We start from the raw sequence: 60948 nt of genomic DNA on the forward strand, positions 1-60948 counted from the left end.
GGCAGCTCTGGCTTCTCCATGCAGATTAGCAGCTCTGGCTGCGCTGAACAGGCAGGAGACTCCGGCAGCGCTGGAAAGAAGGAAGGCTCTGGCAGCGTTAAACAGGCGGGAGACTCCGGCAGCGCTGGAGAGGAGGAAGGCTTTGATAGCGCTAGACAGGTGGGAGACTCCGGCAGCGCTGGAGAGGAGGAAGGCTCTGGCAGCGCTAAACAGGCGGGAGACTCCGGCAGCGCTGGAGAGGAGAAAGGCTTTGGCAGCGCTAAACAGGCGAGGCGCACTGAAGGCCTGGTGCGTGGTGCTGGCACAGGTGGTACTGGGCCGAGGACACGCACAGGAAGCCTGGTGCGGGGAGCTGCCACCGGAGGACTGGTGTGTGAAGGTGGCACAGGATGGACCGGACCGTGAAGGTGTACTGGAGAGCCTGAGAGCAGGGCTGGCACAGGACGTGTAAGGCTAGGTAGGTACACAGGAGGCCTAGTGCGTGAGGCTGGCACAATCTTCACCAGCCGACTAACACGCACCTCAGGACGAGTATGGAGCGCTGACCCAGGTGCCATCAAATCCCCGACACGCTCCGTCGGGCGAATATCGTACCTAAAGCACCAACCTAGCAACTCCCTCATAACTCTCTCCTCCACTTTCCCCATTAACTCCTTCACAGTCTCTGCTTCACTCACCTCCAACACGGCTCTGTTTCTGGTCTCCTCCTTGGCTCCTCACGATAAACAGGGGGAGTTGGCTCAGGTCTGAACCCTGACTCTGCCACACTCTCCCTGAGCCCCCCCCCCAATACATTTTTGGGGCTGACTCTCGGGCTTCCATCCGCGTCGCCGTGCTGCCTCTTCATACCAGCGCCTTTCCGCTTTCGCCGCCTCCAGTTCTTCTTTGGGGCGGCGATATTCTCCAGGCTGTGTCCAGGGTCCTTTTCCGTCCAATATCTCCTCCCACGTCAAGAAGTCCTGTGATCGCTGCTCCTCACGATAAACAGGGGGAGTTGGCTCAGGTTTGAATCCTGACTCTGCCACACTCTCCATGAGCCCCCCCCCCAATAAATTTTTGGGGCTGATTCTCGGGCTTCCTTCTGCGCCGCCGTGCTTTTCTCTTCAACTCCATTCTCCTATAGCCCTCCTCGCACTGCTCCAGCGAATCCCAGACGGGCTCCGGCACTCTCTCTGTCTTTCTCCTCCCAAGTAGTATAGTCCATACTCTTGCTGTCCATAACGTTCTCCCATGTCCATTCCTCGTTTCGCTGCTGTTGCTGTCGCTGCCTGTCACCACGCCGCTTGGTCCAGTTGTGGTGGGTGATTCTGTTACGGTTTTCTTCCGTCGAAAGAGAGTCGGACCAAAATGCAGCGTGGTTAATTCGATACATCTTTAATGATGAAGAAACACGATAAATACAAAAACAAGAAACGGAACGTGAAAACCTACACAGCCTATCTGGTGACAATAAACACAGAGACAGGACACAAACACTCAAAGAATATGGCTGCCTAAATATGGTTCCCAATCAGAGACAACGAGAATCACCTGCCTCTGATTGAGAACCGCCTCAGGCAACCATAGACTTTGCTAAAACACCCCACTAAGCCACAATCCCAAAACCTACGAAAAACCCCCATACATAAACACAACACAAAATAACCCATGTCACACCCTGGCCTGACCAAAGAAAGAAAGAAAACACAAAATACTAAGACCAGGGCGTGACAGGCATAGTGTGTTACTGATGGTAGGCTTTGTTACTTTGGTCCCAGCTCTCTGCAGGTCATTCACTAGGTCCCCCCGTGTGGTTTTGGGATTTTTTTCTCACCGTTCTTGTGATAATTTTGACCCCACGGGGTGAGCTCTTGCGTGGAGCCCCAGATCGAGGGAGATTATCCGTGGTCTTGTATGTCTTCCATTTCCTAGTAATTGCTCCCACAGTTGATTTCTTCAAACCAGACTGCAGATTCAGTCTTCCCAGCCTGGTGCAGGTCTACCATTTTGTTTCCGGTGTCCTTTGACAGCTCTTTCGTCTTGGCCATAGTGGAGTTTGGAGTGTGAGGTGCCATTAATACAGGTAACGAGTGGAGGACAGAGGAGCCTCTTAAAGAAGAAGTACAGGTCTGTGAGAGCCAGAAATCTTGCTTGTTTGTAGGTGACCAAATACCTATTTTCCACCATAATTTGCAAATAAATTCATTAAAAATCCTACAATGTGATATTCTGGATTTGTTTTCTCATTTTGTCTGTCATCGTTGAAGTGTACCTATGATGAAAATTACAGGCCTCTCTCATCTTTTTAAGTGGGAGAACTTGCACAATTGGTGGCTGACTAAATACTTTTTTGCCCCATTGTACAGTAGAAGAAGAATATACTACTGACATCTATAATAAATACTATAGTTCTATAAAGAGAATACTTGCATATGGTGGTGTGTTTGGAGATGCAGTGAGGTGTTGGGAGTCACTTTGATACAGGCCGAGATTGTTATGGACCTTTCACATGTCCTCTTAAATCATCAATGTCGTTGTATCCAACATACTGTCCATCGTGTGAGGGATACATTTCTTGTATGGTCCCCAAAAACACACACACACAGGTAAGGGGATTCTCACCACGTAGAACAAACTCCATAAGTAATCAGTAGGCCACCAAGCGGTATTGTCTGTCACAGAACAGCAAAAACACTGTTAGACATTCATGGGATATCGTTGTGTTCTGTCTGTATTCCTACTGTAGCAGCATGGCGTAGAAAATTAACACATCTCGCAGACGCACGTTAGCTGGTTAGCTACAACACACTGGTACAGTTACTCCAAGACTAATCTGAGTCGTAATGACAAAGGCATTCATTTGCTCTTCGTCATCATCATCAAAACATGTATCCAGTTTTACTCCTAATGAGATGCACCGAGGCTAGCTAGCTAACTTTAGCTAGCTATAATATGAGCTACAGTACTGTTTACTGTAAAGCTAACAAAGCTAGCTATCTGAACTTGGTGAAAGTGGTACTAGCAAGCCCCGTTATAGCCGAATCGATCACAAAATTATACTGTACTGAACAACACCGCCTCGTGAAATGAGAGTTTCTATTGCTAGCTAGCTAGTAAAAACAAAACAACTTTGTTATTTGCCCTCCTGGCCCAACTTGTATAGGCGGGCCCCCGCCAGTTGATCTCGGAGGTTCTGAGGAACATCTCCAGCACCCCTCTACACCTACGTGTGTCAACTCTTATTGTCTGTCACACATACATGTTCCATAGAGTCTGCAGTGACCCTCCACTAAGAACTGTCCGTAATCGAATTCTTTGCAGCACAGACAATCCTCTTCTTCTGTCTGCATGGCTGGACAGCACCCGCATAAACACCACCAGTCAGAGTCTGACCGTGGCTCTCTGTCACTGCTTGCTGCTTTCGCAATTCTTGTTCTCGCTGTCAACTCATCTTCAGTGTTTTCCGGCTCAAATGAATAGGGCAGTATGTCCTTATGTTAGCATGTAAAAGAACATTAAAAAAACAACAGTTTTGTCATCCAGCTCTTCTTGGAAAGAGGGATCATCAGAAGTAACCATTATAATTATTTGGCAATCTTGGATAGACAGTACATAGTGACATACAGTAGCTCCCATGAACCTGTATAATCGTTGAGACAAGTTCAATTACTCGATTGAAAAAGGAGCGTGATCTTGCAATCTGTGTAACACAAAGGCCACAATAATTGCTACAAACATGACTCCGTTTAGTTTTTAGATCAGACAGCAGGCTCAATCAACCAATGACATCATTGGTTGGAATCTCCCAGTGCGAACAATGTAAAAATACCGCTATAGTGTATAATTATGTCTGAAACACCTCTCATCCCTCATAATTAATAGGAAGCCTGGAAGAATAACCCAAAGAATGTCTAGCGATGAGGTTTTCCTTTAAGATTATGTGACAATGTACATAAACGCTTCCCAAGGACTTCCCCACCTACCCTTTGACTGATGCAGCACCCCAAATGCACACAGAGGTTTAAGTACGGTGATTAATAACTTGACAAAGAAGTCACTTTGCGTCAATGAGATATACATATATTCACAATGTGATGATGGTAACGATGAGGATGATAACGACGAGTGATTTTAGTCATATTGGTAACTATCAAAGCCACCTGCTCTTCAGACTCTTCAGTCATTTCAAAGAATCCACTCAGTTTAAGGACTTTGCTCTGCCACATTTCCTCTTGCCCTCCTCAACTGCCTACACAGTCTCACCCCGTCCGTCTGTAAAGTCATCCCACTGAAACGCATTGTGCCGTCACCCGGAGAAGTGAACTCACATTAATCCCCTCTGCACATGTGCAATGTGAGCGTGACCAAGTGAACGTAGATCACAAGGTTAATGTTTACATGTGCGGAGGAGATGTCCTTTGGCCCTGCCACGGTGGCCCACAATTCCCCTTCTAATCATACACCATACAACAGTCTTCCTATGCTTCTGAATCCAAAACAATGTGGATTCAAAAAAGGGTGGGTTATGATTATGTCAAATCAAGTCAAACAGCATGTAAATACATTGCACACAGAGTATCAACCAATCAAATGTCTTTATTAAGCCCTTTTTATATCAGCTGATATCTCAAAGTGCTGTACAGAAACCCAGCCTAAAATCCCCAAACAGCAAGCAATGCAGATGTAGAAGCACAGAGTAATAATGCAAACTCCAGTTTTACAATCTGTTTTTGTTCAATTGGCATGCCCTCCTTGCTAGAAAGGTTTTGGTTTTATTTAGACGTGGAAAATGTTCTCCTCTATGTATGAGTCTGCCATAACCTTTTTTTTTCATCAAGTAAGGCACTAAATGCACCCAAAAGTATCCATGATAATCCATGCAGATTAAAAGCTTCCTCGTATCTTGCTACCTCATGCCCCAGTCATGTGGTGTCAAATTACAGCGTGAGTCATGATGCCAACGGTACAAAAGACAAACATGTCTGAATACAAAATACAATCATAAAACAATTACACAAAATACAATCATAAAACAATTACACAAAATACAATCATAAAACAATTACACAAAATATAATAATAAAACAATTACACATAAATACCATTGTCATATATGATATATACATATATTTAAAGAAGTTATGCTTGTAATGGTTGATATGTGGTTGTTTTACCTACTTGAGTTGAATGCACTGAACTGCCAGTCACTTTGTATAAGTGCCTCTTATAAGTGCAGCGTAGCCTAGTGGTTAGAGCGTTGGACTAGTAACCGAAAGGTTGCAAGTTTAAATCCCTGAGCTGACAAGGTACGAATCTGTCTGTTCTGCCCCTGATCAAGGCAGTTAACCCACTGTTCCTAGTCCGTCATTGAAAATAAGAATTTGTTCTTAACTGACTTGCCTAGTTTTAAAAAAAAAAGACTGAAATGTAATATCAGGTTACGAAGAACATCTGGTGAGGCACCGTAACTCAAACAATCGTCTTTCTTCCAGATAGTTTCCATTTTCTTTCTTCTTCTGCAAAAAAATTCCCCCTGTTGTCTAGTAACCTTTAGAACAACATTGATTAATTGATTGCACTTCCCAAAAGGTGTCATACGTGCACTTGAACAATCCATATTTATATTAAAGGGAAGAGTACAAGCATGCCTCGTTTCACAACACACTGAGGATATGATGGCACCCTATTCCCTATAGACCGTGGTCAAAAGTAGTACACTATATAGGGAATAGGGGGCCATGTGGGACTCAGCCTCTTAGATTGTCACGGTTCAACCAACATTGGGTCAGAATACTAGCAAAAGCCAGTAATCAACTAAAACATACTTCACATTTTACTCATTATAATGTTTGTTTTCATACACACAGTACCAGTCAAAAGTATTGTACAGTACCAGTCAAGAGTATTATAAATACATATATATATGTATATACAGTACCAGTCAAGAGTATTATAAATACATATATATATATGTATATACAGTACCAGTCAAGAGTATTATAAATATATATATATATATATGTTTATACAGTACCAGTCAAGAGTATTATAAATAAACATATATATATGTATATACAGTACCAGTCAAGAGTATTATAAATAAACATATATATATGTATATACAGTACCAGTCAAGAGTATTATAAATAAATAAATATATATATGTATATACAGTACCAGTCAAGAGTATTATAAATAAACATATATATATGTATATACAGTACCAGTCAAGAGTATTATAAATAAATAAATATATATATATGTATATACAGTACCAGTCAAGAGTATTATAAATAAATATATATATATGTATATACAGTACCAGTCAAGAGTATTATAAATAAATATATATATGTTTATACAGTACCAGTCAAGAGTATTATAAATAAATATATATATATATGTATATACAGTACCAGTCAAGAGTATTATAAATAAACATATATATATGTATATACAGTACCAGTCAAGAGTATTATAAATAAATAAATATATATATATGTATATACAGTACCAGTCAAGAGTATTATAAATAAATATATATATATGTATATACAGTACCAGTCAAGAGTATTATAAATAAATATGTATATGTTTATACAGTACCAGTCAAGAGTATTATAAATAAATATATATATATATGTATATACAGTACCAGTCAAGAGTATTATATATATATACAGGGTCAGTCAAATGTTTGGACACACCTACTCATTCCAATGTTTTCTGTATTTTTATTTTGAAAACTATGAAATAACACATGTGGAATCAAGTAGTAATCAAAAAAGTGTTAAACAAATCAAAATATATTTTATAATTTAGATTCTTCAAAGTAACGACCCTTTGCCTTGATGACAGCTTTACACACTCCTGCCATTCTCTTATCCAGCTTCATGAAGTGTTGAAGGAGTTCCCACATATGCTGAACACTGCTTTTCCTTCACTCTGCGGCCCTACTCATTCCAAACCATCTCAATTAGTTTGAGGTCAGGGTGTTGTGGAGGTCAAGTCATCTGAAGTGTATTTAACAAGTGACATCAATGAGGGATCATAGCTTTCACCTAGATTCACCTGGGCAGTCTATGTCATGGGAAAGAGCAGGTGTTCTTCATGTCTTGCACAGTCAGTGTATTACCTACACTGTGACTTGTAGGCTAAGCTACTGTTATACCCAGATGTTCTCAGAAGAAGCAGACCATTGTTGACGAATTCGTGTTTTCCCACAAAGATGCCACTGTTAAATATAATTAGTCTGGTAAAAAAAAAAACTCAATTTTTTAAAAACTTGTCTTATTGCATGGTGTGGAAATGCCAGCTGAAAGCTTGGTCTACTCTAAAATCTACATTGGTAGCTAATGGCATTGAAATACTGTACCTTTTAGTTGCCTATGGTGATCCGATACTATACACAAATCGAGAGTGAAACTTTGCCAAAAATATCCTCCCGTACGTAGCTTTTGTAAACAATACCTAGTTATGCAGTAGAGGTCACCTCTGGTTTTTCTCTGTTTTCTTTTGGCCTTGTCTTGGGAACGCTTCTGTGTGGCTTTTCAATGGTCATTTCCATTAGTAGGCCTACATACATGTATATATATATATATATCTCCATTTATTAATTTAGACAGGCCACAACCAACAAAGGACTCTTGCATTTACAGTATGTTCGTCATAGACCATGTTCGCCATCTGCAGCCCACGGTGATGGTGTCCTGTGTTACTTCCAGTGAAAACCAATGCAGAAAACTGACTCATACATAACTGTGTTTGATATCTAGCGAGACCATTGTATAAAATCCTTAGCAACGCAATAAAACAGATGTTTTATTGAGAAGTAATCCATTCCCCGGCTAATAAACTGGAAACAAGAACAATCATGGGTGAATTTCGCTAGTAGTCTCCTTCCTCTATTTGCCTCCTCTCATTTGCACTGAGATAATAGCAAAGGCAAAGCAGAAAGGTCCACTAGTAGAAACAAAGGATTTGATATCAAATCAGAGAAGTTGAAGGGAAGGAGACAAGGAGAGGATATCCATTTAGACTATTGAGATTCACCCTTTCACCGGTTGAACGATAGAAGCACCATGATCCAGAGCTCCAGAGTGGTAAGCTTCTCTCCAGCTAATAGGCTATGTCTGGTCAACACCTGTTTGACGTGGAGGTCACCGCAAGAGGATGTTTTTGGACTGGGGCCTTTCTAGCTACATGCACGCCCCCCCTGAGTAAATAAACCAGGGTCTGACCTCAAGCCCCATTGGTGGAACTGTTGACCTCCTTGTTGGGTAACATGTTCCCTCATGTGCGGTAACTGGAACGTCACGCCCCGGTGACCGTACAGGAAAGATTACCCTCGGTGCCTGAGCAGGCAGGCGTCCTTTAGGAAAAGAAACCACTCGCACCGTCAAGTCAGCAGGACACACACACACAGCCTCTCCTTAATGGTGAAACTGCCGCGTCTGTCAGGAAAAGAAAACACCAGCATGGTCAAGTCAGCAGACATACAGACACAAACAGACGTTGACCACCATGCACAACCACACAGACTCTCTCCAAGTTAATAAAGGAGACAGGTTTAGACAACGTTGACCACTATAAAATGCTGACAGTCTCTTTCACATTTCACTATCTGGCAGCGGGTATCTATGCATGTGTATGTGCCCGGTCGATGGAGGGTTATTATATGGTGAAAATAAATGAAACAGCTCATTTGGTCATTTGGTTTCAATGGAGTTTGAATGTGACTAAATAGGTTAGCTCTTTCCTGGTATTTTTATGTGAATGTACTATATCTAGGACAACATGACATTTTTTATTTCAATTTTGATTTATTTTGTTACTAACATCACTTCCTAATCGAGATGTCTTTGAAGTAAAGAAAATACAGGTTAGATTGAGAGTTGACTAAAGAGTACAGTTTTTTCTCTCACTAGGATCGCCATCAAATCCTTCTTGGATACTACTGCCTTCTCGTCCCCTTTTGTATCAGTATATCTATTATATCAGTATCTATTACATCAGTATATCTGTCAAGGCTGTGGGTAACTGGTGAAAGGAGTCAGGCGCAGGAGAGCTGAGATGCGTGGACAAGGTATTTAATACAAGATAACACCAGTCTAGACACCATACTATGGTGTGGGAAAAATACCGGTACCACGAAATAAACAGGTATAATAACATAACCCGGCAACAAAATACCAGCCGTCAGAGACCAGTCGTCAGATACCAGCCGTCAGTATCAGCCTGAACAATAAAACAAACACGCACACAAACATGGGACTAAACCAGAGGGTTAAATAATGAACATGTAATGGGGGAATTGAAACCAGGTGTGTAGAAAACAAAGACAAAACAAATGGACAATGAAAAGTGGTTCGGTGATGGCTAGAAGGCTGGTGACGTCGACCGCTGAATGCCGCTCGAACAAGGAGAGGGACCGACTCCGGTGGAAGTCGTGACAGTATCTATTATATCAGTATATCTATTATATCAGTATATCTATTATATCAATATATATTATATCATCATATGTATTATATAAGTATATCTATATATCTATTATATTAGTGTATCTATTATATCAGTATATCTATACATCTATTATATCAGCATATTTATTATATCAGTATATCTATATATCTATTATATCAGTATATCTATTACATCAGTATATCTATATATTTATTATATAAGTATATCTATATATCTATTTTATTAGTGTATCTATTATGTCAGCATATCTATTATATCAGTATATCTATATATCTATTATGTCAGCATATCTATATATATATTATATCAGTATATCTATTACATCAGTATATCTATTATATCAGTATTGTTACGGTTTTCCTCCGTCGAAAGAGAGTCGGACCAAAATGCAGCGTGGTTAAATCGAGACATCTTTAATGACGATGAAAACGAACAATACAAAACAACAAACGTAACGCAAAAACCTATACTGCCTATCTGGTGACAACTAACACAGAGACAGGAACAATCACCCACGAAACACTCAAAGAATATGGCTGCCTAAATATGGATCCCAATCAGAGACAACGATAAACACCTGCCTCTGATTGAGAACCGCCTCAGGCAACCATAGACTTTGCTAGAACACCCCACTAAGCCACAATCCCAAAACCTAGGAAAAAAAACCCATACATAAACACAACACAAAATAAACCCATGTCACACCCTGGCCTGACCAAATAAATATAGAAAACACAAAATCCTAAGACCAGGGCGTGACAAGTATATCTATTACATCAGTATATCTATATATTTATTATATAAGTATATCTATATATCTATTATATTAGTGTATATATTATATCAGTATATATATATATCCATTATATCAGTATATCTATATATCTATTATATCAGTATATCTATATATCTATTATATCAGTATATCTATATATCTATTATATCAGTATATCTATTACATCAGTATATCTATATATCTATTAAATCAGTATATCTATATATCTATTATATTAGTGTATATATTATATCAGTATATCTATTATATCAGTATATCTATACATCTATTATATCAGCATATATATTATATCAGTATATCTATATATCTATTATGTCAGCATATCTATATATATATTATATCAGTATATCTATTATATCAGTATATCTATATATCTATGAAATCAGCATATCTATTATATCAGTATATCTATATATCTATTATATCAGTATATCTATATATCTATTATATCAGTATATCTATATATCTATTATATCAGTATATCTATATATCCATTATATCAGTATATCTATATATCTATTATATCAGTATATCTATATATCTATTATATCAGTATATCTATATATCTATTATATCAGTATATCTATATATCTATTATATCAGTATATCTATATATCCATTATATCAGTATATCTATATATCTATTATATCAGTATATCTATATATCTATTATATCAGTATATCTATATATCTATTATAGCAGTATAACTATATATCTATTATATCAGTATATCTATTATATCAGCATCTCAATTATATCAGTTTAACTATATATATATTATATCAGTATATCTATATATTTATAATATCAGTATATCTATATATCTATTATATCAGTATATCTATATATCTATTATATCAGTATATATATTATATCAGTATATCTATTATATCAACATATCTATTATATCAGCATCTCAATTATATCAGTTTAACTATATATATATTACATCAGTATATCTATATATCTATTATATAAGTATATCTATATATTTATAATATCAGTATATCTATATATCTATTATATCAGTATGTCTATATATCTATTATATAAGTATATGTATATATTTATAATATCAGTATATCAGTATATCTATTATATCAGTATATCAGTATATCTATTATATCAGTATATCTATATATCTATTATATCAGTATATCTATATATCTATTATATCAGTATATATATTATATCAGTATATCTATTATATCAACATATCTATTATATCAGCATCTCAATTATATCAGTTTAACTATATATATATTACATCAGTATATCTATATATCTATTATATAAGTATATCTATATATTTATAATATCAGTATATCTATATATCTATTATATCAGTATGTCTATATATCTATTATATAAGTATATGTATATATTTATAATATCAGTATATCAGTATATCTATTATATCAGTATATCACTATATCTATTATATCAGTATATCTATATATCTATTATATCAGTATATATATTATATCAGTATATCTATTATATCAACATATATATTATATCAGTATATCTATACATCTATTATATTAGTATATCTATATATCTATTATACCAATATATATATATTTGTGCCAGTATATCTATATATCAAATATATCAGTATATCTATTATATCAATATATTTTATCAGTATATCTATTATATCAGTATATCTATATATCTATTATATCAGCATTTTTTATATCAGCATATCTATTACATCAGTATCCATCAAATCAGTATCTATTATGTAAATAGATACTCTGGATCCCACTGCACACCCCTGCAGTAGAACCAGTACTGGCAGAAGTCACAGCACACCCTGCAGTGGAACCAGTACTGGCAGAAGTCACAGCACACCCTGCAGTGGAACCAGTACTGGCAGAAGTCACAGCACATTCTGCAGTGGAACCAGTACTGGCAGAAGTCACATCACACCCTGCAGTGGAACCAGTACTGGCAGAAGTCACATCACACCCTGCAGTGGAACCAGTACTGGCAGAAGTCACAGCACACCCTGCAGTGGAACCAGTACTGGCAGAAGTCACAGCACACCCTGCAGTGGAACCAGTACTGGCAGAAGTCACATCACACCCTGCAGTGGAACCAGTACTGGCAGAAGTCACAGCACACCCTGCAGTGGAACCAGTACTGGCAGAAGTCACAGCACACCCTGCAGTGGAACCAGTACTGGCAGAAGTCACAGCACACCCTGCAGTGGAACCAGTACTGGCAGAAGTCACAGCACACCCATGGCACCTCGAAACTACACTCCTGCGGGGAGCTTGCTGGCGGATCACGCTCCCCACAGTGTGCACAGCAGGTGGTGTCTTCTTATATATGAAAACATTTCAATTAAACGCATCAAATTGATTAGCGTGGTTTTGCAAAATGTAGAGGTACTACAGCAACAATAGTAATTGATACAACTGAGAGAAACCAACAGATTATGAAGTACCTGAGAGTGGTGTCATGGGTGGTGTGACAGAGGTGGCCGATGGAGCTTTTCACGTCCTTTTCTGTGCTGCGTTGTGAGACAGAAAAATAGTGCTAGACAGAGCATGAATACCCTTTTTACCTTTTCATATATCAATACGCCTGGAGGAAGCTGCAGACGTTTTGGAGGAGGTGGACATGCCTTGATGTCTGGTGCTATGGACTGTTGATATGGACTGTTGATATGGACTGTTGATATGGACTGGTGCTATGGACTGTTGATATGGACTGTATATATGGACTGTGGATATGGACTGTATATATGGACTGTTGATATGGACTGTATATATGGACTGGTGATATGGACTGTCGATATGGACTGTTGATATGGACTGTTGATATGGACTGTATATATGGACTGTGGATATGGACTGTTGATATGGACTGGTGCTATGGACTGTTGATATGGACTGTATATATGGACTGTGGATATGGACTGTATATATGGACTGTTGATATGGACTGTATATATGGACTGGTGATATGGACTGTTGATATGGACTGTTGATATGGACTGTTGATATGGACTGTATATATGGACTGTGGATATGGACTGTATATATGGACTGTTGATATGGACTGTATATATGGACTGGTGATATGGACTGTTGATATGGACTGTTGATATGGACTGTTGATATGGACTGTATATATGGACTGTTGATATGGACTGTATATATGGACTGTTGATATGGACTGGTGCTATGGACTGTTGATATGGACTGTTGATATGGACTGTGGATATGGACTGTATATATGGACTGGTGATATGGACTGTTGATATGGACTGTTGATATGGACTGTATATATGGACTGTTGATATGGACTGTTGATATGGACTGTATATATGGACTGTTGATATGGACTGTTGATATGGACTGTTGATATGGACTGTATATATGGACTGTTGATATGGACTGTTGATATGGACTGTATATATGGACTGTTGATATGGACTGTATATATGGACTGTTGATATGGACTGTATATATGGACTGTTGATATGGACTGTTGATATGGACTGTATATATGGACTGTTGATATGGACTGTTGATATGTATTGGCGCTAAGGACTGTTGATATGACTGTTGATATGGACTGGTGATATGGACTGTTGATATGGACTGTTGATATGGACTGTCGATATGGACTGTTGATATGGACTAGTGATATGGACTGTTGATATGGACTGGTGATATGGACTGTTGATATGGACTGTTGATATGGACTGTTGATATGGACTGTTGATATGGACTGTTGATATGGACTGGTGCTATGGACTGTTGATATGGACTGTATATATGGACTGTTGATATGGACTGTTGATATGGACTGTTGATATGGACTGGTGCTATGGACTGTTGATATGGACTGTATATATGGACTGTTGATATGGACTGTTGATATGGACTGGTGCTATGGACTGTTGATATGGACTGTATATATGGACTGTTGATATGGACTGTTGATATGGACTGTTGATATGGACTGGTGCTATGGACTGTTGATATGGACCGTTGATATGGACTGTTGATATGTATTGGTGCTATAGACTGTTGATATGGACTGTAGATATGGGCTGTTGATATGGACCGTTGATATGGACTGTTGATATGTCTTGGTGATATGGACTGTTGATATGGACTGTTGATATGGACTGTTGATATGTATTGGTGCTATAGACTGTTGATATGGACTGTAGATATGGGCTGTTGATATGGACTGTTGATATGGACTGTTGATATGGACTGTATATATGGACTGTTGATATGGATTGTAGATATGGACTGTTGATATGTATTGGTGATATGGACTGTTGATATGGACTGTTGATATGTATTGGTGCTATGGACTGTTGATATGGACTGTTGATATGGACTGTTGATATGGACTGTTGATATGGACTGTTGATATGGACTGGTGCTATGGACTGTTGATATGGACTGTATATATGGACTGTTGATATGGACTGTATATATGGACTGTTGATATGGACTGTATATATGGACTGTTGATATGGATTGGTGCTATGGACTGTAGATATTTAAAGAGAGAAAAAAAGTTGTCAGGAGTGGTTGCAGCGGGTGGTCCAGCAGAGGCGATGGCGTCAACGGTCTCATCCATGGCAGTCCTCTCCTGTTCCCTCTGTGTTCTGAGGGCTGCCCGATGCTCTTTCTCCTCTGCCTCGGCCCTCTCCTTCTCACCCCTCTCCTGGGACTGGAGCTGGGACTGGGGCTAGAGCTGGGACTGGGACTGGGACTAGAGCTGCGACTGGAGCAGGGACTGGAGCAGGGACTAGGACTGGAGCTGGGACTGGAGCAGGGACTGGGACTGGGACTGGAGTTTGGACTGGTGCAGGGACTAGGACTGGAGCTGGGACTGGAGCTGGGACTGGAGCTGGGACTGGTGCAGGGACTAGGACTGGAGCTGGGACTACGACTGGAGCCAGGACTGGGACTGGAGCTGGGCTGGAGCAGGGACTAGGACTGGAGCTGGGACTGGAGCTGGGACTGGAACTGGGACTGGAACTGGAGCAGGGACTGGAGCTGGGACTGCGACTGGAGCTGGGACTGGAGCAGGGACTAGGACTGGAGCTGGGACTGGGACTGGAGCTGGGACTGGGACTGGAGCTGGGACTGGGACTGGAGCAGGGACTGGGACTGGAGCCGGGACTGGAGCAGGGACTAGGACTGGAGCTGGGACATGGACTGGAGCAGGGACTGGGACTGGAGCTGGGACTGGAGCAGGGACTAGGACTGGAGCTGGGACTGGGACTGGAGCTGGGACTGGAGCTGGACTGGAGGGACAGGGACTAGGACTGAGCAGGGAGCTGGGACTGGGACTGGAGCTGGGACTGGAGCAGGGACTGGAGCTGGGACTGGGACTGGAGCTGGGACTGGAGCAGGGACTAGGACTGGAGCTGGGACTGGGACTGGAGCTGGGCTGGAGCTGGGACTGGGACTGGAGCAGGGACTGGGACTGGAGCTGGGACTGGAGCAGGGACTAGGACTGGAGCTGGGACATGGACTGGAGCAGGGACTAGGACTGGGACTGGAGCTGGGACTGGAGCAGGGACTAGGACTGGAGCTGGGACATGGACTGGAGCAGGGACTAGGACTGGAGCTGGGACTGGGACTGGGACTGAAGCTGGGACTGAGGGTCCTTCTGTGGTCGCTGGTGAGGAAGTGTTGATGGATGGCACAGTGCTGCTGGTTCCAAGACAGGCGGTGGTGGGACCCGGTAGGGACCCAGACGGCATTAAATTGGACCCTTCAATGGCTGAAGGGGAACATGCCAAACTTCTTAAACCCTTCCACCACATAGCGCATGTCATTGCAGCGCTGGTACGGGTAGCGGAATACTACATATTCTGATTTGTTAAACAGGTAGGAGTGGTTAAATTGGCTGAGGTCTCCAGCTACCTTGGAGAACTATGCCAACTATGCCAAAGTATGCCAAGTCCAGAGGCTGAAGGACGGGTGCAGTGTGGTGGAAGACAAAGAAATATAGCTCCTTCCCTTTGTGCCACCGTGAGCACCTCCGGGTCCATGTGGCTCTTGTAACCAATCAAAAGAGGAGAAGGAGAGGTCGCTCCTTCACTGCATGCTTAGTGAAGTGCTGAAACCACTTCCTGAACAGGTCCCTGTCAATGTAGCCACTGGTTGACCATCCATACAAGGCTTGTGTCACAATATCTATTATATAAGTATATATATTATCTGTATATCATTCATATCTATTATAACAGTTTATTTTATGTCAGTATCTATTCAGCATCCATCCTGCCCTGCCTATCTAAGGTCTTCGAAAGCCAAGTCAACAAACAGGTCACTGACCATCTCGAATCCCACCGTACCTTCTCCGCTGTGCAATCTGGTTTCCGAGCCGGTCACGGGTGCACCTCAGCAACACTCAAGGTACTAAACGATATCATAACTGCCATCGATAAAAGACAGTACTGTGCAGCCGTCTTCATTGACCTTGCCAAGGCTTTCGACTCTGTCAATCACCATATTCTTATCGGCAGACTCAGTAGCCTCGGTTTTTCGGATGACTGCCTTGCCTGGTTCACCAATTACTTTGCAGACAGAGTTCAGTGTGTAAAATCGGAGGGCATGCTGTCCGGTCCTCTGGCAGTCTCTATGGGGGTGCCACAGGGTTCAATTCTCGGGCCGACTCTTTTCTCTGTATATATCAATGATGTTGCTCTTGCTGCGGGCGATTCCCTGATCCACCTCTACGCAGACAACACCATTCTATATACTTTCGGCCCGTCATTGGACACTGTGCTGTCTAACCTCCAAACAAGCTTCAATGCCATACAACACTCCTTCCGTGGCCTCCAACTGCTCTTAAACGCTAGTAAAACCAAATGCATGCTTTTCAACCGATCGCTGCCTGCACCCGCATGCCCGACTAGCATCACCACCCTGGATGGTTCCGACCTTGAATATGTGGACATCTATAAGTACCTAGGTGTCTGGCTAGACTGCAAACTCTCCTTCCAGACTCATATCAAACATCTCCAATCGAAAATCAAATCAAGAGACGGCTTTCTATTCCGCAACAAAGCCTCCTTCACTCACGCCGCCAAGCTTACCCTAGTAAAACTGACTATCCTTCCGATCCTCGACTTCGGCGATGTCATCTACAAAATGGCTTCCAACACTCTACTCAGCAAACTGGATGCAGTCTATCACAGTGCCATCCGTTTTGTCACTAAAGCACCTTATACCACCCACCACTGCGACCTGTATGCTCTAGTCGGCTGGCCCTCGTTACATATTCGTCGCCAGACCCACTGGCTCCAGGTCATCTACAAGTCCATGCTAGGTAAAGCTCCGCCTTATCTCAGTTCACTGGTCACGATGGCAACACCCATCCATAGCACGCGCTCCAGCAGGTGTATCTCACTGATCATCCCTAAAGCCAACACCTCATTTGGCCGCCTTTCGTTCCAGTACTCTGCTGCCTGTGACTGGAACGAATTGCAAAAATCGCTGAAGTTGGAGACTTTTATCTCCCTCACCAACTTCAAACATCAGCTATCTGAGCAGCTAACCGATCGCTGCTGCTGTACATAGTCTATTGGTAAATAGCCCACCCATTTTCACCTACCTCATCCCCATACTGTTTTTATTTATTTACTTGCTCTTTTGCACACCAATATCTCTACCTGTACATGACCATCTGATCATTTATCACTCCAGTGTTAATCTGCAAAATTGTAATTATTCGCCTACCTCCTCATGCCTTTTGCACACATTGTATATAGACTCCCCCCTTTGTTTTCTACTGTGTTATTGACTTGTTAATTGTTTATTCCATGTGTAACTCTGTGTTGTCTGCTCACACTGCTATGCTTTATCTTGGCCAGGTCGCAGTTGCAAATGAGAACTTGTTCTCAACTGGCCTACCTGGTTAAATAAAGGTGAAATAAAAAAATAAAAAAATAAAAAATTATATCAGTATATCTATTATATCAGTATCTACTATATCAGTATATATATTATATCAGCTTCTATTATATCAGTATATCTATATATCAGTTTCTATTATATCAGTATATCTATATATCAGTATCTATTATATCAGTATATCTATTATATTGCCTCAGCCTCCAGTATTTATGCTGCAGTAGTTTATGTGTCGGGGGGGCTAGGGTCAGTTTGTTATATCTGGAGTACTTCTCCTGTCCTATTCGGTGTCCTGTGTGAATCTAAGTGTGCGTTCTCTAATTCTCTCCTTCTCTCTCTCGGAGGACCTGAGCCCTAGGACCATGCCCCAGGATTACCTGACATGATGACTCCTTGCTGTCCCCAGTCCACCTGGCCGTGCTGCTGCTCCAGTTTCAACTGTTCTGCCTTCTTATTATTCGAACATGCTGATCATTTATGAACATTTGAACATCTTGGCCATGTTCTGTTATAATCTCCACCCGGCACAGCCAGAAGAGGACTGGCCACCCCACATATGCTCTCTCTAATTCTCTTTTTCTCTCTCTCGGAGGACCTGAGCCCTAGGACCATGCCCCAGGACTACCTGACATGATGACTCCTTGCTGTCCCCAGTCCATCTGACCGTGCTGCTGCTCCAGTTTCAACTGTTCTGCCTTATTATTATACGACCATGCTGGTCATTTATGAACATTTGAACATCTTGGCCATGTTCTGTTATAATCTCCACCCGGCACAGCCAGAAGAGGACTGGCCACCCCACATAGCCTGGTTCCTCTCTAGGTTTCTTCCTAGGTTTTGGCCTTTCTAGGGAGTTTTTCCTAGCCACCGTGCTTCTACACCTGCATTGCTTGCTGTTTGGGGTTTTAGGCTGGGTTTCTGTACAGCACTTTGAGATATCAGCTGATGTACGAAGGGCTATATAAATACATTTGATTTGATTTGATTTGATTATATCTGTATCTATTATATTAGTATATCTATTATATCAGTATATCTATTATTTCAGCATCTATTATATCAGTAAATCTATATATCTATTATATCAGTATCTATTATCTCAGTATATCTATTATGTCAGTATATCTATATATCTATTATATCAGTATATATTATATCAGTATCTATTATGTCAGTATACCTATATATCTATTATATCAGTTTATCTGTTCTATCAATATATATTATATCAGTATATCTATTATATCCGTATCTATTAATAACAGTATATCTATTATATCCGTATCTATTATATCAGTATATCTATATATCTATTATATCAGTATCTATTATATCAGTAAATCTATTATGTCAGTATATCTATATATCTATTATATCCGTATCTATTATATCAGTATGTTTACATATAACTCCTTTGCCAGCTGTGGTTGTGTCTCTTTGTGACTGTTTCTAATTGTATGTGTGTGTGTGTGTGTGTGTGTGTGTGTGTGTGTGTGTGTGTGTGTGTGTGTGTGTGTGTGTGTGTGTGTGTGTGTGTGTGTGTGTGTGTGTGTGTGTGTACAGTATGTGTGCCTGTGCCTATTCTTTCTCTCCTTCTCATGAACACTCAGAGTCCCTCTTCGGTTCCTCACGAATAAATTCAAAGAAATAACCTGCATACAGCTAGCTACAAAGCCCCACAATCTGAGAAACTGACAGAACATACCTAACAGGCTTGTGTTCACAAAGATAGAGAACAAAAATTATTAGTCTGACTTCAAGTGTGCTGCTGTGGTGAAGAGAGAGAACAGGAATGGGCCATCTAGCTTTCAAAGCACTGGGATAATATCTGACGTGAACGTGTATAAATGGTCAAAACCAAAAGGTGAGTGGTGTTTTTACTTTGTTTTTCTCCTTCCCCCTCTCTTTAACACAATAAAATGAGGAGCTAGGCTGTGGAAGTAGGGGGATGGAAGCTAGCTAGTGTTTACGTCCATAATTTATGACTTCTGTAATTCCCAGAGGTGAGAAACTTTGCCAGCCATTGTTGTGGAAGGCGTTTTAAGAGACAGATTGCAGATCTGGTGTTTAACGGTCACATAGTGAGGGATACAAGACTTACATAGAAAGTCTCAACGTCAGAGATTCTGAGGACCAAGACACTGTACAGACCAAGATACTGTATGTACCAAGATACTGTATGTACCAAGATACTGTACGGGCCAAGATGCTATACGGACCATGATACTGTACGGACCAAGATGCTGTACGGACCATGATACTGTATGTACCAAGATACTGTATGTACCAAGATACTGTACGGGCCAAGATGCTGTTCGGACCATGATACTGTACGGACCAAGATGCTGTTCGGACCATGATACTGTACGGACCAAGATGCTGTTCGGACCATGATACTGTACGGACCAAGATGCTGTTCGGACCATGATACTGTACGGACCAAGATGCTGTTCGGACCATGATACTGTACGGACCAAGATGCTGTACGGACCATGATACTGTACGGACCAAGATGCTGTTCGGACCATGATACTGTACGGACCAAGATGCTGTTCGGACCATGATACTGTACGGACCAAGATAGTGTACGGACCAAGATGCTGTAATGTCCTAGGGCACAAGGGGCAAGATGAGGCTTGTGGCGCTGTACCTGCTAGTCTTTTCTGTGGATGCTGCTGCTCTGCAGATGTATATTCAGGTGTTGTATCTTGGTTGACAATTTAATGGGCACACATCCATAATGAGGAGTAAACATGAATAGCAGAGTGGTGACACTTGAAATTCTAATGTGATTATAAATACTGTAGAACCGTTGTCACAAACCTTTTTTTCAGTCAAGATCATTTTCTGAGTCAAAATGCAGGCCGAGATCTACCGCTCAGATTTTTTTCAAAATGACTTGCAACATGAACTAATTAAAAACAGTTCTGTTGCAATGAGGTTTGTGCAGTAAGCTATAGGCCCATTACATTTACTGCATTCTGGCGAGGCTTAAATTGAAAATAACATAGGTATTTGATTACACTGATCATGTGTTGTATTTCTTGTGAGGCACAGCTCCCTCCACTCTCCGTCCCTCCACCCTCCCTCCCTCCCTCCCTCCCTCCCTCCCTCCCTCCCTCCCTCCCTCCCTCCCTCCCTCCCTCCCTCCCTCCCTCCCTCCCTCTCCCTCCCTCCCTCCCTCCCTCCCTCCCTCCCTCCCTCCCTCCACTCTCCCTCCCCTCTCCCTCCCTCCACTCTCCCTCCCCTCCACTTTCCCTCCCTCCACTCACCGTCCATCCACTCTCCCTCCCTCCCCTCCCTCCCTCCCTCCCTCCCCTCCCTCCCTCCCTCCCTCCCTCCCTCCCTCCCTCCCTCCCTCCCTCCCTCCCCTCCCTCCCTCCCTCCCTCCCTCCCTCCCTCCCTCCCTCTCCCTCCCTCCTCTCACTCCCTCCACTCTCCCTCCCTCCACTCTCCTCCCTCCACTCTCCCTCCCTCCACTCCACTCCGTCGCTCCCTCTCTCCCTCCCCTCCCTCTCCCTCCCTCCCTCCACCATCCCCTCCCTCCACTCTCCCTCCCTCCACTCTCCCTCCCTCCACTCTTCCACTCCCTCCCTCCCTCCCTCCCTCCCTCCACTCACCGTCCCTCCACTCTCCCGTCCGCTCCCCTCCCTCTCACTCCCTCCACTCTCCCTCCCTCCCTCCACTCCCTCTCCCTCCCTCCACTCTCCCTCCACTCTCCCTCCCTCCACTCCCTCCCTCCCTCTCCCTCCACTCCCTCTCTCCCTCCCTCCACTCACCGTCCCTCCACTCCCAGTTCCCCTCTCCCTCCCTCCCTCCCTCTCCCTCCACTCCCGTCCCTCCCCACTCCTGTCCCTCCTCTCTCCTCCCTGCACTCACTGTCCCTCCCTCTCTCCCTCCCTCCACTCTCCCTCCCTCCCTCCGCCCTCCCTCCCTCCCTCCCTCCCTCCTCACCGTCCCTCCTCTCTCTCCCTCCCTCCCTCCCTCCCTCCACTCTCCCTCCCTCTCCCTCCCTCCACTCACTCCTCTCTCACTCCCTCCACTCTCCCTCCCTCCTCTCTCACTCCCTCCACTCTCCCTCCCCTCCCTCCTCTCCACTCCCTCCTCCACTCTCCCTCCCTCCACTCACTGTCCCTCCACTCACCTCCCTCCGCTCCTCTCTCCCTCCCTCCATTCTCCATCCCTCCCTCCACTCTCCCTCCCTCCCTCTCCCTCCCTCCACTCACTCCCTCCCTCCCTCCTCTCTCCCTCCCTCCCTCTCCCTCCCTCCCTCCCTCCCTCCCTCCCTCCCTCTCCCGTCCCTCCACTCACCGTCGCTCCGCTCTCACTCCCTCCACTCTCCCTCCCTCCACTCACCATTCCTCCTCTCTCACTCCCTCCTCTCTCACTCCCTCCTCTCTCACTCCCTCCCTCCACTCACCGTCCCTCCACTCACTGTCCCTCCTCTCTCACTCCCTGCACTCACTGTCCCTCCTCTCTCACTCCCTGCACTCACTGTCCCTTCTCTCACGCCCTCCACTCACCGTCCCTCCACTCACTGTCCCTCCACTCTCCCTCCATCCACTCACCGTCCCTCCACTCACCGTCCCTCCACTCTCCCTCCCTCCACTCACCGTCGCTCCTCTCTCCCTCCCTCCTCTCTCCCTCCCTCCACTCTCCCTCCCTCCACTCTCACTCCCTCCACTCTCCCTCCCTCCACTCTCACTCCCTCCACTCTCCTTCCCTCCCTCCACTCCTCCCTCCACTCGTCCCTCCACTCACAGTCCTCCACTCCCTCCAGTCCCTCTCCCTCCCTCCACTCTCCCTCCCTCCTCCCTCTCCCTCCCTCCCTCTCTCTCCCTCCCTCCCATTGTCGCTCACTCTCCTCCCTCGCTCCTCTCTCACTCCCTCCACTCTCCCTCCACTCACTGTCCCTCCATTCTACCTCCTCTCTCACTCCCTCCACTCTCCCTCCACTCTCCCTCCCTCCACTCTCCCTTCCTCCACTCTCACTCCCTGCAATCTCCCTCCCTCCACTCACCGTCCCTCCACTCATTGTCGCTCCGCTCTCACTCCCTCCACTCTCCCTCCCACCACTCACCATTCCTCCCTGTCCCTCCACTCCCTCCCTCCTCTCTCCCTCCCTCTCCCTCCTCTCCTCCCCTCTCCTTCCCTCCACTCACCGTCCCTCCACTCACAGTCCTTCCTCTCACTCCTCCTCCTCTCTCCCTCCCTCCCTCCCTCCACTCCCTCCCTCCACTCTCTCTCCCTCCAATCCCTCCCTCCCTCTCCTCTCCCTCCCTCCCTCTCCCTCCACTCTCCGTCCCTCCATTCTACCTCCCTCCTCTCTCCCTCCCTCCACTCTCCCTCCCTCTCCCTCCCTCCACTCTCCCTCCCTCCCTCTCCTCTCTCCCTCCCTCCACTCACCGTCCCTCCACTCATTGTCGCTCCGCTCTCCTCCCTCCCTCCTCCCTCCCACCACTCTCCCATTCCTCCTGTCTCACTCCCTCCTCTCTCCCTCCTCCCTCCCTCTCTCGCCCTCCTCTCCCTCCCACTGTCCCTCCTCTCTCCTCCCTGCACTCGCTGTCCCTCCTCTCTCACTCCCTCCACTCACTGTCCCTACTCTCCTCCCTCCACGCCCTCCACTCACCGTCCCTCCACTCACCGTCCCTCCACTCTCGCTCCCTCCACTCACCATCCCTCCCTCTCCCTCCATCCACTCACAGTCCCTCCACTCACCGTCCCTCCACTCTCGCTCCCTCCACTCACCGTCCCTCCACTCTCCCTCCATCCACTCACCGTCCCTCCACTCACCGTCCCTCCACTCTCTCTCCCTCCACTCACCATCCCTCCACTCTCCCTCCATCCACTCTCCCTCCCTCCACTCACTGTCACTCCTCTCTCCCTCCCTCCTCTCTCCCTCCTTCCACTCTCTCCCTCCCTCGTCCCTCCACTCTCCCTCCCTCCCTCCCTCCCTCCATCCACTCTCCCTCCCTCCCTCTCTCCCTCCCTCCACTCACTGTCCCCTCTCCTCCCGTCCCTCCCTCTCCTCCCTCCCTCCATTCTCCCTCCCTCCCTCCCTCCCTCTCCCTCCCTCCACTCTCTCTCCCTCCTCTCTCCCTCTCCATCCGCTCCCCTCTCTCCCTCCCTCCACCTTCCCTCCACTCACCGTCCCTCCACTCTCCCTCCACTCCTCTCCCTCTCCCTCCCTCTCCCTCCCTCCTCTCCCTCCCTCCCTCCTCTCCCTCTCCCTCCCTCCACTCTCCCTCCCTCCACTCTCCCTCCCTCCCTCCACTCTCCCTCCCTCCACTCACCGTCCCTCCACTCCCTCGCTCCTCCCTCCACTCCTCCCTCCACTCCTCCCTCCCTCCACTCCCTCCCTCCACTCACCCTTCCTCCCTCCTCCCTCCCTCCTCTCTCCTCTCTCCCTCCCTCCTCTCTCTCCCTCCCTCCCTCCACTCACCTCCCTCCACTCACTGTCCCTCCTCTCTCCTCCCTGCACTCCCTCACTGTCCCTCCCTCCCTCCTCTCTCCTCCCTGCACTCACTGTCCCTTCTCTCCTCCCTCCACTCACCGTCCCTCCACTCACCGTCCCTCCACTCCCTCCCTCCATCCACTCACTGTCCCTCCACTCACCGTCCCTCCTCTCTCCCTCCCTCCACTCACCGTCTACCTCCTCTCTCCCTCCCTCCTCTCTCCCTCCCTCCACTCTCTCCCTCCCTCCTCTCCCTCTCCCTCCCTCCCTCCACTCACTGTCCCTCTCCCTCCCTCCCTCTCCCTCCCTCCCTCTCCCTCCCTCCACTCACCGTCTCCTCCACTCACAGTCCTTCCTCTCCTCCCTCCTCCCTCTCTCCCTCCCTCCCTCCCTCCCTCCCTCTCCCTCCCTCCACTCTCTCTCCCTCCACTCCACTCACTGTCCGCTCCTCTCTCACTCCCTCTCCCTCTCCCTCCACTCTCCCGTCCCTCCATTCTCCCTCCTCTCTCCTCCCTCCACTCTCCCTCCACTCTCCCTCCCTCCTCTCTCCCTCCACTCTCCCTCCCTCCACTCTCCCTCCCTCCACTCACCGTCCCTCCACTCATTGTCGCTCCGCTCTCACTCCCTCCACTCTCCCTCCCACCACTCACCATTCCTCCTGTCTCACTCCCTCCTCTCTCACTCCCTCCTCTCTCACGCCCTCCACTCACTGTCCCTCCTCTCTCACTCCCTGCACTCGCTGTCCCTCCTCTCTCACTCCCTCCACTCACTGTCCCTCCTCTCACGCCCTCCACTCACCGTCCCTCCACTCACCGTCCCTCCACTCTCGCTCCCTCCACTCACCATCCCTCCACTCTCCCTCCATCCACTCACAGTCCCTCCACTCACCGTCCCTCCACTCTCGCTCCCTCCACTCACCGTCCCTCCACTCTCCCTCCATCCACTCACCGTCCCTCCACTCTCGCTCCCTCCACTCACCGTCCCTACTCTCTCGCTCCCTCCGCTCACCGTCCCTCCACTCTCCCTCCATCCACTCACCGTCCCTCCACTCACCGTCCCTCCACTCTCGCTCCCTCTACTCACCGTCCCTCCACTCTCGCTCCCTCCACTCACCGTCCCTCCACTCACTGTCCCTCCTCTCACGCCCTCCACTCACCGTCCCTCCACTCACCATCCCTCCACTCTCCCTCCATCCACTCACCGTCCCTCCACTCTCCCTCCACTCTCCTCCCTCCACTCACCGTCCCTCCACTCTCGCTCCCTCCACTTATCGTCCCTCCACTCTCGCTCCCTCCACTCACCGTCCCTCCACTCACCGTCCCTCCACTCACGGTCGCTCCTCTCTCACTCCCTCCACTCTCCCTCCCTCCACTCACCATTCCTCCTCTCTCACTCCCTCCTCTCTCACTCCCTCTTCTCTCACTCCCTCCACTCACCGTCCCTCCACTCTCCATCCCTCCACTCTCGCTCCCTCCACTCACCGTCCCTCCACTCTCCGTCCATCCACTCTCGTTCCCTCCACTCACCGTCCCTCCACTCACCGTCCCTCCACTCTCGCTCCCTCCACTCACCGTCCCTCCACTCTCCCTCCATCCACTCGATTCAATTCAATTCAAGGGCTTTATTGGCATGGGAAACACATTTTAACATTGCCAAAGCAAGTGAAGTAGATAAACAAAAGTGATATAAACAATAAAAATCAACAGTAAACAATACACTCACAGAGGTTCCAAAAGAATAAAGACATTTCAAATGTTATATTATGTCTATATACAATGTTGGAACGATGTGGAAATAGTGAAAGTACAAAAGGGAAAATAAATAAACATAAATATGGGTTGCATTTACAATGGTGTTCTTCTTCACTGGTTTCCCTTTTCTTTCTGAGAGCTGCAGTATGGTCATATATCTCTCCATTACAGTATGGCATGAGGCCGCAGTGAGGCATATCTCTCTCTCTGGCCATGAGAGCCGCAGTATGGCCATGAGCTCTGGCCTCTTCATATATCTCTCCATTACTCTCTCTCTCTCTTTCTCTCTTCATATATCTCTCCATTACTCTCTCTCTCTCTCTCTCTCTTCATATATCTCTCCATTACTCTCTCCCTCTCTCTCTCTCTCTTCATATATCTCTCCATTATCTCTCTCCATTCTCTTCATATATCTCTCATTCTCTTTCTCTCTTCATATATCTCTCCATTACTCTCTCTCTCTTCTCTCTCCATTCTCTCTCTCTCTCTTCATATATCTCTCCATATCTCTCCATTATCTCTCCTCTCTCTCTCTTTCTCTCTTCATATATCTCTCCATTACTCTCTCCCTCTCTCTCTCTCTTCATATATCTCTCCATTACTCTCTCCCTCTCTTCATATATCTCTCCATTACTCTCTCTCTTTCTCTCTTCATATATCTCTCCATTACTCTCTCTCTCTCTTCATATATCTCTCCATTACTCTCTCTCTCTCTCTCTTCATATATCTCTCCATTACTCTCTCCCTCTCTCTCTCTCTTCATATATCTCTCCATTACTCTCTCTCTTTCTCTCTCACATACACACAATCTTGAAAAAAAACATGAAAGAACTCTAGTGACATTTTATTTTTTATTTTTTTTATGTGACATTTTGACAAGTCTCAGACAGGTGGTTTTCGGACACGTGTAAAGTTTCACATGATACCTTTTCTCCACATTCACCTATAGCTAGTCTCCCATCCAGGGACTGACCCTGCTTAGCCTCAGAGCTAAACACTAACCCTGTATATACATAACCAGTTTGGTTATGGACTCGGTATGATGTGGGTCTTTAGCATCTTATATGGACGGACAATGGCTTCACTCCTGCTGCGTAGTCACTCGTGTGTTCTTCTCTTTTATTTATTTATACCCCCTATTTAACCAGGCAAGTCAGTTAAGAACAAATTCTTATTTTCAATGACAGCCTAGTGGGTTAATTGATCAGGGCAGAACGACAGATTTGTACCTTGTCAGCTCGGGAGTTTGAACTTGCAACCTTCCGGTTACTAGTCCAACGCTCTAACCACTAGGCTACCCTGCCGCCCCTTTACTGGACACTTTCCCAACATACCACCCTGCATCCACCAAGCCACCCAAGCAGGGTTGGTCCTGGCCGGTCCCTGGATGGGAGACTAGCTATAGTGTTTAATGGTGTGTTCAGGGTTAGTGTTTATGGTGTGTTCAGGGTTAGTGTTTAATGGTGTGTTCAGGGTTAGTGTTTATGGTGTGTTCAGGGTTAGTGTTTAATGGTGTGTTCAGGGTTAGTGTTTAATGGTGTGTTCAGGGTTAGTGTTTAATGGTGTGTTCAGGTTTAGTGTTTAATGGTGTGTTCAGGGTTAGTGTTTAATGGTGTGTTCAGGTTTAGGTGTTCAGGGTTAGTGTTTAATGGAACGGCAGGGTAGCCTAGTGGTTAGAGCATTGGACTAGTAACCGGAAGGTTGCAAGTTCAAACCCCCGAGCTGACAAGGTACAAATCTGTCGTTCTGCCACTGAATAGGCAGTTAACCCACTGTTCCTAGGCTGTCATTGAAAATAAGAAGGTGTGTTTAATGGTGGTTTCAGGGTTAGGGTTATAATAAAGTGAGTTTCCATGACATTCCACTCTGTCTCTCTCCACAGTAATAGAGTCTTGGAGCATGAGTGTGTTGACAAGTTCATCATGATAGAATTATCACAGTCAGTCATCTGCTTAAGAAGTCAGACTTGGTGACTGCCGTACCCTTCTGTGCTTTAGGAGGGAAAACTCAGCCTGTTAAAACACGCTTTTTTAAGTAAGTAATTAACTTACGGACGTGAGTTGTTGGTGGAAGAGAAGCCGTGTTAAGACCGGCAGATCTTGTGGTATTTCCACTTGTCTTGATGGAAACTCAGCAACTCTCTCTAAATAAACCAGCCTTCTTTTTAGAGTCTAGAGACAGATCCCTCATTATAATAGACAGACGTGCCTCCACAAGCTCAGAGGCTCCCATGTCTGCGCTGGTATTTTGGTTGGTGTTGGTGCACGTAGAAATAGAATGGCTTGAACGCAGTGGTGGAAAAAAAGTATCCAATTGTCATACTTGAGTAAAAGTAAAGATACCTTAATAGAAAATGACTCAAGAAAAAAAGTAAAAGTCACTCAGTAAAATACTACTTGAGTAAAAGTAAAGACACCTTAATAGAAAATGACTCAAGAAAAAAAGTAAAAGTCACTCAGTAAAATACTACTTGAATAAAAGTAAAGATACCTTAATAGAAAATGACTCAAGAAAAAAAGTAAAAGTCACTCAGTAAAATACTACTTGAATAAAAGTAAAGATACCTTAATAGAAAATGACTCAAGTAAAAAAGTAAAAGTCACTCAGTAAAATACTACTTGAATAAAAGTAAAGATACCTTAATAGAAAATGACTCAAGTAAAAAAGTAAAAAAGTAAAAGTCACTCAGTAAAATACTACTTGAGTAAAAGTAAAGACACCTTAATAGAAAATGACTCAAGAAAAAAAGTAAAAGTCACTCAGTAAAATACTACTTGAGTAAAAGTAAAGACACCTTAATAGAAAATGACTCAAGAAAAAAAGTAAAAGTCACTCAGTAAAATACTACTTGAATAAAAGTAAAGATACCTTAATAGAAAATGACTCAAGTAAAAAAGTAAAAGTCACTCAGTAAAATACTACTTGAATAAAAGTAAAGATACCTTAATAGAAAATGACTCAAGTAAAAAAGTAAAAAAGTAAAAGTCACTCAGTAAAATACTACTTGAGTAAAAGTAAAGATACCTTAATAGAAAATGACTCAAGAAAAAAAGTAAAAGTCACTCAGTAAAATACTACTTGAGTAACAGCCTAATAGTATTTGGTTTTTAAATATACTTAAAGTATCAAAAGTAAATGTAGTTTTGCTCATATATACTGAAAGTGTAAATCATTTTAAATGAGAGAAAAGCAGACGGCACCATTTTCTTATTTTTCCACTCAGACATCATTTACAAAAGATGCATGTGTGTTTAGTGAGTCCGCCAGATCAGAGGCAGGAGGGATGACCATGTGTTGTCTTGATAAGTGTCGCGAATTGGACAATTTTCCTGTCTTGCTAAGCATTCAAAATGTAACGAATAAAATGTATGGAGTAAAAAGTACATTATTTCCTTTAGGAATGTAGTGAAGTAAAAGTTGTTAAAAAATGCAAATAGTAGATTAAAAAACATGAGCTGGCGCACACCCAGAAAAAATAGTTTGTGTGGAGGTGCTGACCAACTATAAACTATCAAAATAAAGACAGTCGCACACTCCATGTAAAATATAAATAGTAAAGTACAGATACCCCACAAAAATACTTAAGTAGTACTTTAAAGTATTTTTACTTAAGTACAGATACCCCACAAAAATACTTAAGTAGTACTTTAAAGTATTTTTACTTAAGTACAGATACCCCACAAAAATACTTAAGTAGTACTTTAAAGTATTTTTACTTAAGTACAGATACCCCACAAAAATACTTAAGTAGTACTTTAAAGTATTTTTACTTAAGTACTTTACACCACTGCTTGAGCACACAACCCCCTCCCATTCATGTCAATGTTCTGTGATGGAGCTTTGACTTGCCTAGTTAAATAAAGGTTAAACATTTCCCCCCATTCTAGTTATTCTGTTACCATGGTGGTACATGTGCTGTTAGCCAAATCATGTGACGCCCCTCTGCTCTGATTCCTCTTTTTGATTAGGCTTGATTAGGCACACTGTACACGTGACTAACCACAATCTGCTACTCTGCGTGTGAGTCACTGGCGAAATGGCAGAGGTTTCTCATGGCAACAGGAATAACAGGATGCAGTCCCCTCTACAAGCCTTTTGGGTTTTTTGTTCACATCAACATTCGACATTCAACATCAAGACCCAAACCTTAGAGTCAGTCAGTGGTTGTAGGAGGAACAATGTTGGCTCCCGTCACCTCGTTTCACACTCTAACTGTTGTCTTTGTGTGATTTTTTAAAATGTATTAACACCACAGGCAGTCTCCACTACCTCACGGAAAAAAAATGCAACCCACTTTATATCCCATTTACTTCCCATCAAAACAGCCAACATTTCTGGATGATTTTTTTACCATACGGTAGAAGGTCTTTTTACATGAAAAGAACACATTGCACATTGTTTTGGAATGAATTTCCCCTTTAAAACAAAGGAAATTTGAAATTTGAACCTTTTCCTACATGAAAAGCACAGCTCAGATCATGACTCAATAAATTATCCCCAAGAATAAGAATGGGGAATTGTACACTCTCACATTTTTAAGAAATGAAAAGAGTCATTTGTGATTTGCACTACAGTACGTCAATGCCAACACACATTGGGCAGCCATTTTTCCTTTCTGTTAAATTAACTGCCATATAAAAATACACATTAGAGCATTTCCCACATCAAAGAAACAATTTCATTTTAAATAATACACATTTTTAGAGAGTGAGCTGGAGGGAAGAGAAAGAAGGGGGGGGCAAGCCTTTTAAGAGAAAGGGGCTCCTCTGAGTGTGGAACGATACTGGAGGAGTTTGGTCTTGTGTGGTCCCTGCTTCCCCTTTCTCTCTCTCTCTCTCACTCTGCCTAAGCCTATGAGCTGGCTAGGGCCCTTAGCTTACAGCACACCCTGAGCTTTTAAAAGGCTGGGCTGGAGGTCTGAGGAGGTACACTCTCCTCTCTTCCTGAGTGCTGTGTGGGTCGGTGGGACAGCTTTTCCATCCTCCAGGCCAGTGATGCAGGCATCACCACAACGCTGGGCCTTCAGGCTGCTCCCTCTCCTCCTGGCCTCTCTCCTGCTTGCCGTTACCGAGAGTATTGTCACAGCTGAAGGTGAGGATTCAGGACCCAGCAGTGGCTTTGTCCCTGCCGGTAATATTACCAGTGGTCTGGGTGGACGGGCGGATGGGGCTCACAGCTAACCTCAGCCGTGGTTAGTCTCACAGCTACCCTCAGCCGTGGTTTGTCTCACAGGTATTTTACCCTGATGACGACAGCTTGCCTGTCGAAACGGTGGTTGTTAAATTATTGCATCTGAGCTCCTAGTCTGTGAGGCTCTCCTTTTCTTTTTACATTCTTAAAGTCGTCTCACATGTAAGCTTAGGCTTGGTTCGTCTCACAGGTAACCTCAGCCGTGGTTCGTCTCACAGGTAAGCTTAGGCTTGGTTCGTCTCACAGGTAACCTCAGCCGTGGTTCGTCTCACAGGTAAGCTTAGGCTTGGTTCGTCTCACAGGTAACCTCAGCCGTGGTTCGTCTCACAGCTTAGGGTCTCACAGCTACCCTCAGCCGTGGTTCGTCTCACATGTAAGCTTAGGCTTGGTTCGTCTCACAGCTACCCTCAGCCGTGGTTCGTCTCACATGTAAGCTTAGGCTTGGTTCGTCTCACAGGTAACCTCAGCCGTGGTTCGTCTCACATGTAAGCTTAGGCTTGGTTCGTCTCACAGGTAACCTCAGCCGTGGTTCGTCTCACATGTAAGCTTAGGCTTGGTTCGTCTCACAGCTACCCTCAGCCGTGGTTCGTCTCACATGTAAGCTTAGGCTTGGTTCGTCTCACAGGTAACCTCAGCCGTGGTTCGTCTCACATGTAAGCTTAGGCTTGGTTCGTCTCACAGGTAACCTCAGCTGTGGTTCGTAAGTAATTGTGGTCAGGTGTGTGAGTGGAGAGAAAGAAAGTGTGTGTCTGTGTGTGTGTGTGTGTGTGTGTGTGTGTGTGTGTGTGTGTGTGTGTGTGTGTGTGTGTGTGTGTGTGTGTGTGTGTGTGTGTGTGTGTGTGTGTGTGTGTGTGTGTGTGTGTGTGTGTGTGTGTGTCAGATCCAGCTTATGTAAATTGTTATGACACAACGGGATGGATGGACTGTTTGTCTTTCCGTTGTTTTTGTGTGCAGTCTTCCTCACACCATCAGGACTGCTGCCACTATTCTGAGACATCAAGGTGTTTCTTAACTGGTTTTGTCCTTGTTGATGCCTCCTCAGAACCCAAGTCCCTTAGGAAAAATGTTGTCTCAACTGTAACGTGCTTTTGTGTTTTTGTTTTCATATAGAGGAGCTGGAGAAAGAGAGGGACCCAGCCTATTGGAATGCTCAGGCCAAGGAGACACTCCAAGCCGCGCTGAGACTCCGCCCCCGAGTGCACCGCGCCAAGAACATCATCCTCTTCCTGGGGGACGGTAAAGAGGCAGAACCATAGACATACGATAACCAGATGGTGTTTATGTAAAGCACGGCATTATCTGGCACTGCAGAGCACAGCCACTTTACTATCTAGCACAGGGATTTCTTTGTCAATTGCAGGAGTTAAACTGGAGGAATACTGTTGGATAAATAATTGGAATTGTAGTTATTGAGGCTCAGGCATGCATCCAACGAATGTGGTTTAAAGAGAGTAGAGCGGCTTTGTGATGCACGCTTAGAGGGACACAAGGTCTCAGTGTTTTTGTCATTGGCTGACAGAATTTCTACTCTGCATGAAAGGTCTATTTTGTGATATTTATGGGGAAGTTCTTCTTCTTCTTCTTCTTCTTCTCCTCTTCCTTCTTCTTCTTCTTCTTCTTCTCCTCTTCCTTCTTCTTCTTCTTCTTCTTCTTCTTCTTCTTCTTCTTCTTCTTCTTCTCCTCTTCCTTCTTCTTCTTCTTCTTCTTCTTCTTCTTCTTCTTCTTCTTCTTCTCCTCTTCCTTCTTCTTCTTCTTCTTCTTCTTCTTCTTCTTCTTCTTCTTCCTTCTTCTTCTTCTTCTTCTTCTTCTTCTCCTCTTCTTCTTCTTCTTCTTCTTCTTCTTCTCTTCTTCTTCTTCTTCTTCTTCTTCTTCTTCTTCTTCTTCTTCTTCTTCTTCTTCTTCTCTTCTTCTTCTTCTTCTTCTTCTTCTTCTTCTTCTTCTTCTTCTTCTTCTTCTTCTTCTTCTTCTTCTTATTCTTCTTCTTCTTCTCTTCTTCTTCTTCTTCTTCTCCTCTTCCTTCTTCTTCTTCTTCTTCTTCTCCTTCTTCTTCTTCTTCTTCTTCTCCTCTTCCTTCTTCTTCTTCTTCTTCTTCTTCTTCTTCTTCTTCTTCTTCTTCCTTTTCTTCTTCTCCTCCTTCTTCACCTTCTTCTTGTTCTTCTTCTTCTTCTCCTTCTTCTCCTTCTTCTTCTTCTCCTTCTTCATGAGTCATTTACATTGCCAATTGAGTCATTTAGCAGACGCTCTTATCCAGAGTTAGTGCATTCATCTTAATTAAAACAGCTAGGTGAGACATCCACATATCACAAGCATATTACAGTCACAGCAAATCCAATTTTCCTCAATAAAGTAGACATTAGCAAAGTCAGAACTAGTCTGAAATGAAGAGTAATGTAAGTGTCAGTTTACAAACTGAGGGGAGGGGTGGGATTATTTAAGATGCTTTTTGAAGAGGTTTCAGATGTTTTCAGACGATGGGCAGGGACTCTGTTGTACTAGTTTCAGGGGAAGCTGGTTCCACCATTAAGGTTGACAGGACAGAGAAGAGCTTGGACTGGGCTGAGCGGGAGGGCCAAGAGACCAGAGGTGGCAGAACGGAGTGCTCGGGCTGGGGTGTAGGGTTTGAGCATAGCCTGAAGTTAGGGAGGGGCAGTTCCTCTTGCTGTTCCGTAGGCAAGTACCATGGTCTTGTAGTGGATGCGAGCTTCGACTGGAAGCCAGTGGAGTGTGCGGCGAAGCGGGGTGACATGGGAAGGTTGAACACCAGGCGGGCTGCAGAGTTCTGGATAAGTCGCAGGGGTTTGATGGCACACGCAGGGAGCCCAGCGAGTTGCAGTAGTCCGGATTGGAGATGACAAGTGACTGAACTATGACCTGATCCATTTCCTGTCTGACGTAGGGTCGTACTCTACGAACGTTGTAGAGCATGAACCTGCAGGAGCGAGTCACTGTTTTGATGTTTTCAGAGAACGACTGGGTGTTGTCCAGGGTCACGCCAAGGTTCTTAGTAAAGCCCTTTTGTAAGGAAAAACGAATTATGATTGGCTGGGACTGGCTCCCCAGTGAGTCGGTCTGGCTTCCAAGTGGGTGGGCCTATGCCCTCCCAGGCCAACATATGGCTTCGCCCCTGCCCAGTCATGTCAAATCCATGAATTAGGGCCTCATTTATGTATGTCTTGTGAAATCCATGAATTAGGGCCTAATTGATTTATTTACATCTTTATATGAACTGTAATTCAGATATTTTAAATGGTTGTATGTTGTGTCTATATTTTTGTTCAGTATAAATAGAATTGTATCAATATAAGAGGCTTCTCAATTAAAAACATGTTGTGTTAGGCCTTAGAACACATTAATGTGGGTGGATGACATCATTGTCATCTCATTGGTCACTCAGGAATGGGTGTGTCCACTGTGTCTGCGGCTCGCATCCTGAGGGGCCAGATGGAAGGAAGGTCGGGAGAGGAGACAGTGCTCGCCATGGATACCTTTCCGTACCTCGCGCTCTCTAAGGTCGGATGGAACCCTACTCTATTTCACCCTAAACCTCTCACTATGCATCCATTCAATTCACTCAGTCCTTGGTTTCATTTCAGGAAGATGTTTTGCTCTGTTCTCTTGACGCGTTGTATCTTGTCGTATTTCACCCTACTACAGCTCAGTTACAGTCCTCTTGGTGTTGTTGTATCTTGTCGTATTTCACCCTACTACAGCTCAGTACAGTCCTCTTGGTGTTGTTGTAAGAAAATGTTACACAGCTTAATTAAGTTGAATTTAAAAAATGAAAATGCAACCATTGTGGTGAAAGCAGGAAACACAGAATTTAGGTCTATGGTCAGATAGAAGTTAGCCAAACATAATTCCAAAATCTTTTCATTCTCCATTGAATTCTACACATTTGGATAAGAATTTCCGGTCTCTTCGATGTCCGTTCCAACTTCTCTCACATTCATCAGATAAGGTGCACTGAATGGCAACCAAAATAATGTAGTTTACAGGGACTCAATAACTATTCCTTTTTTTTATGTTTCCCTAAGATTCCAACCCAAGATAGACTGCAAAGTTATACGTTATCTTATAAACTAGTGTTTAAGAGTCAAGAAGAGACTTCGGACTTTGGACTTTAGTAGCTATTGCAGCTTAGCTGTTACGCAAAGAGCTCCAAGCCTCTTGGCGAGGTTCCTAGGTGTTGGGGAAAGGTTGTTCCAGTACTTATGTATCGCCATGCCCCATCATTTGAGTGTTTGTTTTGTGTTTTACAGACGTACAGTGTTGATAAGCAGGTAGCAGACAGCGCTAGCACAGCTACAGCGTACCACTGCGGAGTGAAGGCTAACGCTAAGACAGTGGGCCTTAGCGCCAATGCAGTGGCCTACGAGTGCAACACCACGTTTGGGAATGAAGTGTACTCCGTGCTACATCGCGCCAAAGCACAAGGTATGGTGTACCGCAACACATACACACTCATTTTATACAGACAAGCAAAAACAAAAACACACTCACACACAAATGCTCACTTACACAACCCATTCACAGCCACCCCATACACATTCCATTGCACAATTGACCCTTCGCTAAGTCCCGCCCCAACATTTCGGAAAACCAATCGCAATGCTCCGGTGGATAGCAACTGTCGTTAACCTGTTTTGTGTTTGTAGCTATAGTATCGGAGTCGTTGGAGTCAACACTCTCAATTCTGACTCCAATTTGACAAGACTAGACCAAAATGAGATAAAAAGCTGCAATGTCAGCATAGGCATGGCAAACCTGTTTAGACGATGTCTGGTATATCATCAAAAGTAATTAATCTCAGCACATTTTTGGACTCATTCAGCAGTTTTTTACCTGATTAAGTTGAATACTATTGAAAACATAAGTTGAAAATGATGCTGTCGCTGCTTCCTGTCAGTCCCTTTTGATAAATAGACAGTACAGTTTTAAAGTTTCCAAATCACTAACCAATATGCAGAAACAGTTTGTGATATATTGAAACCTAAACATAAAATGTACTATCTACATATACACTCCCCTACATACATTTATTTACTTGGACAGTGAAGCAACATCTTTCACTTTGGCTCTATACTCCAGCATTTTGGATTTCAGATGTTTTAATATGAGGCGACAGTACAGAATGTCACCTTTTACTTGAGGGAATTTTCATACATATCTGTGTGACCTTTAGAATTGAATGCACTTGATGTATCTGGTCCCCTCATTTGAAGGTGTCATAAGTATGTGGACAAATTCACTTACAGTGTTTCAAAGTAGTAAAACGTGTATTTGGTCAAAAGTTTATTTGGTCCTATATTCTTGGCAATGATTACATCAAGCTTGTGATTTTACAAACTCGTTTGGATGCATTTGCTGTTTGATTTGTTTGTGTTTCAGATTATTTTACGCCCAATAAGAATGAATGGTAAATAATGTACTGTGTCATTACAGAGTCACTTTTATTGTAAATAAGAATATAATGTGTTTCTGAACACTTCTACATTCACGTGAATGCTACCACGGTTACGGAAAATAATGAAGGAAATGTGAATAATGATGAGTGAAAAAGTTACTGATATGGTATGATATTTATACCTCGTAACTTTCAATTTAACCTTTTACTGCGGTGGGCTAAATGAAGGGGAAAGAAAGGGGGATATCTAGTCAGTTGTACAACTGAATGCATTCAACTGAAAGGTGTCTTCTGCATTTAACCCAAAGCCTCTGCATCAGAGAGCGGCGGAAGGCTGCCTTAATCGACATTCACATCTTTGGCGCGTGGGGAACAGGGGGCTAATTGCCTTGCTCAGGAGTAGAACAACAGAGTTTTAACTTGTCAGCTTGGGGCTTTGATCCAGCATCCTTTTGATTACTGGCTCAACACGCCTAACCACAGGGCTACCTGCCACCAGAGTCACATGGAGTGTTTCTTGTTAGTCTTAAACAAATCTACTTTGAAACAAAAGTATACACCTCACACACATAGTTATGGACTTTAAAAAAATAAGATACTTGTACCATGTCAGATATAGAGTTTGCATCCCAATATTACCTTTCAGATACATCACAGAAGACTGAAATATAACAAAACTGTTTGACATAGAAACACACAATTTTCGCAGTAAAAAATAAATAATTTTATCTTTATTAATTATGAATTTCTAAAATATAATAGTAACATTTCACACATGAGGCTGAAGGGGCCGCTTTTGGTCATTGACTTCGGGAAAAGGTTATGAAGACAGTATACAGGTAACTGCCAAAAAAGGGAAGCACTTGAGTAAATGAGAGATACCAAGTACAATATACTGAAAGCAGGGGCTTCCACACATGGTCAAGTAAAAAAATGCTGGGCAGGACATTATTTTGTCTACCATGGCTATGCCACTATAGGATGACAATGCCCCCATCCACAGGGCATGAGAGGTACCTGAATGCTTTAATGAGCATGTAAACAATGTAAACCATATGCCATTGCTGTCTCAGTCACCAGATCTCAACCCGATTTAACACTGATGGGAGATTCTGGAACGGTGCCTGAGACAGCGTTTTCCACCACCATAAAAAAATACATTCAAATGATGGAATTGATTGTGGAAGAATGGTGTCGCATCCCTTCAATAGAGTTCCAGACACTCTATGAGTTCTTCAATAGAGTTCCAGACACTCTATGAGTTCTTCAATAGAGTTCCAGAATCTTTGCCAAGGTGCTTTGACGCTGTTCTGGCTTGTGGTTGCCCAATACCCTATAAGGACACTTTATGTTGGTGTTTCCTTTATTTTGGCAGTTACCTGTATGTTGACCACAAATTATTGCCACAATTACAGTAACAGTCAAATGTTTGGACACACCTACTCATTCAAGGGTTTTTCTTTATTTTTTACTATTTTCTACATTGTAGAATAATAGTGAAGACATCAAAACTATGAAATAACACATATGGAATCATGTAGTAACAAAAAAGGTGTTAAACAAATCAAAATGTATTCTGTAAATGAAAATATTCAAAGTAGCCACTCCTTGCCTTGATGACAGCTTTGCACACTCTTGGCATTATCTCAACCAGCTTAATGAGGTCGCCACCAGGAATGCATTTCAATTCAAATCAAATCAAATCAAATCAAATTTTATTTGTCACATACACATGGTTAGCAGATGTTAATGCGAGTGTAGCGAAATGCTTGTGCTTCTAGTTCCGACAATGCAGTAATAACGAGCAAGTAATCTAACTAACAATTCCAAAAAAAAAACTACTGTCTTATACACAGTGTAAGGGGATAAAGAATATGTACATTTGAATGAGTGATGGTACAGAGCAGCATAGGCAAGATACAGTAGATGATATCGAGTACAGTATATACATATGAGATAAGTATGTAAACCAAGTGGCATAGTTAAAGTGGCTAGTGATACATGTATTACATAAGGATGCAGTCGATGATATAGAGTACAGTATCAACGTATGCATATGAGATGAACAATGTAGGGTAAGTAACATTATATAAGGTAGCATTGTTTAAAGTGGCTAGTGATATATTTACATAATTTCCCATCAATTCCCATGATTAAAGTGGCTGGAGTAGAGTCAGTGTCATTGACAAGTAGCCACTCAATGTTAGTGGTGGCTGTTTAACAGTCTGATGGCCTTGAGATAGAAGCTGTTTTTCAGTCTCTCGGTCCCAGCTTTGATGCACCTGTACTGACCTCGCCTTCTGGATTGAACAGGCAGTGGCTCGGGTGGTTGATGTCCTTGATGATCTTTATGGCCTTCCTGTAGCATCGGGTGGTGTAGGTGTCCTGGAGGGCAGGTAGTTTGCCCCGGTGATCTCAGACCTCACTACCCTCTGGAGAGCCTTACGGTTGAGGGCGGTGCAGTTGCCATACCAGGCGGTGATACAGCCCGCCAGGATGCTCTCGATTGTGCATCTGTAGAAGTTTGTGAGTGCTTTTGGTGACAAGCCGAATTTCTTCAGCCTCCTGAGGTTGAAGAGGCGCTGCTGCGCCTTCCTCACGATGCTGTCTGTGTGAGTGGACCAATTCAGTTTGTCTGTGATGTGTATGCCGAGGAACTTAAAACTTGCTACCCTCTCCACTACTGTTCCATCGATGTGGATGGGGGTGTTCCCTCTGCTGTTTCCTGAAGTCCACAATCATCTCCTTAGTTTTGTTGACGTTGGGAGGTGTGCCTTGTTAAAAGTTCATTTGTGGAATTTTTCCCTCTTAATGCATTTGAGCCAATCAGTTGTGTTGTGACAAGGTAGGGGTGGTATATAGAAGATAGCCCTATTTGGTAAAAGATCAAGTCCATATTATGGCAAGAACAGCTCAAAAAAGCAAAGAGAATTGACAGTACATCATTACTTTAAGACATGAAGGTCAGTCAATATGGAAAAGTTGTGCAGTTCGAAAAAACCATCAAGCGCAATGATAAAACTGGCACTCATGAGGACCGCCACAGAAAAGGACGACCCAGAGTTACCTCTGCTGCAGAGGATAAGTTCACATCTCAACATCAACTGTTCAGAGGAGACTGTGTGAATCAGGCCTTCATGGTCAAATTGCGGCAAAGAAACCACTACTAAAGGACACCAATAAGAAGAAGAGACTAGAAACAAGAGCAATGAACATTAGACCGGTGGAACTCTGTCCTTTGGTCTGATGAGTCCAAATATGTGATTTGTTTCCAACTGCTTTTCACACAAAAAATATATAAATATATATATATTGTGAGACACAGAGTAGGTGAACGGATGATCTCCGCATGTGTGGTTCCCACCGTAAAGCATGGAGGAGGAGGTGTGATGGTGTGCGGGTGCTTTGCTGTTTACACTGTCAGTGATTTATTTAGAATTCAAGGCACACTTAACCAGCATGGATTCCACGGCGTTCTGCAGCGATACGTCATCCCATCTGGTTTGTGCTTAGTGGGACTATCATTTGTTTTTCAACATGACCCAAAACCCACTTTCAGGCTGTGTAAGGGCGATTTGACCAAGAAGGAGGGTGATGGAGTGCTACATCAGATGGCCTCCACAATCACCCGACCTAAACCCAATTGAGATGATTTGGGATGAGTTGGACTGCAGAGTGAAGGAAAAGAGGCAGTGGTTTAAAGTACTTAAGTAAAAATACTTCAAAGTACTACTTAACTAGGTTTTCGGGGTATCTGTACTTTACTATTTATATTTTTGACATCTTTTACTTCACTACATTCCTAATGAAAATAATGTACTTTTTACTCCATACATTTTCCATGACACCTAAAAGTTCTCATTACATTTTGAATGCTTAGAGGGAAATATATATTTTTAACATTTAAAAATAGATGGGCCGTCTGGTTTGCTTAATATAAGGAATTGGAAATGATTTATACTTTGACTTTTGTACACAACTGTTTTTATCAATTACATTTACTTTTGATACTTAAGTATATTTAAAACTAAATACTTTTATACTTTTACACAAGTAATATTTTACTGGGTGACTTTCACTTTTACTTGTGTCATTTTCTATTAAGGTATCTTTACTTTTTCTTAAGTTTGACAATTGAGTACTTTTTCTACCACTGAAATGCAGCCAACAAAGCATATGTGGGAACTCCTTCAACTGTTAGAAAAGCATTCCAGGTGAAGCTGGTTGAGAGAATGTCAAGAGTGTGCAAAGCTGTCATCAAGACAAAGGGTGGCTACTTTAAAGAATCTAAAATATATTTTAAATTGTTTAACACTTTCTTGGATACTACATGATCCCATAAGTGTTATTTCATAATGTTGATGCCTTTTGTAGTGTTGATGTTCTATAATGTAGAAAATTGTAAAAACAAAGAAAAACCCTTGAATGAGTATGTGTGTCTGGTACTTTATATATACTGTGTGTCTCACTAGCTTAATTACCATTTAAAGAGTTAAAAAATGCTATTTTGCACAATTTAACTGGGCGCTCTAGAAAGAGCTCCCATAGTGACTGTGCAGCAGCCCATTCATTCCACTTCTCTAGTTAGTGTGTGCCTGCACCCTAATGATCTGGGTAATTGATTAGCAATACACATGGAGCCTTCTTACAATCTCTACTTACCAAAATATTCAAGGATAATCAGTAACCTACGTCTAGCTGCCTAGACAGGGCTTTTGGAGTCGACTCCGACTCTCGGTTGTCCAGAAAATGATGCGAAGTTGCATTGTTTGGTAGCTGGTTAGCTAGCTCTCAGTCTTGGTCTTGTCTTAGTCTCAGTGTCTCATTGACCACCATTGCTAACGCTAGCTAGTCAGTTAATATAACTTGTTTTCTCCAAATGCATGTTAGCTAGCTAAATTAGCCAACGTTATATTATAAATACAACTCTCATCTACTGTTGACAGCAGGATATGATTTTTGATTACTAATTAGTTCCAAAATTGGTTAGTAGCTTTGACTACATGCTGACAATGCATTCAGAGCCATTTAAGACCCATAGCCAGACTACAAACTTCATTTGACCAGGTTTATTTGCCATCAATTTTGCCATCAAGCAGTTGTAATGACAGTTCAACAAAAGCGAGTCACCAGATTAGCAAGGGGTAGTTTGTTGTATGATTTCATTGTCAAAAACACAGTTTGAGGTCATCGAGAGGGGTTTTCTCCAGTAGTTCCAAAGGGTCATTGAAACGGTTGATTGAGGTAGCAGCAGTAACAAAAGGGGGCAGGGCTTACAAATGGTCAAGGTTCACTATCATTATATATATATCTTGCATCCACACCCTCACACACTCCACCATAGATAGATAGATGAGGATGATAGGATTGCAAGGTTATCTAAAGTGCAATGTTCTCAACTCATTATCTACTATGTCTGGGAGTAAAACGATAATCTGATATTAAGTGACCCTTAAAGGCCCAGTGCAGTCCAAATTATATTTTTTCCTGTGTTTTATATTATATTTTACAACAGCGGATGAAACTAACACTGTAAAACTGTGAACAAATTCAAATTCCTCATAGTTGCTGTTTGAAAATAAAATCGACACAGGACCTTCTAATCAGCAGGTTAGCTTGGGTGGGAGTTTCGGCTTTCCATGGTGACATCACCATGTGGTAAATTGGTTAATAGACCAATAACAAAAAGAGTTCCAAACCTCTCTGCCAATAGCAGCTAGTTTTCCCCTTTCCCGTCCCCACTCAGACCACTCCCAGGCAGTTGTAGCACATTTCTTGCTTGAGAAATAGTTTTTTGCTAAAAAGCATTTTTTGCCCATTTTAATGGAAATCTATTACTGTAAGGTACTTAATTGTTACAGAGAAAAGTATTTGATATTGATATAAAATGGCTGCATTGGGCCTTTAAGACCCATAACCCTTATACTTGTTAATCATTGATTCTTATATTTACGGCCGGGATTCATTCCAAAACAGATTAACAACCTGCACACAATAAAATACTTTTAAACGCAATTTCCCAGACATCTGTGGACATTGAGTTGATAGTAACCATGCTGTAGATGTAGACTCAAGAAGAAATCAGTTTGTGAGCGGCAGGTAGCCTAGTGGTTGGCTAGTAACCAAAGGTTGCTAGTTCCAAACCCTGAGCCGACTATGTGAAAATTCTGTTGCTCCTCTTAGTCAGTAAGAATAATTCAAAAATAATTTCAAATGTTTGTATGCCTCAATATAATTTAATAGATGAGTACCATTGTAGAATCAGTTGTTTTTGTGTCTATCAGTGAATAGTGTGTGCATGTCTAGGGTGTGGAAGTGTGTCCTAATATGGACAATGTACACCTCTATGTTTGTCAATGGGATATGTGTTCCAGGGAAGTCAGTGGGCATCGTGACCACCACTCGTGTACAGCATGCCTCTCCTGCTGCCGCCTATGCCCACTCAGTGAGCCGCAGCTGGTACAGCGATGCTGACATTCCCTCTAGTGCCCGCCGACAGGGCTGTGTCGATATTGCCACACAGCTGGTGACCAACGTTGACATTGATGTAAGTCTCCATGAAGGCCTTTTATTGGTATCACAGTCTATATATACTATCATCTCATGTCATTGCTTTTCACTGCAGTATTTCCCAAACCTGGTCCTAACCCACTGGGCACAGATGTCAGTTCAACGTTCAACATCTATTTTTCATTGTTTGATTGAAATTGACAAAATAATTCACATATGTCATTGTATTTAGGTTAAATGTTGAGTGAATAAAAATAAAACACAATTCCCTTACGTAGATTTAAATTTTTTTAAATACAAAAATGTTTCCACGTTGATTCAATGTCATCACATTGGCTTTTTTTGGTTGAAATGATGTAGAAGCATCATTAATCCCAACCAATGGTTTGCCCAGTGGGAAGAGTCCCAAAGGCATGCAGATTTTACTTTTGGGCCCTAGCACTCAAACAAGGACAGATTATAGTTTTGGGCCCTAGCACTCAACAAGGACAGATTTTAGTTTTGGGCCCTAGCACTCAACAGGGACAGAGAGAGTATTTTTTTGAAACTGCACTGTCAGTTAGAGGCTACAAGTAAGCATTTCACTGTAAGGTGAAACACCTGTTGTATTCGGCGCATGTGCCTAATACAATTTGATTTGATTTGGGAGAGGGAGGAGGAGAGAAAATAAAGAAAACACAATCTGGGGAAATCAGTTCCCCTGTGGTAACAGTAATCAACATCAAGTATTTGACCTGATTTAGGTGTGTTAGTTCAAGGGCAAAAAAACTGAAATATGCACACCTTTAGGTCCCCAGGACCAGGATTGGGACATACTGTACTACTTACTGTGTGTGGAATGTACACAGTAATATGAAGTATCTTTCTGGTGCATCAGGTTATCCTGGGTGGGGGGCGGATGTATATGACACCAAAGGGAACTCCAGACCCTGAGTACCCCACTTCCTCGTCCCGGAAAGGGGATCGGAAAGATAAGAGGAACCTCATTGACGTCTGGATGAAGGCCCAGCAGGTACACATTGATAATGTCTGTCTGCTGGTCACATTGAGGGGCTATTGTATGAGCTTTTACACCTAAGGATGTGTTAGTGTTCTGGAAGCTGTTGTCTGTTAGAACCCCACAGAACTGTGTTAGTGTTCTGGAAGCTGTTGTTTATTAGAACCCCACAAAACTGTGTTAGTGTTCTGGAAGCTGTTGTCTGCTAGAACCCCACAGAACTGTGTTAGTGTTCTGGAACCTGTTGTCTGCTAGAACCCCACAGAACTGTGTTAGTATTCTGGAACCTGTTGTCTGTTAGAACCCCACAGAACTGTGATAGTGTTCTGGAACCTGTTGTCTGTTAGAACCCCACAGAACTGTGTTAGTGTTCTGGAACCTGTTGTCTGTTAGAACCCCACAGAACTGTGTTAGTGTTCTGGAACCTGTTGTCTGTTAGAACCCCACAGAACTGTGTTAGTGTTCTGGAACCTGTTGTCTGTTAGAACCCCACAGAAATGTGTTAGTGTTCTGGAACCTGTTGTCTGTTAGAACCCCACAGAAATGTGTTAGTGTTCTGGAAGCTGTTGTCTGTTAGAACTCCACAGAACTGTGTTAGTGTTCTGGAACCTGTTGTCTGTTAGAACCCCACAGAACTGTGTTAGTGTTCTGGAAGCTGTTGTCTGTTAGAACCCCACAGAACTGTGTTAGTGTTCTGGAACCTGTTGTCTATTAGAACCCCACAAAACTGTGTTTGTGTCTGGAACCTGTTGTCTGCTAGAACCCCACAGAACTGTGTTAGTGTTCTGGAACCTGTTGTCTGTTAGAACCCCACAGAACTGTGTTAGTGTTCTAGAACCTGTTGTCTGTTAGAACCCCACAGAACTGTGTTAGTGTTCTGGAACCTGTTGTCTATTAGAACCCCACAAAACTGTGTTTTTGTCTGGAACCTGTTGTCTGTCTGCTAGAACCCCACAGAACTGTGTTAGTGTTCTGGAACCTGTTGTCTGTTAGAACCCCACAGAACTGTGTTAGTTTTCTGGAACCTGTTGTCTGTTAGAACCCCACATAACTGTGTTAGTGTTCTGGAACCTGTTGTCTGTTAGAACCCCACAGAACTGTGTTAGTGTTCTGGAACCTGTTGTCTGTTAGAACCCCAAAGAAATGTGTTAGTGTTCTGGAAGCTGCTGTCTGTTAGAACCCCACAGAACTGTGTTAGTGTTCTGGAAGCTGTTGTCTGTTAGAACCCCACAGAACTGTGTTAGTGTTCTGGAACCTGTTGTCTGTTAGAACCCCACAGAAATGTGTTAGTCTTCTGGAACCTGTTGTCTGTTAGAACCCCACAGAAATGTGTTAGTGTTCTGGAACCTGTTGTCTGCTAGAACCCCACAGAACTGTGTTAGTGTTCTGGAACCTGTTGTCTGCTAGAACCCCACAGAAATGTCTTAGTGTCCTGTTACCACACAACGTAAAACTAATTGCAACAGATTTTTTTTTGCAATGGAAAACTTAAATGAGCATTACTAATTGTATTGGTCGCGTACACGTATTTTGCAGATGTTATCGCAGGTGCAGTGAAATGCTTGTGTTTAAAAAAAAATCTCCAACAGTGCAGTAATACCTAACAATGCAAAATAATACCGCAAATCCCAAAAATGTAAATAAAGATATTAATAAATATCAGAACGAGCAATTTCAGTGTCAGGAATATCAGTATATAGTGCATTCTGAAAGTATTCACACCCTTGACTTTTACCACGTTTTGCTGTATTACAGCCTGCATTTAAAATTGGTTAAATTGAGATTTTTGTGACACTGGCCTACCTACAATACCCCATAAAGCCAAAGTGGAATTATGTTTTCAGAATTTTCTTACAATTAATTAAATTGAAAAGCTGAAATGTCTTGAGTCAATCAGTATTCAACCCCTTTGTTACGGTAAGCCTAAATAAGTTCAGGAGAAAAAAATGTGTTTAAGCCTTTGAGCATGGTGGAGTTATTAATTACAATTTAGATGGTGTATCAATCACTACAAAGATACAGGCATACTTCCTAACTCAGTTGCCAGAGAGGAAGGAAACCACTCAGGGATTTCACCATGGTGACTTTAAAACAGAGTTTATTGGCTGCCACAGGATAAAACTGAGGATGGATCAACAACATTGTAGTTACTCCACAATACTAACCTTATTGACAGAGGGAAAAGAAGGAATATTCCAAAACATGCAGCCTGCTTGCAACAAGGCAATAAAGTACTACTGCAAAAAAGGTGGCAAAGAAATTTACTTGATGTCCTGAATACAAAGCTTTATGTTGGGGCAAATTCAACACAACTCATCACAGAGTACCACTCTTCATATTGTCAAGCATGGTGGTGGCTGCATCATGTTAAGGGTATGCTTGTCATCGACAAATGGAGGGAGTTTTTTAGGATAAAAAGAAAATGAATAGAGCTGAGCACAGGAAAATTCATAGAGGAAAACTTGGTTCAGTCTGCTTTCCAACAAACACTGGGAGACAAATTCACCTTTCATCAGGACAATAACGTAAGACACAAGGACAAATATACACTGGAGTTCCTTACCAAGACGAAATTGAAAGTTCTGAGAGGCCCAGTTACAGTTTTGACTTAAATCTGCTTGAAAATCTATGGCAAGACTTGAAAATGGCTGTCTAGCAATGATCAACAACTGACCTGACAGACCATGCAAATATTGTTCAATCCAGATGTGCAAAGCTCTTACAGACTTACCCTGAAAGACTCGGCTGTATTCACTGTCAAAGGTGATTCTTAGATGTATTGACTCAGTGGTGGTGAATACTGATGTAAATGAGATATTTATGTATGTTTCACTTTGTAATTATGGGATATATATATTTGGGTTAGAAGAAATTGTATTTAATCAATTTTGAATTCAGCCTGTAACACAACAAAATATGGAGTAAGTCAAGGGGTATGGATATTGTCTGAAGGCATGGTGTGTATAGAGAGTATGAACAGTATATGAATAGAAAAGGTGTGTACAGCAGTAGTTAAATAGGATGAGCCATGACTAGAATACAGTATCATACATATGGAATGGGTAAAACAGTACGCAAACATTATTAGTGACCAGTGTTCCATTATTAAAAGGGACCAGTGTTCCATATTAAAGTGACCAGTATTCAATTATTAAAAGGGACCAGTGTTCCATTATTAAAGTGACCAGTGTTCCATTATTAAAAGGGACCAGTGTTCCATTATTAAAGTGACCCGTGTTCCATTATAAAAAGGGACCAGTGTTCCATTATTAAAGTGACCAGTGTTCCATTATTAAAAGGGACCAGTGTTCCATTATTAAAAGGGACCAGTGTTCCATTATTAAAGTGACCAGTGTTCCATTATTAAAAGGGACCAGTGTTCCATTATTAAAAGGGACCAGTGTTCCATTATTAAAGGGACCAGTGTTCCATTATTAAAAGGGACCAGTGTTCCATTATTAAAGTGACCCGTGTTCCATTATTAAAAGGGACCAGTGTTCCATTATTAAAGTGACCAGTGTTCCATTATTAAAAGGGACCAGTGTTCCATTATTAAAAGGGACCAGTGTTCCATTATTAAAGTGACCAGTGTTCCATTATTAAAAGGGACCAGTGTTCCATTATTAAAGTGACCAGTGTTCCATTATTAAAAGGGACCAGTGTTCCATTATTAAAGTGACCAGTGTTCCATTATTAAAGGGACCAGTGTTCCATTATTAAAAGGGACCCAGTGTTCCATTATTAAAAGGGACCAGTGTTCCATTATTAAAAGGGACCAGTGTTCCATTATTAAAGTGACCAGTGTTCCATTATTAAAAGGGACCAGTGTTCCATTATTAAAGTGACCAGTGTTCCATTATTAAAAGGGACCAGTGTTCCATTATTAAAAGGGACCCGTGTTCCATTATTAAAAGGGACCAGTGTTCCATTATTAAAGTGACCAGTGTTCCATTATTAAAAGGGACCAGTGTTCCATTATTAAAAGGGACCAGTGTTCCATTATTAAAGTGACCAGTGTTCCATTATTAAAAGGGACCAGTGTTCCATTATTAAAGTGACCAGTGTTCCATTATTAAAAGGGACCAGTTTTCCGTTATTAAAGTGACCAGAGTTCCATGTCTATGTACATAGGGCAGCAGTTTCTAAGGTGCAGGGTTGAGTACCAGGTGGTAGCCGGCTAGTAACATTGATTAAGTCCAGGTTGATATCCTGTTCCAGTCTGTTTTTCTTCTATTTGTTACCCGCTGAACATGAGCCAGGCGTAATTTACAGCTTAGGGCTGTATTTATTTACTACTTAATTGCCAGTAAAATTGTTAGGTGGAATTAATGTTGCGTTACCGCATGACGTCAATGTAAAGCTATGAATCAAACTGTGTCCTCTGTGATGTCTGTGTTTCAGCACAAGAGTTCCCAGTATGTTTGGCACAGGAAGCAGTTTGACGAGATTAATGTAAAGACTACTGACCGTCTCCTGGGTAGGTTGTTTAAAAAAAAAAATCAACATTCTGTATAAATGGGCACACAGACACACACACACAAACACACAGAGGCGGCTGGTGGGAGGAGCTATAGGAGGATGTAACGTCTGGAATGGAATAAATGGAACGGAGTCAAACGTGGTTTCCATGGTTTCCATATGTTTGATATGTTTTATACCGTTATGTCTTTTTTCTCTCTATTCCAGCCATTACAAATGTCTTCCTATAGCTCCTCCCACCAGCCTCCTCTACGTCACACACATATGCGCACACCCTACACACAGCCACACGTACTATCATACACACTCACAAACATTCCCTTGGCCGCTAGTGTATTTGAATGGTATCAGGTGTTGGTGTTATATACTGTATACCATGCCATTCTATTGACTAAGTAATGAATGATAAGACTGTTACTGAAGTTTTGTCTGAGAATTGATGATTTCCTAATATGGATGACGTACACGGGGGGCTTGACTTCTGTTATTAACTGTTACCAAAAGGTGAACTACGTTCCCAACATTGTGTTCTCTCTTTTATTACTTTCTTCCTCCCTCTCTCTTTCCTTCTTGTGGCGGCAGGTCTCTTTGAGCCAAAGGACATGCGGTTTGAGGTTTTCCGGAATGCCACACGTGACCCGTCCATCGTCGAGATGACAGAGAAAGCCATTCAGATCCTCAGCAAGAACCCCAAAGGCTATTTCCTCTTTGTAGAAGATGAGTACCTTTATTTAAAACCCAAAGGCTACTTCCTCTTTGTAGAAGATGAGTACCTTTATTTAAAACCCAAAGGCTACTTCCTCTTTGTAAAAGATTCTTTGTAGAAGATGAGTACCTTTATTTAAAACCCAAAGGCTACTTCCTCTTTGTAAAAGATGAGTACCTTTATTTAAAACCCAAAGGCTACTTCCTCTTTGTAGAAGATGAGTACCTTTATTTAAAACCCAAAGGCTACTTCCTCTTTGTAGAAGATGTGTACCTTTATTTAAAACCCAAAGGCTACTTCCTCTTTGTAGAAAATGAGTACCTTTATTTAAAACCCAAAGGCTACTTCCTCTTTGTAAAAGATGAGTACCTTTATTTAAAACCCAAAGGCTACTTCCTCTTTGTAGAAGATGAGTACCTTTATTTAAAACCCAAAGGCTACTTCCTCTTTGTAGAAGATGAGTACCTTTATTTAAAACCCAAAGGCTACTTCCTCTTTGTAGAAGATGAGTACCTTTATTTAAAACCCAAAGGCTACTTCCTCTTTGTAAAAGATGAGTACCTTTATTTAAAACCCAAAGGCTACTTCCTCTTTGTAGAAGATGAGTACCTTTATTTAAAACCCAAAGGCTACTTCCTCTTTGTAAAAGATGAGTACCTTTATTTAAAACCCAAAGGCTACTTCCTCTTTGTAGAAGATGAGTACCTTTATTTAAAACCCAAAGGCTACTTCCTCTTTGTAAAATATTATTTGTAAAAGATGAGTACCTTTATTTAAACACATACTGTAGCATGGGCTACTATTACATATACAACAAGAACTGCGAAGATATTATTTTTTTACCCAGGCTGCATCCTGTTTTGCATTTATGATATTGTAATTCTTGACAGCAATTACTCACAGCATGTATTGACAGCTGTGGTAGTAATGACAGCTGTGGTTGTAATGTCAGCTGTGGTTGTAATGACAGCTGTGGTAGTAATGACAGCTGTGGTTGTAATGTCAGCTGTGGTTGTAATGACAGCTGTGGTTGTAATGTCAGCTGTGGTTGTAATGTCAGCTGTGGTTGTATTGACAGCTGTGGTTGTATTGACAGCTGTGGTAGTATTGACAGCTGTGGTTGTATTGACAGCTGTGGTAGTATTGACAGCTGTGGTTGTATTGACAGCTGTGATTGTATTGACAGCTGTGGTAGTATTGACAGCTGTGGTTGTATTGACAGCTGTGGTAGTATTGACAGCTGTGGTTGTATTGACAGCTGTGGTTGTATTGACAGCTGTGGTAGTATTGACAGCTGTGGTTGTATTGACAGCTGTGGTTGTATTGACAGCTGTGGTAGTATTGACAGCTGTGGTTGTATTGACAGCTGTGGTAGTATTGACAGCTGTGGTTGTATTGACAGCTGTGGTTGTATTGACAGCTGTGGTAGTAATGACAGCTGTGGTTGTAATGTCAGCTGTGGTTGTAATGACAGCTGTGGTTGTATTGACAGCTGTGGTTGTATTGACAGCTGTGGTTGTATTGACAGCTGTGGTAGTAATGACCGCTGTGGTTGTAATGTCAGCTGTGGTTGTAATGACAGCTGTGGTTGTATTGACAGCTGTGGTAGTATTGGCAGCTGTGGTTGCAATGGCAGCTATGGTTGTAATGACAGCTGTAGTTGTAATGACAGCTGTGGTTGCATTGTCAGCTGTGGTTGCATTGTCAGCTGTGGTTGTATTGACAGCTGTGATTGTATTGACAGCTGTGGTTGTATTGACAGCTGTGGTTGTGCGTTTGTAACAGCAGCTGTGATTGTATTGACAGCTGTGGTTGCATTGTCAGCTGTGGTTGCTTTGTCAGCTGTGGTTATAATGACAGCTGTAGTTGTAATGGTAGCTTTGGTTGTATTAACAGCTGTGGTTGTAGTGGCAGCAGAATTGTTTTTTGTTAGTTAACAAAGTGAAATTCTACTTAATTTTGAAACAATATTGTTCAAGAAGGGTCAAGTCCTAAACTGAGATAGGCTACTTAAATGTTCACACAATTTTCACATTTAATGATTCATGCAGATGTGTTTATTGTGAGGATCTCAAGTTAGGATTCAATGATAAAGGAGTAGAAATATGTCCATTTTTAGGACACACTCAGTCTTAAAGGTAAATAATTGGTGTAACAAAAAAATAACAAAAAAATTATATATAAACAAAAAAATTATATATAAAGGAATATCTAGCTAATAGAGATAAATACAGCCCTTCTTGAGTCGATCATCAACTCGGTCTGAGTTGTGTTGTGTTGTTCTTGTTTTACGAGGAAGAATTGACCATGGGCACCATGATGGCATTGCCAAGCTGGCGCTGACTGAGGCTGTGATGTTTGACCGGGCGGTGCAACGAGCCTCCCGGCTCACCAGAGAATCAGACACCCTCACTGTCGTAACCGCAGACCACTCCCATGTCTTCACCTTCGGAGGAAACACCCCCCGCGGAAACCCCATTTTTGGTACGACCCAAAACAGTCATAGTCCCATGTGTGTTACAGATATACATGCTACTATTATAGGAGATCCTCAAGGATCGCAAGGATGTCCTACAATGTACACTGTCCTGTAAGGGGGCAATGTCATGTATTTTTGTGTCCGGCATATAATGTAATGTTCACTGTCATGTTGTGTCAACCATTTTGTGTCAGGTTTGGCACACAAGAAGGCAGATGATAGGATGCCATTCACTAGCATCCTGTATGCCAACGGTCCTGGTTATGTACATGTGAATGGAACAAGAGGAAACATCACACTGGTGGATTACTGTAAGTGTACTATAACTGTTAAAGTAATACGCATGTGAATAGTTTGTGTGTGTGTGTGTGTGTGTGTGTGTGTTTGTGTGTGTGTGTGTGTGTGTGTGTGTGTGTGTGTGTGTGTGTGTGTGTGTGTGTGTGTGTGTGTGTGTGTGTGTGTGTGTGTGTGTGTGTGTGTGTGTGTGTGTGTGTGTTTGTGTGTGTGTTGTGTGTGTGTGTGTGTGTGTGTGTGTGTGTGTGTGTGTTTGTGTGTGTGTGTTTGTTTGTGTTTGTCTGTGTACAGATGTACATGCATGTACAAGTTTACATACACCTTAGCCAAATACATTTAAACTCAGTTTTTCACAATTCCTGACATTTAATCCAAGTAAACATTACCTGTCTTAGGTCAGTTAGGATCACCACTTTATTTTAAGAATGTGAAATGTCAGAATAATAGTAGAGATAATGATTTATTTCGTTTTTACTTCTTTCATCACATTCCCAGTGGGTCAGAAGTTCACATACACTCAATTAGTATTTGGAGCATTGCCTTTAAATTGCTTGACTTGGGTCAAATGTTTCAGGGTTCCTTCCACAAGCTTCAATAAATTGGGTGAATTTTGGCCCATTCCTCCTGACAGAGCTGGTGTAACTGAGTCAGGTTTGTAGGCCTCCTTGCTCACACACGCTTCTTCAGTTCTGCCCACCAATTTTCTATAGGATTGAGGTCAGGGCTTTGTGATGGCCACTCCAATACCTTGACTTTGTTGTCCTTAAGCCATGTTGCCACAACTTTGGAAGTATGCTTGGAGTCATTGTCCATTTGGAAGACCTATTTGCAACCAAGCTTTAACTTTAACTGATGTCTTGAGATGTTGCTTCAATATATCCACATAATTTTCTTTCCTCATGATGCCATCTATTTTGTGAAGTGCAACAGTCCCTCCTACAGCAAAGCACCCACACAACATGATGCTGCCACCCCCAGTGCTTCACAGTTGGGATGGTGTTCTTCGGCTTGCAATCCTCCCCCTTGTTCCTCCAAACATAACGATGGTCATTATGGCCAAACATTCTATCCCTGCCATGCGACCAACATTCTATCCCTGCCAGGGGATCAACATTCTATCCCTTCCAGGGGACCAACATTCTATCCCTGCCAGGGAACCAACATTCTATCCCTGCCACGTGAACAACATTCTATCCCTGCCAGGGGACCAACATTCTATCCCTGCCACGTGACCAACATTCTATCCCTGCCAGGGGACCAACATTCTATCCCTGCCAGGACACCAACATTCTATCCCTGCCACGTGACCAACATTCTATCCCTGCCAGGGGACCAACATTCTATCCCTGCCAGGGGACCAACATTCTATCCCTGCCACGTGACCAACATTCTATCCCTGCCAGGGGACCAACATTCTATCCCTGCCACGTGACCAACATTCTATCCCTGCCAGGGGACCAACATTCTATCCCTGCCAGGGGACCAACATTCTATCCCTGCCTGCCAGGGGTGACCAACATTCTATCCCTGCCACGTGACCAACATTCTATCCCTGCCAGGGGACCAACATTCTATCCCTGCCACGTGACCAACATTCTATCCCTGCCAGGGGACCAACATTCTATCCCTGCCAGGGGACCAACATTCTATCCCTGGTGACCAACATTCTATCCCTGCCACGTGACCAACATTCTATCCCTGCCAGGGGATCCCTGCCAGGGGACCAACATTCTATCCCTGCCACGTGACCAACATTCTATCCCTGCCAGGGGACCAACATTCTATCCCTGCCAGGGGACCAACATTCTATCCCTGCCAGGGGACCAACATTCTATCCCTGCCACGTGACCAACATTCTATCCCTGCCACGTGACCAACATTCTATCCCTGCCAGGGGACCAACATTCTATCCCTGCCAGGGGACCAACATTCTATCCCTGCCACGTGACCAACATTCTATCCCTGCCAGGGGACCAACATTCTACCCCTGCCAGGGGACCAACATTCTATCCCTGCCAGGAGACCAACATTCTATCCCTGCCAAGCGACCAACATTCTATCCCTGCCAGGGGACCAACATTCTATCCCTGCCAGGGGACCAACATTAGCTTTAGTTGGCTACATGAGAAGATGTTAGCCAGCCTGCATAGCAACCATTTTTTGTTAGGCATAGCAAACAATGATTTTGCATTGATGAAAGTATTTTGTTTTTTTGTCCTAGAAGAATTAAATAGTATGGACTTACTTGTAAAAAATAAAATGCAGAACACATTACAGGCATCACCAGCATATGTAAATTAAGTGACAGTGCAGCTTTTGTGATTGGACAGTGAGCAGTCTAGGCGTGGTTATTGTCCCCGTTTCACACTGGCTATTTTGGCACTGTGTTTCTGGGGCTAACTTCAAAAAGTCGGTGCTAACCCTGCTCCGGAGCAGGGCCAGCTAGCCCTGGGCTAACGTTGGTGCTAGCCCACTTACAATGTTCAAGTGTGAACCCTCGCTTAGCCCCGGGCTAAAATCTCCCTTAGCTCAGGCTCTCAGGTGGCTCTTAGCCCAGGGCTAAGGTGCAGTGTGACCACGCCTTGTATGTGTTTATAAACATGTAGACAAATTGGGCTTTAACCACTACCTCTCTGGTTCTCAGACGATGAAGAGTACATGCAGCAGGCTGCAGTCCCTCTGGACTCTGAGACCCACGGCGGGGAGGACGTGGCCATCTACGCCAAAGGCCCCATGGCCCACCTCTTTCACGGGGTCAAAGAGCAGAACTATATTGCCCACGCCATGGCCTACGCAGCCTGCATCCCACCCTACACGGACTGCCCACCACATCCGCCCGCCTCAACCGGACACACACACACCCTCTCTGGGCTGCTTCTCTGTCTGGCTAGCCTCCTCTGGATCCTGTTCAGATGACGACACACAATCCGACCATCATGGGTACAGTGTCCATATTAGGACAGTTACTGGTCCATAAAAGTTGTGCCGGAGATGGTGGAAACGGGATAGTTCTAGGTTGTCTATTTTGGAGAAGTGTCTAGATTGCTACGTCATATTGCACTGCAGCAATTTCTAACCATCCTCATAAGGTTCTAAATGGAACATGTAAGGTGCTATAAAGATCATTTTCTTCAGGTTCTATAAAGAACCGTTAAGAAAGATTCTACATAGCACCAAAACAGGGTTCCGCTATGCTTATACAACCCTGTTTGGGACTATAAAGAACCCTTTTTTATGGTTATTTATAGAACCTTTATGGAGAATGGTTCTATAACGAACCTTTCACAATCCGAAAGGTTCTTTGTAGATCCTTTTGAAGAAACATAAAACATAAAAGGTATTTTAATCTGGTCAGCCATATTATATTGTTAAAATTCCATCTGTGTAATTTTTGTGTTACTTGACAAGTAGAATCAAGTGAGCTACCTCTGGAACAACCGGGAGTAGTCAACCATTCACAATTGACACAAGGTCATACGCGAGTCTTTCACAAGACACCGTCACCGGCCACAGTCATATATAATATGTAACGGAATAACACGACACATTAGATCAACTGGAATTACACTCTTACTCACAGTTGCACAAAAAGTGCTATGACTAAAACCACGGTCCAAAATATTCACCAGCCACTAAAAGAACTATGACTAAAACCACGGTCCAAAATATTCACCAGCCACTAAAAGAGCAAAGAATCCTGTAAAGAAGCATTGAAGAGCTCAAAGGGTTATTGGAGTCATTATGGTTCCACTTATAACCATCACAAATCCCAAAGAACCCCTTGAGGAACCCTCATGTTTTAGTGTGTACACTATTAATGTGGTTTGTAGTGAAACTGGAAAAAAGGAAACCTGGAATGTCTCCAAGATGTATTTCCTAGTAGAAGTAGGCCTTACTATAAACTCCAAAGAGATGGGGTCTGGGTATTTTATTTGCGATCACTATAGCTGGACTAAGACAATAAGATGACTGGTAACTGAAGAAGATGTAGTGGCTTAAGTAGTATGGTCACGTATCTAAATTGTTACTATGGCAATTTAAAATGGAGCTGACCATAGCTCAAATAAACCTAAATACTAAATATAGAGATGTTTTTATGTTAAATGCACATGTTTAGTATTAAATACATGTCTTTGCTTCGATGTATTTCCGAAAGTGTTTCCATTCCCCTTTAAGCAGTATGGTCAGGTATCCCAGACACAGGTCAAGCCTGGGCGTCCCGCTAGAGGGACAACTTCCGGTGAAACTGAAGGGCGCGCAATTCAAATAAATAATCATACAAATTATGGATATTTAACATTGAGGTACATACAAGTGTCTTATATCGGTTGAAAGTTTAAATTCTCGTTAATGTAACTGCACTGTCCGATTTACAGTAGCTATTAAAGAGAAAGCATGCCATGCGATTGTTTGACCACCGGCACAAGTTTAATAAATTCACAAATGGAGATGAAATATTCACTTACTTTTTGAAAATCATCCTCTGATTTGTCATCCAAAGGGTCCCAGCAGGGAAGTCACTAGAGATTCATGGATAGGGGGGCTAAGCCTCTTTTAGGGGGGTCTGGGCATACTCCCCCAGGATTTGTTTTTAAGCCCCCAAAATCATCATGTATTTTTAGAGTAACAACGGGTGTAAAATCGATCAAAAAAATGTTATTTTTGGTTGGCTAAAAGTATACCTGTCTCATAGTTTGTGTTAGACACTGATCTAATATGACTTACTTAAATTCTAACCAAATAAAAAAATTAAAGTCCACTCTGTCCCCATCCATCCACCCACCCGTTTCTCCAAGAAACTGAAAAACTCAGCAGCCTCTGAAATAGCCCTGCAAGAATGACACAACACCAAATTAATCTCATGAGCATAGCAATGTACATGAATTGCCTCCGGATGCAGCACTCTGAAATGTGCTTGTACACCTCCTTTGGACCCACTCATGACAGCTGCACCATCATAGGTCTATGCAACGCACTTTAGGCCTGCTACCCCTCTCATTTGGAGTTGCTGTTGCAACTCATCTGCTATCGATTGGGCATCAAATGACTTGATTTCTGCTAGTAAACGCTCCTTAACTGTCCCCTCTGTCACATATCTAACACACAGAGCAAACTGTCCAGACTGCCTCTGGTCTCATCCGCCATAATGGTATACATTCCAGATTTTGACATCTCAGAGACCATGGAGTCCATAATCTCTTGAGCACAGCATTCGATCATGTCATTCTGAGATTCTGAAGAGACATACATTGCATTTGATGGAGTATTGTACCTTTACAGGAAAGGATCAAACTCCTTCAAAAGTTCCATACATTCAAGAAAATTCCCTCTATTTGTGCTTTCACTAGATTCATCATTGGCACGGAAAGAGAGTCCCGGTCTTCCTAACATTGAGGTGACCGCAACAATTCTCCTCAGATACTCCCTTCTGTCTGCAATATCACTAGCATGGGCACATGTTCAAATCTGAGCAACGTTCCCATGAGTGCTAGTTGCCTGGTAGCTTTGCCATGCCACAACACTGTCTCTGTGTGTTTGTGCCATTTCATGTTTACCGAAGATAAACAAAGCTTTTTTTCCAATTTTTGCAGCCATTACTGACAAAAGAATAAAATTGAATGTTTTTGCCAAAAAACTCTAGATGGAAAGCAGAAAGCTGTGTTTTTGTGGACAGAGGACTCTACAGAATTGTTTTTCTCAAACCCCTTTTCTGAGTACCAAAATGTTTGTGTTGGTAGCTATCCAGCTTCACTTGTCTGGGACCAGTGTCTTTGTCAATTAAATCGCTCTCATTTCTGGAAGGAGTTGCTGCAGCGGCTTGACTACTTTCTTTCTCTGGATCTGTTTGTTGTCCCTCTCTCTCTGGATCTGTCTGTTCTCCCTCTCTCTCTGGATCTGTTTGTTGTCTCTCTCTCTCTGGATCGGTTTGTTCTCCCTCTCTCTCTGGATCTGTTTGTTGTCTCTCTCTCTCTGGATCTGTTTGTTGTCTCTCTCTCTCTGGATCTGTTTGTTCTCCCTCTCTCTCTGGATCTGTTTGTTGTCCCTCTCTCTCTGGATCTGTTTGTTCTCCCTCTCTCTCTGGATCTGTTTGTTCTCTCTCTCTCTCTCTGGATCTGTTTGTTGTCTCTCTCTCTCTGGATCTGTTTGTTCTCCTCTCTCTCTGGATCTGTTTGTTCCCTCTCTCTCTGGATCTGTTTGTTGTCCCTCTCTCTCTGGATCTGTTTGTTCTCCCTCTCTCTCTGGATCTGTTTGTTGTCCCTCTCTCTCTGGATCTGTTTGTTCTCCCTCTCTCTCTGGATCTATTTGTTCTCCCTCTCTCTCTGGATCTGTTTGTTGTCCCTCTCTCTCTCTGGATCTGTTTGTTGTCCCTCTCTCTCTCTGGATCGGTTTGTTCTCCCTCTCTCTCTCTGGATCTGTTTGTTGTCCCTCTCTCTCTCTGTTTGTTCTCCCTCTCTCTCTCTGGATCTGTTTGTTCTCCCTCTCTCTCTGGATCTGTTTGTTCTCTCTCTCTCTGGATCTGTTTGTTGTCTCTCTCTGGATCTGTTTGTTCTCTCTCTCTCTGGATCTGTTTGTTGTCCCTCTCTCTCTGGATCTGTTTGTTCTCCCTCTCTCTCTGGATCTGTTTGTTGTCCCTCTCTCTCTGGATCTGTTTGTTCTCCCTCTCTCTCTGGATCCGTTTGTTGTCTCTCTCTCTCTCTCTGGATCTGTTTGTTGTCCCTCTCTGGATCTGTTTGTTGTCTCTCTCTGGATCTGTTTGTTCTCCCTCTTTCTCTGGATCTGTTTGTTCTCCCTCTCTCTCTGGATCTGTTTGTTCTCCCTCTCTCTCTGGATCTGTTTGTTCTCCCTCTTTCTCTGGATCTGTTTGTTCTCCCTCTCTCTCTGGATCTGTTTGTTCTCCCTCTCTCTCTGGATCTGTTTGTTCTCCCTCTCTCTCTGGATCTGTTTGTTCTCCCTCTCTCTCTGGATCTGTTTGTTGTCCCTCTCTCTCTGGATCTGTTTGTTCTCCCTCTCTCTCTGGATCTGTTTGTTCTCCCTCTCTCTCTGGATCTGTTTGTTGTCCCTCTCTCTCTCTGGATCTGTTTGTTCTCCCTCTCTCTCTGGATCTGTTTGCTCTCCCTCTCTCTCTGGATCTGTTTGTTGTCCCTCTCTCTCTGGATCTGTTTGTTGTCCCTCTCTCTCTGGATCTGTTTGTTCTCCCTCTCTCTCTGGATCTGTTTGTTGTCTCTCTCTCTCTCTGGATCTGTTTGTTGTCTCTCTCTCTCTGGATCTGTTTGTTGTCTCTCTCTCTCTGGATCTGTTTGTTCTCCCTCTCTCTCTGGATCTGTTTGTTCTCCCTCTCTCTCTGGATCTGTTTGTTGTCCCTCTCTCTCTGGATCTGTTTGTTCTCCCTCTCTCTCTGGATCTGTTTGTTGTCTCTCTCTCTCTCTCTGGATCTGTTTGTTGTCCCTCTCTCTCTGGATCTGTTTGTTGTCCCTCTCTCTCTGGATCTGTTTGTTCTCTCTCTCTCTGGATCTGTTTGTTGTCCCTCTCTCTCTGGAACTGTTTGTTCTCCCTCTCTCTCTGGATCTGTTTGTTCTCTCTCTCTCTCTCTCTGGATCTGTTTGTTGTCCCTCTCTGGATCTGTTTGTTGTCTCTCTCTGGATCTGTTTGTTCTCCCTCTTTCTCTGGATCTGTTTGTTCTCCCTCTCTCTCTGGATCTGTTTGTTCTCCCTCTCTCTCTGGATCTGTTTGTTCTCCCTCTTTCTCTGGATCTGTTTGTTCTCCCTCTCTCTCTCTGGATCTGTTTGTTGTCCCTCTCTCTCTGGATCTGTTTGTTCTCCCTCTCTCTCTGGATCTGTTTGTTGTCTCTCTCTCTCTCTCTGGATCTGTTTGTTGTCCCTCTCTGGATCTGTTTGTTGTCCCTCTCTGGATCTGTTTGTTGTCCCTCTCTGGATCTGTTTGTTGTCTCTCTCTGGATCTGTTTGTTCTCCCTCTCTCTCTGGATCTGTTTGTTCTTCCTCTCTCTGGATCTGTTTGTTCTCCCTCTTTCTCTGGATCTGTTTGTGCTCCCTCTCTCTCTGGATCTGTTTGTTCTCCCTCTCTCTCTGGATCTGTTTGTTCTCCCTCTCTCTCTGGATCTGTTTGTTCTTCCTCTCTCTGGATCTGTTTGTTCTCCCTCTTTCTCTGGATCTGTTTGTGCTCCCTCTCTCTCTGGATCTGTTTGTTGTCTCTCTCTCTCTGGATCTGTTTGTTCTCCCTCTCTCTCTGGATCTGTTTGTGCTCCCTCTCTCTCTGGATCTGTTTGTTGTCTCTCTCTCTCTGGATCTGTTTGTTCTCCCTCTCTCTCTGGATCTGTTTGTTGTCTCTCTCTCTCTGGATCTGTTTGTTCTCCCTCTCTCTCTTGATCTGTTTGTTGTCTTTCTCTGGATCTGTTTGTTCTCTCTCTCTCTCTGGATCAGTTTGTTCTCCCTCTCTCTCTGGATCTGTTTGTTGTCCCTCTCTCTCTCTCTGGATCTGTTTGTTGTCCCTCTCT

General features: G+C 43.2%; 1 protein-coding gene across 1 annotated transcript; it reads left to right on the top strand.

Annotated features, from left to right (window-relative positions):
* The first annotated feature begins 31297 nt into the window (after positions 1 to 31297).
* alpi.1 (alkaline phosphatase, intestinal, tandem duplicate 1) lies at positions 31298 to 57208 on the top strand. The gene is made up of 11 exons (XM_042322894.1): positions 31298 to 31468; positions 32678 to 32803; positions 34962 to 35077; positions 35827 to 36001; positions 43346 to 43518; positions 44359 to 44493; positions 48880 to 48955; positions 49540 to 49674; positions 51956 to 52147; positions 52337 to 52453; positions 55081 to 57208. The coding sequence occupies exons 1-11, from the start codon at positions 31372 to 31374 to the stop codon at positions 55350 to 55352; spliced, it is 1614 nt and encodes a 537-aa protein (XP_042178828.1). The 5' UTR covers positions 31298 to 31371; the 3' UTR covers positions 55353 to 57208.
* Positions 57209 to 60948: the final 3740 nt, after the last annotated feature.

The sequence above is a fragment of the Oncorhynchus tshawytscha genome, linkage group LG06 (assembly GCF_018296145.1).
Source record: "Oncorhynchus tshawytscha isolate Ot180627B linkage group LG06, Otsh_v2.0, whole genome shotgun sequence".
In the NCBI taxonomy this organism is placed as follows: Eukaryota; Metazoa; Chordata; class Actinopteri; order Salmoniformes; family Salmonidae; genus Oncorhynchus; species Oncorhynchus tshawytscha.

Bases quoted from the DNA above. Each gene is read 5' to 3' on its own strand.
- alpi.1 (XM_042322894.1), top strand. From the start codon at position 31,372: ATGCAGGCATCACCACAACGCTGGGCCTTCAGGCTGCTCCCTCTCCTC. The intron at 49,675-51,955 runs ATGAGTACCTTT...TTCTTGTTTTAC, and splicing joins CTATTTCCTCTTTGTAGAAG to GAGGAAGAATTGACCATGGG. The intron at 52,148-52,336 runs GTACGACCCAAA...ATTTTGTGTCAG, and splicing joins CCGCGGAAACCCCATTTTTG to GTTTGGCACACAAGAAGGCA.